This window comes from Pseudophryne corroboree, chromosome 4, assembly GCF_028390025.1.
Source record: "Pseudophryne corroboree isolate aPseCor3 chromosome 4, aPseCor3.hap2, whole genome shotgun sequence".
NCBI lineage: Eukaryota > Metazoa > Chordata > Amphibia > Anura > Myobatrachidae > Pseudophryne > Pseudophryne corroboree.
In genome coordinates, this window is record NC_086447.1 from 895,053,029 (window position 1) to 895,125,117 (window position 72,089).

A 72,089-nucleotide genomic window follows, 5' to 3' on the forward strand; every position below is an offset into this window, starting at 1 on the left:
CTGTAATAGTTCTCACTAATAGATCCGACTGTGCGGTCGTGATCGGCGGTAATAGAGTGTCTGGTAGGAGTGTGGCGTGGGTGGATTCGTTGAAGGGGAGAGTCTACCGGATTTATTACCCCATCTGTAGTATTTGTGGGAAGAAAATACCACATCGCGTTTTGCTTGCGCTAGTAAGTGGTCGTTTAAGAGCTGTTTAGCCTGTAAATAAAGCCGCAAGGACTCCTCAGTCTGTAGGGTAAGGTGGCGTTGCATTGCATCAGTTAATTCTGAGTGTAAGGTGGTATAAATCGCTAAGTTTTTCTTTTTCAATCTGTGAACATACTCAATAATTTGTCCCCTTAAGACTGCTTTTGCCGCCCCCCAAAAAATGTTTGGGGCGGTCCCAATGTTCTAAGTTATCGTAAAATAATTGGCCCAACTTGTTATCAAAAATTTTCTAAAATCATCACAGTTATAGAGATAGCTTGGAAATCTCCAAATCCTAGAGCCCCCTGACTGAAGAGTTCTTTGCAGCGTCAATGTCACAGGAGCATGGTCTGATATCAGAATGTTGTGTATATCAGCCTTCATGACTCACGTCACTAGGGAATCTGCAACCAATATGAAGTCAATCCTGGACCAGGAGCTATGAACCCCGGAAAAGAAAGTAAATGATCTGTCAGAGGGATTGAGGAGACGCCAAATATCAGTAAGCTGAAGGGAGGTTTTCAGTGTTTGGAGATGTGTCCAAGAAGGGGAACCGGAAGTGCGCGGGATAGGGCGTTTATCAATAGTGTGATCATCAACTGTGTTCCAGTCACCTCCCAGGATAAGCTGAGAATTATCGCGTTGAAGCAGTTGAGAGCTAATTTCTTGGAAAAAAGCAGCTGTCTCGCCATTCGGTGCGTATACATTAACCAGTGTGTATTTGTTACCCCAAATTTCTACGTCCAAAATTAAATAACGTCCCCCCGGGTCAGCTACAGAGTTTAAAACAGTATAGTGTAGGTGTTTGCTAAATAGAATTGCCACCCCCCTAGTCTTCCTCGTGTTATCTGCAGAGACACATCTATCCAACCACGGTGCCCGAAGAGCAGAGAAGGCGCCCACCATCCAGTGGGTTTCTTGGAGAAATATAATTTGAGGTCTAAACCGCTTCAGGTGTGTGACAACCCGCTTACGTTTTATCGGGGAGTTAAGGCCGCCCACGTTCCAGGATAAAATTTTAAAACAAGAATCTGCGTTAGAGGTCCCTATCCTAGGATCCGTCATTGTCCATCACCCACACCCACCCTAGGGTGACACTCCAATGGGAATATCATGTCACATCGCCGTCCCCCTCCTTCCCAGAGAGCGGAGAGGAACGAACGAGACCACACAATGTCATTGAGCCCAGGAGCAGATCGGGCGAGGAAGGCACGGCACGGGCAGAACAACAACAAAAAAGTAAATAAAAAAAACACACATTGCTTCACATAACATTTTCCATTTTTTCCAAACCAAACTAAAGACCACGCAAGTGCTAAACCCTCCGGTAGCACTGGCGAGAAGCCTATCAGAAATATATATAACATTAGAATTTAAGCTGAGTAGCATGTAAAGAGACCCAATGTCTCTCTCGAATAGAATTTATACCGACTCTGACACAAAGTACTTAACCACCTAATATTTAGTCTTGTTGTGGTGGATTCACCGGGTTCAACATGTGTGTAACATGGGAGTGTGCAGTGGCGGGATCAACAAAAATCAATGTGCGACCATTGTCATGGATGCGTAATTTGGCGGGATACATCAATGCGAATCTGGTATTAGTCTCATGTTCATCACTAATTTGTACTATTCCTACGGGTGAATTATTATGCTTCTGTTTCATACCAACAACAAATAATTTTTTGTAGTCCACATTTATACAAGCTCATAGAACTGAACCAAAATGTTAAGGTACATTGGGGCAGATGTATTAGACGGCATAAGGCATAAGGAAGTGATAAACCAGTGATATGTGCAAGGTGATAAACACACCAGCCAATCAGATCCTAACTGTTAATTTACATATTGGATCTGATTGGCTGGTGCGTTATCACCTTGCACATATCACTGGTTTATCACTTCCTTATGCCTTCTCCAGGTTAATACATCTGCCCCATTATTTGTTGTACTTGGGGGTAAACTGTCTGTCGCTCTAGGTGGTTATTTGTGGTGCAAATTAGCACTTTTCTGTCATAAACTAATATATCTAACAAAACATAGGGGTGTGGCAAAATATTACACATATCATTATAATCCATACAACAATCAATAACAAGAAGACAAAGATTATTTATTGATTAACCCTTCAGCTTTGTCATCATTCTGACCTGATTTCGATAATCATGTTTATCAGTTGTATTGGCCTCTCATGTGAGGTCTATTTATGAAGCAGTGAAAAGTGTGGAGAAGTGAGTCAGTGGAGAAGTTGCCCATGGCAACCTATCAGTGTTGAGGTAACATTTATAAAGCGCATTCTATAAAATTATACGTAGCAGCTGATAGGTTGCCATGGGCAACTTCTCCACTGGGTCACTTCTCCACACTTTTCACTGCTTAGACCTTAGATAATGAATTCACAGAACACATCTAACAAACTTCTTTTCAAACTGACTGTGTTCTATATGCAAATACCAAATTCCTGGAAACTGTCCACCTGTTGTATTACATGTCCAGGAACCAGGGTATCAAAAATGTATTTATTATTAACATTTACCTGCTCACAGGACACAAGTTTATAATAATTAGCCCTTCTTAAATTATTACAGCTGTTTGGTTTATGGCATTTTACTATTACTATTTAAAGTCAGGTCTAAAAAAATAAATAATAGGTGAATAACATCGTCTTCATCATCTACTTCTTCTTCTTCATCCTCTACTTCTTCTTCACAAAAATTACATTGCTGTTAAAATAACAATAACAACAATTTACTGGTCGTTATCTCCAATGTGGTTACTCATCTCCCACCTGCGCATAACGATGCGCACATTCCAATATTCCAATAAATGTGTTCAGGCAGATAATGATATTAAACTGATTACAGTATGTACTTTGTGAACAATTAAGTTCATTACATAAAGTCCCTATTGAGTCTCAGACAGTTTAGTGTGTGATAAATTGACACTGTTCAACTTATCTAACACATCATCGTCTCCTATTCCCTCAATGGGAGATCATTCTTGGACTTTACTGGCCTTTGTTGCAAGTCCTGTACTGTAGTTTAATATCCAAAGTTCAGTTGCTCGTTACATGTGTTTGATAATTAACTTCATAAGATTAAAGGAACACGTTGTTCATATTTCATTCCAGGATGTAATCAATTCTGTGTTGCATGTATTAAAGATGGGTACATTTTTAATTCTCAGTTCCTGTGGGAGCCTCTGTGTCTTCACATCATTTTTAAACTTGTTACTTCCTACTAAGCTATATTTCTCATTAACATCCATTTTTTACAAAAAAGACTTAGTCGCTGATTCACAAAGAAATCTATATATTCCCGTAGAGTATTCCTGCTCTGCCTCTTTCTCCCTTTCCCTCTCTTTCTCTCTCTCTTCCTCCCTCTCTTTCCAGCTCCCTACCTCTTCTCTCTCTCTTTCTCCTTACCTCTTTTACTCTCCCTCTCCATACCTCCTCTTCTCTCTCTCTTCATGCTGATGCTACCTCTTCTCTCTCTCTTTCTCCTTACCTCTTTTACTCTCCCTCTCCATACCTCCTCTGCTCTCTCTCTTCATGCTGATGCTACCTCTTCTCTCTCTCTTTCTCCTTACCTCTTTTACTCTCCCTCTCCACACCTCCTCTGCTCTCTCTCTTCATGCTGATGCTACCTCTTCTCTCTCTCTTTCTCCTTACCTCTTTTACTCTCCCTCTCCATACCTCCTCCTCTCTCTCTCTTCATGCTGATGCTACCTCTTCTCTCTCTCTTTCTCCTTACTTCTTTTACTCTCCCTCTCCATACCTCCTCTTCTCTCTCTCTTCATGCTGATGCTACCTCTTCTCTCTCTCTTTCTCCTTACCTCTTTTACTCTCCCTCTCCATACCTCCTCTTCTCTCTCTCTTCATGCTGATGCTACCTCTTCTCTCTCTCTTTCTCCTTACCTCTTTTACTCTCCCTCTCCATACCTCCTCTTCTCTCTCTCTTCATGCTGATGCTACCTCTTCTCTCTCTCTCTTTCTCCTTACCTCTTTTACTCTCCCTCTCCATACCTCCTCTTCTCTCTCTCTTCATGCTGATGCTACCTCTTCTCTCTCTCTTTCTCCTTACCTCTTTTACTCTCCCTCTCCATACCTCCTCTTCTCTCTCTCTTCATGCTGATGCTACCTCTTCTCTCTCTCTTTCTCCTTACCTCTTTTACTCTCCCTCTCCATACCTCCTCTTCTCTCTCTCTTCATGCTGATGCTACCTCTTCTCTCTCTCTTTCTCCTTACCTCTTTTACTCTCCCTCTCCATACCTCCTCTTCTCTCTCTCTTCATGCTGATGCTACCTCTTCTCTCTCTTTCTCCTTACCTCTTTTACTCTCCCTCTCCATACCTCCTCTGCTCTCTCTCTTCATGCTGATGCTACCTCTTCTCTCTCTCTTTCTCCTTACCTCTTTTACTCTCCCTCTCCATACCTCCTCTTCTCTCTCTCTTCATGCTGATGCTACCTCTTCTCTCTCTCTTTCTCCTTACCTCTTTTACTCTCCCTCTCCATACCTCCTCTTCTCTCTCTCTTCATGCTGATGCTACCTCTTCTCTCTCTCTTTCTCCTTACCTCTTTTACTCTCCCTCTCCATACCTCCTCTGCTCTCTCTCTTCATGCTGATGCTACCTCTTCTCTCTCTTGCTCTCATCTTTTTTTCTCTCTCTCCCTCTCTCTCCTTTTCCCCCTCTCTCCCTCCCTCTCTTTCTCTGCTTCTCTCTCTCTACCTCTTCCTCCCTCTCTCCCACACCCCCTTTCCTTCTCACTCTGTGTCCTTCTCTCTCGCCCTCCCTCTGCTTCTCTGCCTCTTTCTCTCTCTCACCCCCCCACTATCCTTCCCTCCCACCCCACGCTCTCATTTTCTCCCTCTCCTTACCTTTCTCCCTCTGCCTCCCTCTTTCACGTCAATCTTCTCCATCTTTCTCCCTGCCTCTCCCCACCTCTCTATCTCCCTCTTCCTACCTTTCCTTATCTTTTATATCTCCTTCTCTCTCTTACTTCTCTCCTCCCTCCCTCTGCTTCTCTCTAACTTCTTCCTACCCTTTCTCTCCCACCCCCTCTTTCTCTTAGTCTTCCTCCTATACCCTCTCCCTCCATCTCTCTCGCTCTCTCTCTCTCTTTCTCTGATTTTGTGCTTCTCTTTCTTCATAAAATCCCCACCGGAACACTCTAACATACAGAAAATGACCCCAGTCTGTATATAACACATTGCTGTGTATATCACAATGTTTGCAGATGAACAGAAGCAGCTAAGAGTATTTAAATTGTTGTCTGCTGAATTACTTTCTATATTGCAAAGCCATTCTAGACTACAACTGATTACTTTCTTTAATAAGCTGCAGGATAATTGACTGAATCAAACTGTAATAAGGGTGAGCACAACAGTTTATAGATTATATAAACACTCCAGATGAAAATGATGTCTCCTGGCAATCTTTTCCTTTTGTGAAAGTTCGCGGTGCAGAGACACTTCCCAGCCCGACATGGTATAAATAGATATTAAACATCACAGTCATAAACCTGGGGGTTTGGTGTTATGACAATAGACAGCAGTAATCTCAGATAACCTGTAAGAGGTGCCGAGATTGCGGAACTGCAGAAAACAAATATTCTCCAATGGAACTTTAATTAACATTCCTCTTCCTTATAATTTTACAAAGCTGTATATCCCTAAGCAGCAGGCGGAGAAGGTGGTAACTACCTGTACTGTAGTTCTAGCACATTTTTACTTTAGTGTAAAAGTTTGTTTGCAGCTAAGCAAGACTTGCAGCTGATAATAACTGAATTCTCATTAGCATTGTCATGTAATATGCATATACAGTACATGGGTCGGGTATGAAATACCGGCTGTCGGTATGCCGGCAGTCACATGACCGACTGCGGCATCCCGACAATGAGAATACCGACACCGGACAGAGGTAAGTATTTTAATCTACTCCTGCCCTTACCCTGACCCTTGGGGGGTGTCGGCTAGAGTTAATCTGTTGGGGGTGGCGGCTAGGCCTAACCCTTAGGTTTGACTGCTATGGCTTTCCACCCCCCTAGTGCCTATCTCTAACCCCCCCCCTAGTGCCTAAACCTTCCCCCCCCCCCGGGCCCTGACCCCAATACTCACCTATGGCATTCCAACTTTTGGTGTTCTGGCGCCGGTGTCTCGAGTGGTGTTAGGATTCCGCCATTGGTCACATGTCCGCTGGACGCATCCCCTGTACACGGCCAATTGAAGATAAATTCAAATGTTTTCAGTACTGTATATCTCTTGTTTAATTCTATTTTAAATTTTAGTGCAAAAAAACTAATTCTAAAACCCAACAAAAAATGGAAATAATGGTTTAAAAACTCAACACAGGAGGAAACATTTATGCATGGAAAGATGATAAATTAATATATTTTACACTGACATAAATCAGCTCTCGTTCTCAGGCGCATCTAACGAGGAACTTTAATGAAGAGCTCTCTCATGGTGGGTGGTGAGACGGCAAATGACATTGCACGGTGAATGAAAGGTAATGCTCTGAGATTATAGGGTGAAATTGTATTATTATTATACTTTATGTATTTGTTCATTTATTTATTTGTATGTATGTAAACACCTGTGTAGAATATGGTGCTGTTTGATCCTATAGCAATGTTTAATTCTAAACTGTAATTATACAGTACGCTGAAAGGTAGATGAGCAAAAAAGACATAGTAACATAGTATCTAAGGTTGAAAAAAAGACAATTGTCCATCGAGTTCAACCTATTTGTGTTCTCCTATGCAGGATTATTTTGTATAAAATTTTGACTGAAGTTGATGACTGCCGTTACGTTTTATCCCTCTTTTTATAATAACTATAGTGCGTGACTATGCCCCATTACCCTGGATATCCTGATCCATTAGGAATGTATCTAACCCATTCTTAAAGGTGTTGACTGAGTCGGCCATTACAACTCCCTCAGGCAGGGAATTCCAAACATGTATTATCCTTACCGTAAAAAAGCCTTTACGCCGTATTGTGCGGAATCTCCTCTCTTCTAACCTGAGCGAGTGTCCACGAGTTCTCTGTGTTGATCTAACCAAAAACAGGACCTGCGCAAGATCTGTGTATTATCCCCTTATATATTTGTAGATGCTGATCATGTCCCCTCTTAGTCTCCTCTTTTCCAGTGTAAACATGCCTAGTCTTGCAAGCCTTTCCTTGTATTCCAGTGTCTCCATGCCCTTAATTAGTTTGGTCGCCCGCCTCTGAACCTTTTCTAGCTCCAGTATATCCTTTTTGTAGTATGGTGCCCAGAATTGTACACAGTATTCAAGGTGTGGCCTCACTAGTGATTTATATAATGGGAGTATAATACTCTCGTCCCTAGCATCAATTCCCCGTTTTATGCATGCTAATATCTTATTAGCCTTCTTTGCTGCAATCCTACTTTGGGTACTACTGCTTAGTTTGCCATCTATGAGGACACCTAAGTCCTTTTCCAGTACAGAATCCCCTAATTTTACCCCATTTAGTATGTAGGTGTTATTTTTGTTCTTATTACCACAGTGCATTACCTTACACTTGTCTGTATAGAAGCGCATTCTCCATTTCGCTGCCCATTGGCTTTCCCAGAGTTAAGGTTTCCTGAAGTCCATCGGTGGATCCCTTGGATTCTTAGACAATTTCAGTAGCCAGTCCAAGTCTCTAAGCCATTGTGAAGGCTGCATTCTAAGGATGTCATTTGATGGATACAAAGTTATAACTGGAGTTTATATCCCGTCTCTCCTTTCCTCACGGGTAAAGTCATCTTCACCTTATGTATCTGATACAGTGTGTAGTATTTAAGAGAATGAATATCAAGACCTGCAATCAGGCCTTGGCCTGCCATTGTGAAGGCTGCATTCTTAAGAATGTCATTGCAAGGATGCAGAATTATAACTGGAGTTTAAGATGGTTCTGTACTGGATTTTCCCATCTCCCTAATCTTAAAAATACTGCAAGGTCTCAAGCATTACAACCCCTGCAAGCTAATACCTAATACTACCTCCAACAACTTCACCTGGTAATTTGACATATTATTACGGAATTTTGTCTTCACAAATGTTGAAGTATGGCTTCTGTTATTAATCCATTTTACCATATACTATATACTGACTACCTTGCATGTCTCTGCATACTGTTGCATCTTGGGCTCCCTCCTGTATCATCCCTCTGCTGTCCCCGTTCTTTCCATTCCCACTTACCAAGTATCTCCACCCACTTCAATCTACAGTACTTAGTCTATTCTCTGTAATTTCCCACTGCTTGTTGCACGTCTATGAATGGCTCATCCTGCCCACCGTAACCTTTGTAATGTATCCTACATACTGTAGCTGCCTCACCTGGTACTTTCATGAGCAGGATTAACAACGCATTGAACTATTTATGCAGTGGGTATTTGGTCCTGATATTTTTTTTCTCTGTGTATGTCTTATTTCCATATATTGCTTATTACATTGTAACCGCTGTACAGTAGTGTGCCTAACAAGGCTGCCTTGCCTGGTACCAGTGGCGGATCCAGCGGGGGTTGAACGGAGCGAGTGCCCTCCCCCTAGCAGAGTCCATCATTCATCATTTCACTCTGCATCTTGACCTGCACTGAAGAGGTAAAGGTCCGTCCCTCCCCATCACTGCGCTCGCCACAGGTTCTATTCCCACTCCATGGGTGTCATGGACACCCAGAAGTGGGAATAGCTGTGGGGGCGCTGCCGGCATTCTGGCGGTCGGGATCCCAGCGTCTGTGCTCTGACTGTCGGGGTCCTGACTACATCCCATTTAAGAGTGAATTTCAACACACCCCAGTCTACACTGATATTTATAACATGTACTGTATAATAAGTATACGAGTTGAAGTTAAATGGAGCAAACCGGTAAATATCATCCTTTGAGGCAGATTCATCAGATATAATCACATAAACCTCCTATAGGATGAGGTGTGTCATGTATGCAAATCACTTAACAATAATATAATAATAATAATAATAATAATAATAATAATAATAATAATATAATACATAACCACACAGAGACATACAGTTGCTGTCACGGTCCGGCGGGTCGGGTTCCGGGACCAGCGGTACTTGCATGTCCAGATGCTCTGGCGTGGTCCCTCTGGGAGGAGAGGTCTCAGAGGCAGCAGCAAATGTTTGTGCAGCTTCCAGCTGCAGAGGTCCGGGATGGGCGTTGCCGCTTCGGAAGGGTCAGCTAATCTAAAACAGTCACCTGCAAGGTTTGCAAAACCAATGGGAAACAGTCTGCAGGTATAAATCTGGGGATTTCTGGGTAAGTAATCACCAGTGCAACGTCTCTCACACAGCCTTGTGTGTGCTAGTTCTCTGTGATACACAGCATTGCTTCTAAAGCATCCTGTTTCCAGAGTTCTCATCTGGATCGCTGGATCTACACACGGTTATTTCTCCTCGCATGCTGACCGCTCCGAGTCACCATCTCTCTCAGTGAGTCTCAATTACCCCAGTCTACAGTCTTCCTATCCGGGTTTCCGCCAGACGTTTGTCCACAGGCGCACCGGTCCCGCCGACGCAACCGCTCTAACGAGTAAACAGCTGGGGCACCCATGGAACCTCCTTAAAAGATCTATGAAAAAGACCTTCATTCAGCCTGCTTGGCTAATCCTGCCTAAAGTCACCGATACCAAACCGCAAGCCGCAAATCCGGATTCACAAAACCCAGTCCCCGTGACAGTTTGCACTGGCCATATGGATCCGGAGGGTGCTCATGGTTCCAGTACGGATCTTCTGCAGGGCACAGCAGCTCGTCTGGAGGGTCTTGAGGAATCCCAGCTCTAATTAGCTCAATTTATTCAAAGGATGGCTACCCATCAGGATTCCATGCAAGCTGACATTGCTCATGTTGCCACCGGTCAATGTCTGGTGACTCAGCATGTGCCGACCGCCCCATGGTAGCTTCCCCTTCATCCCTGTGACTACCGACACCCACCAAATTCGATGGGTACCCGAAGATGTGCTGCGGGTTCTTAAACCAGTGTGAGATTTATTTCTCTTTACAGCCCTTTAACTTCCCTTCACAGAAGGCAAAGGTAGCATATATCGTCTCCCTCCTGGCCGGTCCAGCCCTGGATTGTGTGTCAACCCTGTGGGAGAGAGCCGATTCTCTTCTTGACAAATATGTTGAATTCATCGCTACCTTACGAAAGATTTTTTATGTGCCCGGAAGAACCACGTCGGCATCAATCAAGATAATGCGCCTCCAGCAGGGAAATCGGTCTGTGGGACAGTATGTAGTACAATTCCAGACCTATGCTTCAGAATTACGGTGAAATGAGGAGGCACTAGTATCGGCCTTCTGGAATGGTCTGTCTGACAAAATCAAGGATGAGTTGGCTACCCGGGACCTTCCGCCCAAATTAGACGACTTGATTTCCCTTTGTACCAAGATTGACCTTCATTTTAGAGAGCGCCAGTTAAAGCAGAATGGTGGGGAGCGCCCGAGGTTCCGTCCTCCTCCGCCTTCTTCCTTGAGTGTGCCAGCTGAAGCGTTCCAGGATGATCCTATGCAGATCAATAGGGCTCGTCTCTCGCCAGAGGAGCATCAGAGAAGACGCAGGGAGAACTTGTGCCTATACTGCAGAGGTTCAGGACATTTGGTAGCCTCCTGCACCCAGCGTCTGGGAAACTAGTGCTCCTAACCAGAAGAGGAGAAATTAGGTTAGGAGTGGTGACATCATCTCCATCCCATTCTGAACCTGTCCTAGAGGTTTCTTTGGGGCATTTTCGGGAGCTGCTGAAAACTTTATCACGTCAGATCTGGTACAGCAACTATGGATTCCTACAGTTGAGCTTTCCCGACCAATTGCCCTCTCCGCTGTAGATGGAAGTTGAATCTCCAGTGGAGTAGTTACCCACCAGACTCTTCCCCTTCAGCTATGTACAGGAGCTCACCATAAGGAGTTACTTAATTTCTTAGTCATTCCAAGAGCTACTTATGAAATTGTTTTGGGACTTCCTTGGCTCCAGAAGCACAATGCAAGAATTGATTGGGTGAATATGCAAATTTTGGCCTGGGGAGACTCGAGTGCTCAAACTTGTCTTACCTGTGTTAAACCTGTGAATAAAAGCCAACTGGAAATCCTACCGCAAGTTCCGTCTCAGTATTCCTCCTTTTCTGATGTCTTCAGCAAACAGGCAGCAGAGGTCTTACCACCCCACAGACCCTGGGACTGCCCTATTGACCTGATTCTGGGGAATATTCCTCCTAGAGGGCGAATCTGTCCTCTCTTGGTCCCTGAAACAGACTCCATGTCGCAATACATCAAGGAAAATCTAGGTAGAGGGTTTATTTGGCCCTCCACCTCTCCAGCTGGTGCGGGGTTCTTTTTCTTCCAAAAAAAGGATGGTGGTCTTCTTCCCTGCATCGACTACTAGGGTCTGAACGACATAACAATAAAAAATCATTACCTGTTGTCCTTGATCTCAGAGCTATTTGACCGGGTTAAGGGTGGATCTGTCTTCACCAAGTTGGACCTCAGGGGAGAATACAACCTGATCCGGATCAGAGCGGGTGACGAATAGAAAACGGCATTCAACACTCGTGATGGGCACTTTGAGTATTTAGTCATGCCCTTCAAGCTTAGCAATGCACCAGCAGTTTTCCAAAATTTAGTAAACTACATTTTTAGAGATTTACTCTATAGTTCCGTAGTAGTCTATTTAGATGACATACTCATTTTATTGACCAACCTGAAAGATCACCATTTTCAAGTCCAAGAGGTGCTGTGGAGGCTTTGTCAGCATCATTTGTACTGCAAATTGGAAAAATGTCTTTTCAAACAACCCTCCATGCCCTTCCTGAGCTACATAATATCTGGTTCAGGGTTAGAGATGGATCCAGCAAAGGTACAAGCGGTTCTCAATTGGTCCAAACCCACCACCCTTAAAGCAATCCAATGCTTTTTGGGTTTTGCAAATTTCTACCGGAAATTTATCAAAGGATTCTCCTCTATAGTAGCACCTATCAACGCTCTCACCCGAAAGGAGGCTAATCCCAGAGAATGGTCAACATCTGCAGACAAAGCTTTCCAACGATTAAAACAGGCTTTTACCACAGCTCCAGTGTTAAGGCAACCCAATGTCAATAAAGCCTTTGTTTTAGTGGTAGATGCTTCAGCCAACGCTGTGGGAGCAGTTCTAATCCAACATCTGAATAACAACAAACTTCATCCTTGCGGGTTCTTTTCCAAGAAGTTCTTACCAGCAGAAAGGAACTACACGATAGGAGAACAAGAGATACTGGATTTTAAGTTAGCATTGGAAGAGTGGCAGTATCTGTTGGAGGGTGCCAAGTTTCCTATCACTATTTTCACTGATCACAAGAATTGAATCTTCCTCATGAATATTCAGTGTTTGAATCCTCATCTAGCCCGGTGGGCAATGTTCTTCTCAAGATTTAATTTCTCCCTCACTTTTCGACCTGGTTCTCAAAACCAGAAGGCAGATGCTCTCTCCCGATCCTACTCCTCTGAGGATTCCAACGACTCTACTACTCCACAGCCTGTATTGGAGTCTCAGAACTTCGCCTCCACTAAACTTCAGCCCTTAGTGGGAAAAGTGTTCGTTCCTCCTCACCTACGGAAGAAATTACTGACCTGGGCCCATACCTCTCTGGTTTTCCAGTCATGCAGGAGTCCATAAGACAACCGACCTTATCCAAAGCTCGTATTGGTGGCCTGCACTGAATTCTGATGTTTCCTCCTACATCGCCTCCTTCACCAAGTGTGCACAGCATAAGATCCCTCATCTTCGGCCAGCAGGAGATCCAATACCCCTAGCTATTCCTAAGATGCCATGGACCCATCATTCTATGGACTTCATCATGGCTTTACCCTCTTGTAAAGGATTTACTACTATTTGGGTAATCATAGACCACTTCTCTAAGATGGCTCGTTTCGTACTTCTTAAGGGTCTTCCCACCACACCCGAGTTAGCTCAGCTCTTCATTGCAGAGATCTTCAAGTCCCACGGTCTTCCAACCGAAATTATCTCTGACCAGGGAGTCCAGTTTGTGGCTAGATTCTAGAGGACTCTCTGTGCCGCTCTACGGGTACAGCTAAAATTCTCAACGGCATATCATCCTCAAACCAATGGAAGTACAGAGAGAGAGTCAATCAAGACTTGGAGATGTTCCTCAGAATTCATGTCTCTTCTTCACAAGACGACTGGCTGGAACTACTACCATGGGCAGAGTTTGCTCACAACAACTCCTACCACTCTTCCACAGGTCATACCCCTTTCTATACCATATATGGCTTCCATCCCCGAGTTCCTCAGATCCTGGCTTTACCAGCTCAAGATCTTCCTGCAGTTCAGGAATCTCTCAAGAGACTTTCCGGAGTTTGGCGGAAGGCTCACCAAAATCTACAAAAAGCCTCCGCTTGCTATAAGTTCTGGGCCGATAAGAAGAGAAGGGTGGTACCTAAAGTGGCAGTTGGGGATCAGGTCTGGCTCTCAATGCACAATTTAAGGTCACATGTCCCATCTATGAAGTTCACTCCTCACTGCATTGGGCCCTTCCCAGTTGAACAAATCATCAATTCCGTAACTTATAGGCTTAAGTTACCCCCATACCTGAAATTCTTCCCAGCCTTTCATGCCTTTAGTGTTAAACAAGTTTTGTAAGATCCTTCCTCACTCTCCAAAGGTCGTCACGGATCGTGGTATTGAATTTGAGATCAAGAAGATCCTTGACTCCCGAGTAAAACATGGACGTCTACAATATCTTCTGTATTGGAAGGGCTACGGTCCTGAGGAGTGTTCCTGGGAGGATGCTTTGGATGTTCATGCTCCCGCTTTACTTCACAAGTTCCATGAAGAAAATCCCAGCAAATCTTGTGGCTGTCCAGTGGCGATCCCTAAAAGGGGGGTAATGTCACAGTCCGGCGGGTCGGGTTCCGGGACCAGCGGTTTTTACCTTTACGGACACTCTGGCGCGGTCCCTCTGGTGGGGGTGCGGGAAGCTGATGAGAGGCACAACTTGCAGGCATGTCTGGGAGGAGAGGTCTCCTAGGCAGCAGAAAACGTTTGTGCAGCTTCCAGCTGCAGAGGTCCGGTATGGGCATCGCCACCTTGGAAGGGTCAGCTAATGTAAAACACTCAGTCACCTAATGAGTAAACAGCTAGGGCACCCGTGGAACCTACTTAGAAGATCTATGAAAAAGACCTTCATTCAGCCTGCTCGGCTAATCCTGCCTAAAGTTACCGATACCAAACCGCAAGCCGCAAATCCGGATTCACAAAACCCAGTCCCTGTGACAGTGGCAGATTTGGATGGAAAACCAGCCCGACAAATTTATGGAAGCAGCCCTAAATAGGGGGTGGGGTCTGTTGAGGGGGGCGGGATCCTCATTGTATGCAAATGGGGCCTTCCTTGTGTCATTTGCTGCAGACTAGGGTCAGATTGGGAACTAAAATTGGCCCTGTGAAAGTTTGTAGAAGTGGCCCAACATGGGCAGCACAAGAGGTATAGCATATCTTGTAGCCATTGCAGTGGGCTGACATCATGTGGGGGGTGGGGCCCCATGACAACACACAAAACAGGCCCTGCAGACACGTCGGCCTACCAGGAATCTTCCTGGTGATCCCTATGGCCAATCCACCCCTGGAGACATACATTTGGCAGAAAACTGTTAGCTATTATTTACTTATATTTATGGGTAAGTGTGGCGGCGAAGACAGGACGGCCAGAATCAGCACAATGCACAATAACAAGCGACATGCATTGTAGGCGGATACCGCCCAAAGTGCACAACTCAACTATAACACCACAACGGGCATCCACTAACCTTCAAACTTGATTGCCCACCAGTTTGGGTGATGATACTGCTTGGGAGAGCACCTAAAATAAATGAATGTACCCGGACTGGTGAGCTGCCGTTCCTTCCTGCCGCAGAATAGCCTATACTCAATCACCATCCAAGACAACTAATAAGGGAGGGGAGGGTGGGCGAACTGGAACAAAGAGGCTTTCAGTAGGTACAGAGCCCAGGGGGTCTATTCATGCAGCAGTGAAAAGTGTGGAGCAGTGAGCCTGTGGAGAAGTCCCATGGCAACCAATCAGCCGCTCCGTACAATTGTATAGTAAGCAAATTATAAACGTTACTTCAATGCTGATTGGTTGCCATGGGCAACTTCTCCACTGGCTCACTTCTCCACAATTTCACTGCTTCATGAATAGCCCCCAGTTCTTTACACAAAATCCAACACAGACACACACATTTTCCTTCAAGACACACCCCATCCTAGAGTTGTAATCTACCTAAATTTTTCTAGCAATCATTTAGTTTCTCAGACCTGAAAATCTGTGTATTAATTAGGGGCTCTAGGGATTATAATGACAATACCTACTGAGGCTACTGTGCGACGTGGTGCCTCATCCTCCTTGGAGATCTTTGTGACTGTTATCAAAGGTGTAAGGTTTACTTACTGTATCTCTGCCTTTATTTGAGTCCATATTCTTTTTATAACTTTTTTCACATTTCATGGCACAGCTTCAATGTTATAGCCTCATTCTAGATTATATTGCCAGTTTCAGGTATTTCTTTTTTTTTAGTTCTCAGTTCATTTAGAAAGCAGTTAAATTTATTGTATTTTATATTTGTTTTATTTTTTTACGCTTTAAAAAAAAAATGAGAATGAGGTAGGGTCCCGGCAGGGCTGTATTTTGAGTATTGTAGGATCTGGGAAAAACAATGCATTGTGGTTCCTAACCACCCATTCACGGGAATACATTTTATAAAATCATAATTTACCTGTCCTTTAAGTCCTGCACCATCTCTCCACATGCTCCCATACAGTGAATAGCTGTCAGCAATCTGATAGCTGGATAGCTCCAAACATCCACCAGTTAGCATGCTGGCAGACATTCACTGTCTGGCTGCAGGCTAGGAGGTGGGTAGAGATGCTGCACTCTGATTGGTTGTTAATGCCAACCATCCATCAGTCAGGATGCTGACAGACATTCACTGTCTGGTTGCAGGCTAGGAGGCGGGTAGAGATACTGCACTCTGATTGGTTGTTAATGCCAACCATCCACCAGTCAGGATGCTGACAGACATTCACTGTCTGGTTGCAGGCTGGGAGGTAGGTAGAGAATGCTGCACTCTGATTGGCAGTTAATGGCAACCATCCACCAGTCAGCATGCTGACAGACATTCACTGTCTGGCTTCAGGCTTGGAGGCGGGTAGTGAATGCTGCACTCTGATTGGTTGTTAATGCCAACCATCCACCAGTCAGCATTCACTGTCTGACTGCAGGCTGGGAGGCGGGTAGTTACTATTAATTGCCTGGTTTAGGTGGACATGTACTAAGCAGTGATAAAAGTGGATAAATTTCCCATGGCAACCAATCAGCTGCTCCGTACAATTGTATAGTATGCAAATTAGAAATGTTAAGTCAATGCTGATTGGTTGCCATGGGCAACTTCTCCACTGGCTCACTTCTTCACTTTTATCACTGCTTAGTACATATCCCCCTTAGTCTGGTTCAGGTTGATTTCAGTCTGATTTGTTGCCCGTTTTTATATTTTGGGGGGCAGTGAACTTATAACCTCTGCCGTGATATTTCTCCAGATATTTGTATGTTCTTCAGATATGGCTCCACTGCTAACTGCTGGCTAAATTCATTATTGTTTTGCTACTGTATAAATAATTTGTGTTAAAAATAATAATTTATGCATAAGATCAGGAACTAACCATATGTTGATTTCTTATTCCCTTTCTCTGCTAATTGCCAGATGAACCTATCATTAAATCCAGTTTCTATCACTTTGTCAAATATTCCCACTAAAAGAATTTCCTCTAACACAACCTACTAAAGTTCAGCGTGGTTTATCTCTTGATGTACTTAAAGCGAGGGCAGATGAGGACACGAGGGATGGCAATATTATGTGCGAAGCTTTTTACTATATTGTTCAGAGTATGCCTAAAAATGCCATTCTTCTTCACTGTGCAGCATAGAGGCGTAAAATGGTCCCCATCAAAATTAGGGTGGTATTCATGTGACCGACGGTCAGCTGACCGACAGTCACATGACCTCCTCCACCAGCCCGACGGGTCACTGTCCCGATGGTCGGCATGCCGACCAACAGGGACTATTTCCACTCGCCCCTCCCCGCCGGGATCCCAGCGTCGGTCAGCCGTACTACACCCTCAAAATTATTGGAAGATGCATGAAATTAGCTACTATGAGCCTGTGCAGATTTAGGTGTTTTTCTGGAGAAGAGATGTCACAGCCATGACAATTGGCCTAATTCAGGTCCGGTCGCAAAGTGGCTACTGTACGCACATCGGCTGATACTCTCTTATTGAGCATGCATCTGAGCCACAGTGCGCACCCACACAGAGCAGTGGCGTCACAAGGCGGGTGCAGGGGGTGCAGCTTGCACCCGGGTGTGGCGCCTGGAAGGGGTGACACCAATCTGTGGGCTCCTCCACAGTGACAGGAGCCAGGTGCTGCAGTGTGAGAATCTGCTAAAGCACCTGGCTCCTGTCATAGAAGAGGAGCCGACAGCGCTGTACAGCCCAGAATTTCCAGAGATGCTGGGCACGCCCCTGGAGTGACAATCCCACGAGGCCACGTCCCTTTATTTGTGGTCACGCCCCTTTTTGCAGAGAGAGTGCCTCCGGCGTGCTGGCATATCAAGGGTGCGCACCGGGTGTCACCACACCCGGTGACACCTCTGACATAGAGTGAAATGCGATGGCGGCTGTAACACCCCGGGGGTTGGCGGGTATGTCTAAGTGGTTGAGATAGGTAAATCAAAAAGTGTGGGGTCCTGTGCGCTGACTGATGTGTGCGTCTCAGTGTAAACCAATGAGGCGTGCATTGGTAGAAATAGTCACAATGCTCCTACTATATCACTTGCATGTGAAGGAAATATAAAACAATTGCATATAAGGAGAAATATAAGCCATATGTACAGGGGTGTCGCTCACTGTCATTGCGCCCGGTGCGCCCGCTTGCCGCAAAAGGATTGTGGCTTCATGAGAGGGGCGGGGCTAAACATCCCAACCCCTGCTTTGGTCACTCCAGGGTCCGATAGATGCTGCCAGCCCCTGGAGACTGTCATACCTGCTGTGCTGGCTTGTAGAGGGTGAGAGGAGCCGGGTTGTTGTACATAATGTACATACAGTGCAGCACCCGGCTCCAATCACTGAGCAGGAGCTGGTACTTTGGTGTCACTCCTCAGCGGGTGACACCCAGGTGTGTATGTATACAAGGAACGATATAAATCAATTGCATATATAGAGGGACAGTTTTGTAGACAAAGTTACATCAAACATGGATGTTGGTATATGCAAAAGGGTTGGTCTTGATAAATGCAGTATAACTGTGTTCAAAGTCAAATACAACTTACTGTATGTTCTGATAGGATGTCGTCCCACTGCCACCAGGTGCATAATCATTGGCGTTTCTATCATGGGTGCAATGTGTATGGTGCACACAAACCCCTGGGTCCACACCGCACACACTGTACCCATGTTGTTTATACTTACCTCTCCGGAGTCCCACGACTAGCGTTACAGCAGCAGCATTTGTGGCAAAAATCCATCCAAATATGGCTGCTGCACATGTGCAGTTCAAAATTTGTCACCGGACCATGGCGGGCGACATGTTTCCGAAGACCTGCTCTTGCGCAGTATACTTCGGCTCGATGCCGGAGCCTGCAGCGCTGTGGAGAGGAGCAATCCAACCTGGAGTCTGCACACAGGCCCCCTCCTCTCTTAAAACGCCCTTGTGCATAATCTTACTTAACCTAAGTCCTTATCGCTGCTCCAGCAGTGGGAAACTAGGTACGATGTATGTTGTCAATTGTGTGATGTTGAGTCGCTGATCTGGCGATTCATCTTACGTCGGGTACTGTGGGGTTCGGTCGCTTTCCCATCCCAGTCTGCGCCCCCGCAGTACTCCAGCGACTCAGCTTACCACTGTAAGGAGACTTTGTTGTTCACTCCTCCGTCCGGTGCCCAATCCTCCGTCTTATGCTCAGGATGTGATTCTTGGTCACCTGATGGATGCCAGGGGACCGCAGGACTTCCTGGATGACTGGTGTGAGCCTGCTGTCACCGAGGCCCCGTGGGTCACTGCCCGGCTGCTCTACTTACCAGCTGGCAAGGAGACTAGGAGTGTGACAGTTTGATGCTGCAGTGATACTTGGTGTGAGTGCTGCTTCAATGCGTATCGGCCTCCAAGACTTCTTCAGGAAGTAGTGTATGTGCCATGTTTGTTTGGGACTTCTTTAGGAAGTAGTGTATGTGCCATCTTTCTTTGGGTCATCCTAATTAAGTGCTGTTTGAGTTCTGCCTACAGGTTACTTTGTGATGCTATTGCTTCTGGTTGCAATATGGGTGGGGTTGAATCCATTGCAGGGGGTGTCAATTAACATTAATTGTATTCCTCACATTAGTTGAGTGGGGTGCCCTTGTGCAGCGGGCGCACTGTATGTGTGCACCCAGTAATTCCCAGTGAGTTGCTAAAAACTACACCACAAAAATGCAAAAATGTTGTGTCTACCTTTTCCTGTGTTGACCATTTTCCATGTTGACCTTTTCATGTGTTGACCTTTTGTACCTGTTAAACTTTTCCTGTGTCAACCTTTCATAAGTTGACCTAATGACCACATCAACCTTTTGTCCGTGTCGATATTTTAAATGTTGACCATATGGTGTCGACCTAATGATTGTAGAGCTTCTTACTGTAGATCTATTGATCCATAACCGATGAGACACCAGCTGCAGAAGTGCCAGGAAGAATGACCTGTCCAGCTTTTAGAAATCCACATTTGAGTTTGGTTCATAAGTATTTACTGATCACTGACATAATTACTGGCTGTTCCTATAGTGCTGTTTGACTATGTTTTGCCACTACATTTGGCTACAATAGGCGGGATGTACCAAACATTGCATGCACTCTTCGCAAGCATAATGGCATTTATTGGCATTGCATGCCTGCAGAAAATCACAAAGGACAGCTCTTCTGGTAAGATCTGTCCTTTTTTGATGATAGGACCTCAAAGTTTATGACCCAGTGTCCTATCTGCGCATGCGTCTGCTGAGGCACGTGTAGCAGGGGGGTGCTAGGAGGGATATTATTGGATCCCTCTCAGGTGGAAATGCGAAAAGAAACCCATAGGCTTCTATTGGGTAATGCCATCTAAAAATGGCATTAACCATCGCGTCCAACCTATGGTATGTATTGCATTCCCAATCTTGGTGCATATGCGGTAAGCAGCCAGTCCTATGAAAATGGCATTTTAGGAGGTTTGACTGCAAAACCGGCATTGATGCATCCAACCCAATATCTATTACATGACTTTTACATTTGTTGAATGCTCCTAATATCTATGACACTAATATCTCTTTTGAAAGAACATAGATCGCCCAGCGGGCGATCAGGTCTGAATTGCACATGCGTATGCACCGCAATGTACAGGCGCGACGGACTGCAGCAACGGGGATCGACGGGCAGCGACGGGATGGTGCGAAAATTCAAACCGCACCAGCGATCACAAAGAGATTGACAGGAAGAGGGCGTTTGTGGGTGGCAACTGACCGTTTTCAAGGAATATCCGGAAAAATGCAGGAGGTACAAGGTGTTTTGAGGGAGTGTTTCTGACGTCAGCTCCGGCCCTGATCATTGCACTGGAAGAGTAAGTCCTGGGCTGCGCAGAGACTGCACAAAATTAGTTTGTGCAGCTCTCCTGCACATGCGATCGCACCCCTGCACAGCGATTTCCCCCTCCCTCTGTAAGCGGCGTCTACCTGATCGCAGGGATGCAAAAAATGCACCCCAGGGATCAGGTCTGGATTACTCCCATACAGTATACACATCCTTTTTCTCTCGAATACAAGCTTTAGAGACAATCTTTGCAATTATTAGTACTGTGCATTTATAAATATCACAATAGCGCTTTGTTGAAACTGTTTGGATTAGTTTAGAGTTTATTAGCTATTCAGCTCTCTTTTGTTATACAGTATTGCTACAGTTTATGTCTGTATAGCTGTTTCATGTTTTTATTGGTTTATACAAATTTGTATCTAATAAATTGTCTATTTTTATATTAATAGATGATTGCGGATTGCAGGCAAGAAAATTGTAACTGGATTTTTAAAGGGTATCAACTGTATATGAGGTGGCCAGCTGTGGAACGGGATAAGAACAGCTGCAAGTCAGCAAACGCTTATACTGTAGTATGCTTTTGTGGGTGTTTATTAAACCTGGCAGGGAGATAACCATTCCAGTATTCACTGTCACTAATAGTAACCAATTAGAAGTTTGCTTTCACTCTCTGAACTCTAGGGATGACATCTATGAAATCTGGGAGAGAGCTAAAGCGAAGAAGACTCTCATAGGATCATTACCTTCTGTCCTTTATCTAGCACAGCCAGTAAAATGACTGATATACGTTAATAGGTTGCTATGGGTAACTTTGCTTTGTATCTCTCCAAGATTTGATAAATCTCCCCGTAGTTTTATAAAACTAATGAAGAATCTGATGGTTTACAGACCATTGTCACAGTGAAAGGGTTTGAGATTCATAAATGCCCCTTACTGGATCTTCAGGTAACATAAAAGAATGCACCACTAAATTCTCAAGGATTATTCCTAACACGGAGGCTGTGATTTCATTTACAGCAAAATAATTTAATTGACAGTTTTACGGAACCACTAGAATAAGTATATTGGCATGCAGTTAATGCTGACAGAAATATTAATATTTTTAATGTGGGATTGGTTCTATTTACGGGAAAATACATCCGTGTAAGTGAAGGTTCATTGACAGATTTCATATTTACACAGTTTAATCCACAACTACCAGGCAGAGGCTTTTACACAGGATAAATTTAAATTTAAATTCAGGTCAATGTTCGTGCTGCAATGAAAACACCACAAAGAGCAGGTAAAATAAATGAAATGTCCATCACATAGGCCCTCTTTCCGAGTTGTTCGCTCGCTAGCTGCTTTTAGCAGCATTGCACACGCTAGGCCTCTGCCCTCTGGGAGTGTATCTTAGTTTAGCAGAATTGCGAACAAAGATTAGCAGAATTGCTACTAAATAATTCCCTGCAGTTTCTGAGTAGCTCGAGACTTACTCCTACACTGCGATCAGCTCAGCCCGTTTCGTTCCTGGTTTGACGTCACAAACACGCCATGCGTTCGGCCAGCCACTCCCCCGTTTCTCCAGACACTCCCGCGTTTTATGCTTGCATGCCTGCGTTTTTCCGCACACTCCCAGAAAACGGTCAGTTTCCGCCCAGAAACACCCACTTCCTGTCAATCACACTACGATCACTTCAACGATGAAAATTCTTTGTTCGGACGTGAGTAAATCTACTAAGTTTTGTGCTAAAATACTTAGCGCATGCGCGCTGCGTACCATGTGCATGCACATTTTCGCCTTAATCGCTACGTTGCGAAAATCGGCAATGAGCGAACAACTCGGAATGACCCCCATAGTACTAAATATGAACAAAATCCCCAAGTTTTTATTTGCTACATACACACAGAATTGCAGAATATTGGGCCTAATACAGCATGAGTTGTAGTTGTGCGAAAAATACCCCCTTCCTCGCTAAAATGCGAGCACTTGCATGTTTAGGGTAGCCCCATGCCTCCACAGCCTAGCTGCAAAGTCAGTCGCTGGGGCGCCATGTTTTGGGTCACAGTGGCTGCACGTGATGTCAAGCAGCCGCCGCGGCCCAATCCGCAAACGGGGTCCAGACTGCACTCTCCAATGCTGTAACGCCACGCCAAAAACGCTTCATCAACACCCCTGCCCACCCCGCGAATGCTTCTGCCTGTCAATCAGGCAGAGGCGTTCGCATAAGCGACATGCCGTCGCATCTCACTGTGTGCTCATGCGCAGTGCGTCTCCTGTGCACACGCACACTGCTCAAAGGCTTCAGCATGCGACCGTGTCGCAGATGCATCTCATGCTGAATTAGACCCATTATTGTTAGCGCGCGATAGCAAAAGTCTTTCTGTTCTGTATACATATATGGCATGGGGTACAGTATCTGGATGGAAGATAGTAAACACAATGCCAGTCAATAAGTCAACACCAGATGGTCAACAGTCAAAAAGTCGGGTCAAAATGTCGAGAGGGTCAAAAGTTTGACAGTCAAATGGTTGACATGGACTTATGTCAACACGGTCAAAACATCATTGTTTTGAAATGATTGAAAGGCAATTTGCCGACATAGAAAAGGTAGACACATATTATGCATGATTTTTTGGGTTGGGGTTAGGCAATTGGTGGAGGGTTTTGCACCAGGGGGAGTGTTAGGGTTAGGATTAGGGTTAAAATAACAAAAACAAATTTGTTGATCTTTTCTGTGTTGACCATTTGCATGTTGACCTTCTGACCCTGTCTACCTTTTGACCCTGTCGACCTATGGCCTGTCTATCTATAAACTGTTGATCTTTTAATCCACACCCATGGTATAAATACTGCTTCATTGCTACTTTCAATTCAGGCTATAAAAGGCCTACTTGGGTGTGGCTCACAACCAGTCCTTGTATAGATGTTACCCTCTGTATCTGGGAGGAACGTACAACTAGCTGTAATGTAATGGTGTGCTGGGCATATATGCTTGTGTAAGGACTAGCAGAGTATTGGGGCCCCTTGACAACTGTTCTCTCTATAAGTAAGTCTGGTGCTTAGAAAATTTGTTGTCTCCAGGAGTAATCCATTCACATATACTATTGTTGTCTCCAGGAGTAACCCTATCATATATACTACTGTTGTTTTCAGGAGTAACCCAGCCACATATACTATTGTTATCTCCAGGAGTAACCCAGCGCATATAGTACTGTTGTCTCCAGGAGTAACCCAGGCACATATACTATTGTTATCTCCAGGAGTAACCCAGCGCATATAGTACTGTTGTCTCCAGGAGTAACCCAGGCACATATACTTTTGTTGTCTCCAGGAATAACCCTGGCATATTTAGTACTGTTGTCTACAGGAGTAATCCTGGAATATATATTACTGCTGTCTCCTGGATTAACCCAGGCGCATAGACTACTGCTCTCTACAGGAGTCACCCAGGCAATGTTTTGTTTATTAAAACTTGCAACAGATATATACATTATATACAATATAATACATAAACAAATAAATAAATAAATAAATATCTTCATGAGAATACGAAACATAAATTATGCATGATATGCAACATACAAGAAATTAAATCTATATTGTAGCTCAAACAGAAAAGAAATATACACAGCTATCATCCTTATCTATCTTCCCAATATTTACATATTATGTAAAGTAAAACTGAGCAAAGCTTTTTAGATCTATGCAAAACCTATTCCACAAAAACCATTTTACCAAAATCTACAAGGTGTGAAAAGAAAAAAAAAAGGTTTCCAGCTAGACTTGAAAAGGATTTCTGCCACCCACTCAAGGGGGTTTCAGGTGACCCCACCAGCGAGACCACCCGACATCATCCATCCTCTGCTTATCTAGAACCATCATCTTACCAACCTCGTTCAGAATTGACTCCACCACCTCTTCACAGGACAGGATTTTCTTTCTCAGGGAAACTAGACACCGTGCACTCCAAGTGTGATATCTAACTACTAAACTGACTAAAAAAATGGTGGTCAAATTAAATCTACCATATCCTTTAAATGCACCATAAGCCCACTCAGGGTAACTAAGCCCCGAAAGGCACGGGATACGTAAAGCTCTTGAAACCCTCATAAACTTTTATGTTAAAGGGGCACTTGATCAGGAAATGGTCCATTGTCTCCACCTCCCCTAGACATTCCTCCCGTGGACAATCACGATCATTGGCATTTCTCCACATCATGTTCCCCTTTACATAAAGCTTCCCATGGAAAGAAAGCCAAGCAATATCTCTGAACTTCAGCGGTATTCTCTCCGAATTAATCAGAGCCAACCCTGCCGAAGCGACATCGCTCGGACAATCTTTTAGTGACAGCGGAACGTGAAAGTGGGTTTGCAAAATCCTCTCCCCCAACTCCTTCCTGGACAGATCTTTGACTTCCCCCACTTCCAGTTCCCAACGCTTTGTCACTTTCAAGCACTGGATAACGTAGATCGGAAGAGACCCACTCCGAATTTGAGGGCTCTTCACTTGGCCTCCTTCTAACCAAAGTCTAAGGAAAGGAGACACCCAAACACTAAATCCATTTACCCATCGAGGGGGAGTCTCTAACAAAAAACTCCCAAGGTTATATTATAGAAAAATGGTTACAAAAAAGACAACAGGATTGACCATACCCAACCCTCCATCTTTCCTCGATTTGTAAGTGATACCTCTCTTGATTAAATTCATCCTGTTTCCCCAAAATAAGAGGAAGAACAGAGAATTCAGTCTGGTCCATAAAGACTGAGGCAAAAAACACACATAGCTGACATATAAAAAAATTGGGATCAGGTAAGTTTTGCACAAATCAACCTTTTCCCTGAAAGAGAATTTCCATCTCTTGCAGCTCTCGACTTTCTTGGCAGCAATTTCCAGAACATTCTCCCAATTTAGAGTGGCATAATCACCATGATCGAAACAAATGCCTAGAATCTTTATCTGTGGACTGGCCCGGGGGAGGCCATCCGGAAGGCAAAATTCCTCACCTTCCTCCCCCATCCAGAAAGCTTCACACTTCTCACGATTTATTCTAGAGCACGAGGCCTCAGAATACTCACAGATGAGATCTTTCATATCACGTGCCTCCGCCACTGATGACAAAACCACCGTGACATCATCTGCGTAGGCCAGTACCTTTAAAGGCAGCTCCAAGCCCAACTGCACCCCTCGCACTGCACCGTTCTCTACCCTTCTGATGAAGGGATCAATCGCGAATACATACAGGAGGGGGCTCAGGGGGCAACCCTGACGGACCCCAGAGCCCAGAGCCCACTTCAAAAGTAGGACCCACCCAACCATTGACAAGCGGGAAGCTTTCGGACTGACTGTATATTGTTTTTAGCCAATTCACCACCCGAACTGGAAATCCATACCTTTCAAGCAAGGCCCAAAGGTACTTATGGTTCACTGATCCAATGCCAGCAAGTACTTTCCCCATTTCTCAGCACGGCATCGCTCTATGGCCTCCCGGATGCCAAGGACAGCACTAAAGGTGCTTCGGCCCTTCACAGTACAGTGCTGAGACGGAGAAAGCAGTTGTTCAGAAAATTCTGACAACCTATTAAAAATAATTTTTGCCAAAATCTTCCTGTCCGTATTGAGAAGGGTGATGGGGCGCCAGTTCTCAATATGGGATGGATCCTTACCCTTAGATAATAATATGAGAGCAGATTACCTCATAGAAGGAGGGAGGGTTCCCTCACCCAGGCACTCATTAAAAACTTCTACAAGGCGAGGAATTAAGAGATCTGCAAAAACTATATAAAACTCAGATGTTAAGCCATCTGGGCCTGGAGATTTCTTTAAATTTAACTGACCAATCACCTTCTTAACTTCCTCTGCTGTCACATCACTACCCAAGGTTTCAACAGAGGCATCTGGATTGCAAAGTCCAGGTGTCTCACTTAGAAATGTTTCCATCCTTTCACTAATAAGTGGCTGCTCAGACAAAAGATCGGAGTAATAGGATCTAATAACATTCAAGATGCCTTGCTTATCCTCACAAAGGACACCCTGTCTATCATAAAGACCCCTCACCTCCTTCACCTCAACTGATTTTCCACAGCTCTGGTAGGGATCAGGCGAGTGGTATTTTCCAAAATCCCTCTCCAGAACCAAAGAATCCAGTCGGTTATACTGATATTCCCTCATCTGAGCCTTCACTCGGGAGATTTCCCCACTATCTCCACGCTCAGAGATCAAGAAATCTAATTTCCTTCTCAGACTCTGGTAGATATTCTGTCTTATCAAGTTCTTTTTAGCTACAAGCCTACGGAAGAACCTCCGAATTCTTTTTTTGACCTCTTCCCACCACTCAGATCTACTCCAACCTGCCTCCAAAAGTGTTTCCTGGGATTGAAAGAATTCCCTAAAAGATTGTCTAACACTTTCTTCCTTTAGGAGCTCAGAGTTCAAGCGCCATAGGCCCCGTCCTTTCTGAGTGGTCTTTGATGCATTTAAAGTGACAAAGAGAAAAGCGTGATCAGAGAACTCTACTAGCTTTACCACTGGAGGCAAAGTTTTTGAGGTTCCCTTAACAAAAAACCTATCTATCCTAGACCTGCGACTACTACTAAAATAGGTGTAACCCGTGAGGTCTGGGAAATGGCGAACATGCACATCCACCAGACCTGCCTGTCTAACCATGCTAACTAAAAAATTAGAATCAGGACCCAGGGTTGTCCTTGAACCTCCCCTGTCTTTTGGCCTAATGACGGTGTTAAAGTCACCTCCAAAGACAATCTGCTGGGCCGAAAAAAGGAACGGTTTTATCTCCCTGAAGAGACATTTCCTGTCCCATGATGACTGTGATCCATAGATGTTAATAAGTCTCAGGTCATGTCCCCTCAGGTAGATATCTAAAATCATACACCTACCTGCCTGTAATTCTATAACCTTGTGCACAGTTACCATACCAGTAAAAAGCACTGCCACCCCACCGTACGGCTCGGCCGCAAGAGACCAGTAAGAAGGCCCACGCCTCCACTCTCGCTTCGCCTTGTGTAGAGTGTCCAACTTACTAATTCTGGTCTCTTGCAAAAACAAAAAATCAATCTCAATCGTATTGAAAAAATCAAAGGCCATAAAACGAGCTCGTTCGGAAACTACGGAAGCCACATTAATAGTGGCGCATCGTATGGGTTGGGGATCCATGTTTCTTTGGTTATAGAGGCAGAACCTTGCTCACTTTTACACACACTTTGAAACCTCCATAGAGGATCCACACTCTTGATATACTACCTCCACAGAGATATTATCACCCTCCTCAATGACTGAAGTCATTCCATCACCGTCCTCCCCATCCTGTCTAGAACCATCCTCTAGAGGAGGCTCCGGATCAGGTGGCTTACGGGCAAATCTAATTACCTGGCATTGGTCACCCACTTTACTACTTTCTAATGTGCTACTTGGGCCAACCACCGACCCTGAGGATACAACCTCATCCTCCAAATTTTGGGTTTCTTCCACCACTATGGCCTCCACTTCCTCCTCTACCAAATCTGTCCCTACTAGGTCCCATTCTAGGCTTTCCTGTCTGTCCTCCTCTGTATCCCCCTCTTCTCTCAAATTTCTTTTAATCTTTTCTTTACTCTTTGTCCCTGGGACTTCAACTTCAGTTAAACTTTTTGTCACTTTTCTAGTTTTTCTTCTGTTGACCATGGGCACAAAAGAGAGGTCACCACCATTTCTTACAACTTCACCAACCTCCTCCTCATCTGTAGTAAAAGCATCAAACCGATTGCAAAGTACTACTTTTATTTCTTCTCCTTTCCTTTTGTTTTTATTGCCTCTTCTTACCTCCTGAAAAGGAACTTCTCTACCCACTGAACCTTCTGTTACCATCACCTCACAGGCTTCCTTCTGACTTTCCACCCTCTGAACCTTTATCTGATTATCTTTCTCCTGGCCACCTTCCTTCTGCACTTCCTTTCTCCCTTTGGATGGCTCATCTCTCGGATCTTGTTCTCCCAAATTGTGGTTGGCCCATGGACATCGACTATAAGGGTGACCTTCTTCCCCACATAAATTGCAGGTAACTTTATTACAATTTTTGGAGATATGACCCACCTTCCCACATAGGGTATATTTGATCACACTGCAATCACTACTTAGATGTCTAAAATCACCGCACCTGAAACAAGTTCTTGGCTGTCCTTGATAAAAACACTGCACACGATCCCTTCCTATGTATGCAGCGGAAGGAATGTGGAGGAAACCTCTATCAGTGTTTCTAAGTTTCACCATGGCAGCCCATGCACCGCCCCATACTCCCATGGTAAAACCAACTTTAATCAAGTCAGACTGCACATCACAAAACCTAGAAAGCCAATACAGAATATCTTGTGGTGGGATAGATTCGTTTCTGACAAGGATTGTTACCTTCACTTTATCCTGTTTGGTTACTAAGACAGCTTTAAATGCATCATATGGTTTAGAAGATCTGCACGCCTGCCACTTCACCCAGAAAGCCTGAAGTCCCTGATAGGAAATAAAACTTAAATCAAAATCTGGCGTTTTAACTGGGTGAATGCAGGCGTACAGATCTGAGGCATGGAAACCTAAACCGAAAATCATCTGTAAAAAACTTTCTTTAGTCGGTGTCTCGCCTACACCAACCCACTTAAACTGAATCAAGTTCCTTCTCTTCCCTACTTGCCCTGACCCTACATTCATTTGGGGCATACTGGAACTTGTACTGGGTCTATGTACCATAGTGGCATAAGACATAACCCCTGGGACGGGCTGTCTGTTCACATCAGATGCAGCATTTTCTGTACATTGTTGCACATTTTTACTTTCACCAGAAACAGTCACATTTTCCCTTCTTTCTCTTTCCTTATTTAGCAGTTCAGCAGCCACCTTTGCTCTGCTAGGAGCACCCATCTGACCATACACAATATTAAGCATTTCTTGCTGGCCTACCGATAATGTGCTTTTATCCAAAACCGACATTCCCTGCACAGTATCTTGCTGGGGCAGACACACTGCTGTCTCAGTTCCTGCTGCACAGGAGAGAACACACACTCCTCCTCCCCTCCCCCCACCTGCTGCAGAACTTGTATTAACCCTTGCAGCACTGGCAGAAGGCCCAGCAACAGTACCTTTATCTTTGTTCTCTGCTTTGGCCTTCAGTAGGAGTTCAGCTTTGACTATTTGCATCCTCAATTGGAAATCTGACAATTCGTCTTCTTCACATCTCACATCTGTTTCTACATGCGGGACATGTTTATGCAGATTGGCTGTCAGTGCAACAGGTACAGTGTCAGCCACCATTGCCCCTGCAGCACACTGCACACCCTCCACAGCCTGCAGCACAGCCGGATAATGGGGAGACGCCTCCCCAACCCCAAACTCTGCAACAGAATCACCTCTGACCGACTGACAGACCTCAGGCTCCTGGGCTTCCATCACTGCAGCCCCCTCCGGCAGCTGATCACTGGATATAGCAGATGCAGTGCTTTCACTTTCAGCTTTAACTTTGTTCCTCTCCTCCATCCGCAGTACCACTAGCCGTGCTTTAACCCTTTCCAGGGCGGAAGCCAGTGACAGGATCTCTTCTCTCAAAACTGGCCTCTCCCATTTGAAACACTTGTTTCGCTTCTTTTTTTTCTGGGCTATTCTTTGGTTAATTCGCTGGGCTTCACGTTGCAGTTCTTTTATACTGTAATGCTGGTATGTCTCCTCTGTCTCCTCATCATCCTCAGTCCCTCCTGGGGATACTGGATCATTTTCCCCAGCATCTAATGGTCGGGACACCCCCACTTCACTGATTGTCGGGCACGCAGTTTCTGCCACCGCTCTACCTGGAGTTGATTCACTCGAGGGAGCACCCTCATTCAGTTTGGGGTTGTCTGCTTGCAGCTCCGATTGCCTTGGAGCACCATTAGAACAGCTGGTCCCCTCCGCCTCTGGCTGGTCACCTGCCGATATTGCCGTGGCTCCAGGGTTAGCTATAGCAGCAAATTCAATGCTCTGATTAATGTCCATACACAGGGAGCTTTCTCCCCCGGGGGGATCCATCCCGCCCGGGGAAGCCAGCAAGGTAACCCCCTGTAAACTGCACCTGCAGCAGCAGCAGCTGGAGCTCACCACCAAACAACCTGCTCACAGCACACCCAGCTCCTTCTGCAAAGTCTCCGCCCCCAGAGAATTACCTCCAGGTGAGACCCAGGCACAGATACTACTGCTCTCTCCAGGAATAACCTAGGCCAGTGGTTTCCAAACTTTTTTGAATCACGGCACCCTAGAGTTTCAGATTTTTTTGCATGGCACCCCGAAGCCAATAATTTCTTATTGAAAAATGTAGAAAGAATTATTAAATTATCTAAATTGTCTTTTTAGGTCATCCTTAGGGTAACTTATGCAGTGAGGGACAAGATTTTCTTCTGATTGTCAATATATTTTATGATTGGCAGCCATTAACACTGGTTTTGCTTTTTACATTGACCATGCAGAATTTGAATTGGTTCTGGACCACCAACCTGAGGCACCCCTGCAAGTGTCCCGAGGCACCCCTGCAAGTGTCCCGATGCACCCCAGGGAGCCACGGCACACAGTTTGGGAACCACTGACCTAGGCACATATACTACTGCTCTCTCCAGGAATAACCTAGGCACATATACTACTGCTTTCTCCTGGAGTAACCTAGGCACATATACTACTGCTCTCTCCAGGAATAACCTAGGCACATATACTACTGCTCTCTCCTGGTGTAACCTAGGCACATATACTACTGCTCTCTCCAGGAGTAACCCAGGCACATATACTACTGTTGCCTCCAGGAGTAACCCAGTCACATATACTACTGTTCTCTACTGGCGTAACCCAGGCACATATACTACTGCTCTCTCCAGGAGTAAGCCAGGCACTTATACTACTGTTCTCTTCTGGTGTAACCCAGGCACATATACTACTGCTCTCTCTAGGAGTAACCCAGGCACATATACTACTGCTCTCTCCAGGAGTAACCCAAGCACATATACTACTGTTGTCTCTAGGAGTAACCCAGGCACATATACTACTGATCTCTCCAGGAGTAACATAGGCACATATACTACTTAGAGATGTGCACCGGAAATTTTTCGGGTTTTGTGTTTTGGTTTTGGTTCCGTGGCCGTGTTTTGGGTTCGAACGCGTTTTGGCAAAACCTCACCGAATTTTTTTTGTCGGATTCGGGTGTGTTTTGGATTCGGGTGGTTTTTTTTTCAAAAAACCCTAAAAAACAGCTTAAATCATAGAATTTGGGGGTCATTTTGATCCCAAAGTATTATTAACCTCAATAACCATAATTTCCACTCATTTTCAGTCTATTCTGAACACCTCACACCTCACAATATTATTTTTAGTCTTAAAATTTGCACCGAGGTCGCTGGATGACTAAGCTCAGCGACCCAAGTGGCCGACACAAACACCTGGCCCATCTAGGAGTGGCACTGCAGTGTCACGCAGGATGGCCCTTCCAAAAAACACTCCCCAAACAGCACATGACGCAAAGAAAAAAAGAGGCGCAATGAGGTAGCTGTGTGACTAAGCTCAGCGACCCTAGTGGCCAACACAAACACCTGGCCCATCTAGGAGTGGCACTGCAGTGTCACGCAGGATGGCCCTTCCAAAAAACACTTCCCAAACAGCACATGACGCAAAGAAAAAAAGAGGCGCAATGAGGTAGCTGTGTGAGTAAGCTAAGCGACCCTAGTGGCCGACACAAACACCTGGCCCATCTAGGAGTGGCACTGCAGTGTCACGCAGGATGGCCCTTCCAAAAAACACTCCCCAAACAGCACATGACGCAAAGAAAAATGAAAGAAAAAAGAGGTGCAAGATGGAATTGTCCTTGGGCCCTCCCACCCACCCTTATGTTGTATAAACAGGACATGCACACTTTTAACAACCCATCATTTCAGTGACAGGGTCTGCCACATGACTGTGACTGAAATGACGGGTTGGTTTGGACCCCCACCAAAAAAAAAGCAATTAATCTCTCCTTGCACAAACTGGCTCTACAGAGGCAAGATGTTTACCTCATCATCATCCTCCGATTCATCACCGTGTACATCCCCCTCCTCACAGATTATCAATTCGTCCCCACTGGAATCCACCATCACAGCTCCCTGTGTACTTTGTGGAGGCAATTGCTGCTGGTGAATGTCTCCATGGAGGAATTGATTATAATTCATTTTAATGAACATCATCTTCTCCACATTTTCTGGAAGTAACCTCGTACGCCGATTGCTGACAAGGTGAGCGGCGGCACTAAACACTCTTTCGGAGTACACACTTGTGGGAGGGCAACTTAGGTAGAATAAAGCCAGTTTGTGCAAGGGCCTCCAAATTGCCTCTTTTTCCTGCCAGTATACGTACGGACTGTCTGACGTGCCTACTTGGATGCGGTCACTCATATAATCCTCCACCATTCTTTCAATGGTGAGAGAATCATATGCAGTGACAGTAGACGACATGTCCGTAATCGTTGTCAGGTCCTTCAGTCCGGACCAGATGTCAGCATCAGCAGTCGCTCCAGACTGCCCTGCATCACCGCCGGCGGGTGGGCTCGGAATTCTGAGCCTTTTCCTCGCACCCCCAGTTGCGGGAGAATATGAAGGAGGAGATGTTGACAGGTCGCATTCTGCTTGACTTGACAATTTTCTCACCAGCAGTTCTTTGAACCCCTGCAGACTTGTGTCTGCCGGAAAGAGAGATACAACGTAGGTTTTAAATCTAGGATCGAGCACGGTGGCCAAAATGTAGTGCTCTGATTTCAACAGATTGACCACCCGTGAATCCTTGTTAAGCGAATTAAGGGCTCCATCCACAAGTCCCACATGCCTAGCGGAATCGCTCAGTGTTAGCTCCTCCTTTAATGTCTCCAGCTTCTTCTGCAAAAGCCTGATGAGGGGAATGACCTGACTCAGACTGGCAGTGTCTGAACTGACTTCACGTGTGGCAAGTTCAAAAGGTTGCAGAACCTTGCACAACGTTGAAATCATTCTCCACTGCGCTTGAGACAGGTGCATTCCACCTCCTATATCGTGCTCAGTTGTATAGGCTTGAATGGCCTTTTGCTGCTCCTCCAACTTCTGAAGCATATAGAGGGTTGAATTCCACCTCGTTACCACTTCTTGCTTCAGATGATGGAAGGGCAGGTTCAGGCGTTTTTGGTGTTGCTCTAGTCTTCTGTACGTGGTGCCTGTACGCCGAAAGTGTCCCGCAATTCTTCTGGCCACCGACAGCATCTCTTGCACGCCCCTCTCGTTTTTTAAATAATTCTGCACCACCAAATTCAAGGTATGTGCAAAACATGGGACGTGCTGGAAATTGCCCATATTTAATGCACACACAATATTGCTGGCGTTGTCCGATGCCACAAATCCACAGGAGAGTCCAATTGGGGTAAGCCATTCTGCGATGATCTTCCTCTGTTGCCGTAAGAGGTTTTTAGCTGTGTGCGTATTCTGGAAAGCGGTGATACAAAGCGTAGCCTGCCTAGGAAAGAGTTGGCGTTTGCGAGATGCTGCTACTGGTGCCGCCGCTGCTGTTCTTGCGGCGGGAGTCAATACATCTACCCAGTGGGCTGTCACAGTCATATAGTCCTGAGTCTGCCCTGCTCCACTTGTCCACATGTCCGTGGTTAAGTGGACATTGGGTACAACTGCATTTTTTAGGACACTGGTGAGTCTTTTTCTGAGGTCTGTGTACATTTTCGGTATCGCCTGCCTAGAGAAATGGAACCTAGATGGTATTTGGTACCGGGGACACAGTACCTCAAACAAGTCTATAGTTGGCTCTGCAGTAATGATGGATACCGGAAACACGTTTCTCACCGCCCAGGATGCCAAGGCCTCAGTTATCCGCTTTGCAGCAGGATGACTGCTGTGATATTTCATCTTCCTCGCAAAGGACTGTTGGACAGTCAATTGCTTGGTGGAAGTAGTAAAAGTGGTCTTACGACTTCCCCTCTGGGATGACCATCGACTCCCAGCAGCAACAACAGCAGCGCCAGCAGCAGTAGGCGTTACATGCAAGGATGCATCGGAGGAATCCCAGGCAGGAGAGGACTCGTCAGAATTGCCAGTGACATGGCCTGCAGGACTATTGGCATTCCTGGGGAAGGAGGAAATTGACACTGAGGGAGTTGGTGGGGTGGTTTGCGTGAGCTTGGTTACAAAAGGAAGGGATTTACTGGTCAGTGGACTGCTTCCGCTGTTGCCCAAAGTTTTTGAACTTGTCACTGACTTATGATGAATGCGCTGCAGGTGACGTATAAGGGAGGATGTTCCGAGGTGGTTAACGTCCTTACCCCTACTTATTACAGCTTGACAAAGGCAACACACGGCTTGACAAATGTTGTCCGCATTTCTGTTGAAATACTTCCACACCGAAGAGCTGATTTTTTTGGTATTTTCACCAGGCATGTCAATGGCCATATTCCTCCCACGGACAACAGGTGTCTCCCCGGGTGCCTGACTTAAACAAACCACCTCACCATCAGAATCCTCCTTGTCAATTTCCTCCCCAGCGCCAGCAACACCCATATCCTCCTCATCCTGGTGTACTTCAACACTGACATCTTCAATCTGACTATCAGGAACTGGACTGCAGGTGCTCCTTCCAGCACTTGCAGGGGGCGTGCAAATGGTGGAAGGCGCATGCTCTTCACGTCCAGCGTTGGGAAGGTCAGGCATCGCAACCGACACAATTGGACTCTCCTTGTGGATTTGTGATTTCGAAGAACGCACAGTTCTTTGCTGTGCTTTTGCCAGCTTAAGTCTTTTCATTTTTCTAGCGAGAGGCTGAGTGCTTCCATCCTCATGTGAAGCTGAACCACTAGCCATGAACATAGGCCAGGGCCTCAGCCGTTCCTTGCCACTCCGTGTGGTAAATGGCATATTGGCAAGTTTACGCTTCTCCTCCGACGATTTTATTTTAGATTTTTGAGTCCTTTTTTTACTGATATTTTGTGTTTTGGATTTTACATGCTCTGTACTATGACATTGGGCATCGGCCTTGGCAGACGACGTTGATGGAATTTCATCGTCTCGGCCATGACTAGTGGCAGCAGCTTCAGCACGAGGTGGAAGTGGATCTTGATCTTTCCCTATTTTTGGAACCTCAACATTTTTGTTCTCCATATTTTAATAGGCACAACTAAAAGGCACCTCAGGTAAACAATGGAGATGGATGGATACTAGTATACTTATGGATGACGAGTGACTGACGACACAGAGGTAGCTACAGCCGTGGACTACCGTACTGCGTCTGCTAGTATAGAGATGATAATGATATAAAAAATATATATATATCACTACTGCAGGTATATATAATATAATGACGGACCTGCTGGACACTGTCAGCAGACTCCTAAACTACTAGTATGAAGAAGATAGAATAAAAAAACCCACCACAGGTAGGTATACAATTATGGACGAGCACTGACGACACAGAGGTAGCTACAGCCGTGGACTACCGTACTGCGTCTGCTAGTATAGAGATGATAATGATATAAAAAATATATATATATCACTACTGCAGGTATATATAATATAATGACGGACCTGATGGACACTGTCAGCAGACTCCTAAACTACTAGTATGAAGAAGATAGAAAAAAAAAACCCCACCACAGGTAGGTATACAATTATGGACGAGCACTGACGACACAGAGGTAGCTACAGCCTTGGACTACCGTACTGCGTCTGCTAGTATAGAGATGATAATGATATAAAAAATATATATATATCACTACTGCAGGTATATATAATATAATGACGGACCTGCTGGACACTGTCAGCAGACTCCTAAACTACTAGTATGAAGAAGATAGAAAAAAAAAACCACCACAGGTAGGTATACAATTATGGACGAGCACTGATGACACAGAGGTAGCTACAGCCGTGGACTACCGTACTGCGTCTGCTAGTATAGAGATGATAATGATATAAAAAATATATATATATCACTACTGCAGGTATATATAATATAATGACGGACCTGCTGGACACTGTCAGCAGACTCCTAAACTACTAGTATGAAGAAGATAGAAAAAAAAAACCCACCACAGGTAGGTATACAATTATGGACGAGCACTGACGACACAGAGGTAGCTACAGCCGTGGACTACCGTACTGCGTCTGCTAGTATAGAGATGATAATGATATAAAAAATATATATATATCACTACTGCAGGTATATATAATATAATGATGGACCTGCTGGACACTGTCAGCAGACTCCTAAACTACTAGTATGAAGAAGATAGAAAAAAAAAACCCACCACAGGTAGGTATACAATTATGGACGAGCACTGACGACACAGAGGTAGCTACAGCCGTGGACTACCGTACTGCGTCTGCTAGTATAGAGATGATAATGATATAAAATATATATATATATCACTACTGCAGGTATATATAATATAATGACGGACCTGCTGGACACTGTCAGCAGACTCCTAAACTACTAGTATGAAGAAGATAGAAAAAAAAAAACCACCACAGGTAGGTATACAATTATGGACGAGCACTGACGACACAGAGGTAGCTACAGCCGTGGACTACCGTACTGCGTCTGCTAGTATAGAGATGATAATGATATAAAAAATATATATATATATCACTACTGCAGGTATATATAATATAATGACGGACCTGCTGGACACTGTCAGCAGACTCCTAAACTACTAGTATGAAGAAGATAGAAAAAAAACCCCCACCACAGGTAGGTATACAATTATAGACGAGCACTGACGACACAGAGGTAGCTACAGCCATGGACTACCGTACTGCGTCTGCTAGTATAGAGATGATAATGATATAAAAAATATATATATATCACTTCTGCAGGTATATATAATATAATGACGGACCTGCTGGACACTGTCAGCAGACTCCTAAACTACTAGTATGAAGAAGATAGAAAAAAAAACCCCACCACATGTAGGAATACAATTATGGACGAGCACTGACGACACAGAGGTAGCTACAGCCGTGGACTACCGTACTGCGTCTGCTAGTATAGAGATGATAATGATATAAAAAATATATATATATCACTACTGCAGGTATATATAATATAATGACGGACCTGCTGGACACTGTCAGCAGACTCCTAAACTACTAGTATGAAGAAGATAGAAAAAAAAAACCCACCACAGGTAGGTATACAATTATGGACAAGCACTGACGACACAGAGGTAGCCACAGCCGTGGACTACCGTACTGCGTCTGCTAATATAGAGATGATAAAGATGATAGAGATGAACAAAAAAAATATAACACTACTGCAGGTAAATATTTATATAATATAATGAATGACGGACCTTCTGGACACTGTCAGCAGAATGCGTTTATAGAATAAAAAAAAAAAACACCACAGGAGTGTTTAACTTTTTCAGGCAGACAATATACTGGTGGTCACTGGTCAGTCACACTGACAGCAAAAGTGTGCACTGTACTCCTTCTATAACTACACCCCAGTCTCCCCCACAATTCAGCTGTGTGAGCAGTGAGCACTCAGCACAGTCAGATATACATAGATATATCATGCAGCACACTGAGGCTGAGCACAGATATGGTATGGAGCGTTTTTTTCAGGCAGAGAACGGATTAAAAAAAAACTAGCAAAACTCTGCACTGACTGTACTCCTCCTAACAGCTCTCCCCAATCCTCCCCACAATAAGCTAAGCAGCAATCAGATCAACTAAATACTAACAGTAACTATAAACGGAGAGGACGCCAGCCACGTCCTCTCCCTATCAATCTCAATGCACGTGTGAAAATGGTGGCGACGCGCGGCTCCTTATATAGAATCCGAGTCTCGCGATAGAATTCGAGCCTCGCGAGAATCCGACAGCGCGATGATGACGTTCGGGCGCGCTCGGGTTAGCCGAGCAAGGCGGGAAGGTTCGAACCTGCCTAGGAACCGTGTAAAAAGGCTGAAGTTCGGGGGGGTTCGGATTCCGAGGAACCGAACCCGCTCATCTCTAATACTACTGTTGTCTCAAGGTGTAACCCAGGCACATATACTACTGTTCTCTCCAGGAGTAACCCAGATGCATATACTACTGTTCTTTCCTGGTGTAACCCAGGCATACATATTATTGTTGTCTCCAGGAGTAACCTAGGCACATGTACTGTTGTTATCTCCAGGAGTATCCCAGCACATATAGTACTGTTGTCTACAGGAGTAACCCAGGCACATACAGTATACTATTGCTGTCTCTGGGAGTAACCCAGGCGCATATACTTCTGCTCTCTCCAGGAGTAACCCAGGCGCATATACTACTGCTCTCTCCAGGAGTAACCCAGGCACATATACTACTGTTCTCTCCAGGAGTAACCCAGGCACATATACTACTGTTGTCTCCACGAGTAACCTAGGCACATATACTACTGATGCCTCCAGGAGTAACCCAGGCTCATATACTACTGTTCTCTCCAGGAGTAACCCAGGCACATATACTACTGCTCTCTCCAGGAGTAACCCAGGCACATATACTACTGTTCTCTCCAGGAGTAAGCCAGGCACATATACTACTGTTGTCTCCAGGAGTAACCTAGGCACATATACTACTGTTGTCTCCACGAGTAACCTAGGCACATATACTACTGATGCCTCCAGGAGTAACCCAGGCTCATATACTAACATAGTAACATAGTATTTGAGGTTGAATAGAGGCAAATTGCCCATCGTGTTCAGCCTGTTTTAAGTTGTAATGATTCTACATACTTGCTAAATAATGTTTTATGACTAGTTAGCTACTGTAACTCATGTTACCCCCGGATTAACCACGTTGATATTTTAAGTATTATAACCTTGGATAGCTTTTTCATTCAGAAATGTATCCATTCTTTTTTTAAATCCAATTACAGAGTCCGCCATTACCACCTTCCCTGGCAGGGAATTCCACGTGCTGATTGCCCTAACAGTGAAGAACCCTTTCCTCCGTTGCATTCTGAACTTTCTCTCCTCCAGTCGCAGCGAGTGCCCACGTGTCCTAAACTGTGTTCTTTTAATAAATAATTCCTCTGATAACTCTTTGTGATGTCCCTTTACATATTTGAAGATATTAATAATATCTCCTCTAGGCGCCTCTTTTCTAGTGTATACATATTCAGCCTAGTAAGCCTTTCCTTACAGTCCAGTCCTTCTAGGCCTTTAATCAATTTAGTAGCTTGCCTTTGAACACTTTCGAGTTCACTGATGTCTTTTTTATACAGTGGTGCCAAAAACTGAACACAATATTCCAGGTGCGGACGTACCAATGCCTTATACAGCGGCATGATTACATCCGAGTTCCTGGTCTCAATTCCCCTTTTTATGCACGCTAGCACCTTACTTGCCTTCTTTACTGCGTTTTGACATTGTGTACGGTTATTAAGCCTATTATCAATGAATACCCCCAAATCTTTTTCCAACTCTGTTTCCCCTAGGCGTTCCCCATTTAATATGTAGGATGCAAGTTTGTTTTTAGTCCCAAAATGCATAACCTTGCATTTGTCTGTATTTTGTACTACTGTTGTCATATACTACTGTTGCCTCCAGGAGTAATTCAGGTGCATATACCACTGCTCTTTCCAGGAGTCACCCAGGCACATACACTACTGTTGCCTCCAGGAGTAATTTAGATGCATATACCACTGCTCAGTGGCGTAAGTTCGTCACAGTTGCCCGGAGGCAAGATAAATATTGGTGCCCCCCTATTTCCTATATTAAGATAAATATATGTGCGTGTGTGTGTGTGTGTGTGTGTGTGTGTGTGTGTGTGTGTATATGGAGTGAAAAAATGTATATAGTGTATTTATACATTTAATTGTCTTTTATATTAAATCACACATTTCTTAGCAGTCATACCCAGGATTAGAACCCATGACCTGTTACACTAACCTGCTGTTCTAATGAAGATACTTCTCTGACAATTACACGTAACTTCATATAGTTAGAATTCTCATGCTTCCTCTACAGGAGCAAATAACTCCATCAGTATGGTGTCTGCTTCCAGTGTAATAGGTTGTGGTTTCTAATCCTGGGTGTGATACTTGTAAAATGTGTATATTCATTATAATAAAGAGGATGTGATTTGTAAGGTGCAGGGACCAGTGAGGAAGTCGACCACTGAAAAGACAGCGATCAATTAACTTAATTCAATGGTGTCACAGAATGGGAGGAGAGGTGCCCCCCTTCAGAGCAGGAGCCCGGCGGCTGATGACTCCGTTGCCTCCCAGAGTTCTGCCTCTGCCACTGCTCTTTCCAGGAGTCACCCAGGCACATAAACTACTCTTCTCTATTGGTGTAACAGCTGCCTCAATGTTGCTTCTCTCTATGCTATAGTCATGCTACAATTATATTTCCAAACAGTTATCTCTGAAAACACTGTGAAAGTGTGAAAAGAAAATGGAGCAATGTATATATCTGTATCTGTCACAGGACCTCACTAATCAAGTGAACATTAAACACCATGCCATATTTTAATGAGTAATCATCTCACAGCAAACCTTAACTCAGAATCAGGGACTGTGATTAGATCTATCATTCTAGCCAAAATATACATAATATACAGTAACTGAGATATTATTTTTCCCCATAAAAATTACAATATTGTATTTTAGGAGATGTGTTAAGCAATTCATGTTAATGGGCAGTTTCTAACATATTACAGTAGTACAATTAAGTCATATCTAAAAATAGCTCATTAAGGTTATTGCAAGGACACTACAGGAATATGAATATTATATTTTTATCATTAACTTCTATAGCCATGCGCAGGTATTAATAAAACATTATGCATGAACAATCCTATAGTAAAAACATTTCATTTAAATGTTATGTGTCACATGGGTCCTGCGGCCCTGAGCGATGGGTTTTTGTTTCTCAAACGCTATGCAAATAAGAGGACTTCCGGGCATTTCCCTCTGCTCTGCTCGCAATTAAATAGCAGCTTTGGCTTTGCATATTCTGGCGTGCGTCTGCAAATTTTTCCCACTCCTTTGACTCAATATCCATGGCAGCAACAAAGCAGTACATTGTGTAATATCTAATATCTTATACAGAAACAAATTGAAAGTAACACAATACAATGGCTTGTGTTTCCACGGATTTTGCATGAAAATGATTTGTTTATAACAACAGGCTTTATGTAATGCCCTTGTTAAAGGCACAGGAGTGATCAAATATATGTTTTATCACAAATACACCTGCTTATATGTGCTGGCAAAATATTGTTTCTTCTGATAGCGAGAAACTCCCAGATCTTTGTCATTCTTCCTATCAAGGACGCTGTTGATCCTGAGTGCTGGGTAAAAGGGACGTGGGCACAGGAGGGGTGCAGCTACACCCCCTTATTCAGGAACACCTTGGCCACACTGGGGGCATGACCATGGCAGGGCAGTGGCGTGTTTATTGTTGTTAGATGCATACATGTTGGTAGGTGCGTAGCAGATGTGGCAAAGAAATGAGCCAACATGTTGACTCCAAACCAAAGTAGATTTTACTGGAGATGACAGGATACAGGTGATAGAAGATACACAGCAGTCAATATGATAAGGTATCAATCTCTCCTGGGCTAAGTTCTGAAAATCTGTACAGCACTGTGATGCTCCAATAACACAGTGACAGGGTTGGGCACATGCAGACCCTTTTAGAAAGCCAAGTAAACAATATGCACCTGCTGTCTGAACAGCCTGACTTTTAAGTCTGGTGACTCAAACATATTGTATGATGTTATTGTGGCTGATGAGTCATGCACAATAACACATACACATGGTGTTATTGTGTTTGATGAGTCATGTACACTAACACTCAGTTAACAGGCTGCTTGTAGCATTTAATTGTTTAACTAAATGTCAATATACTGTATTTAAGGTATAGAAAGTTTGTTCTTGCCCCACAATACCATAAAGAATGCATGATAGTGTCATAGCTGTCCAGTGCTAGTTGCCTGCCTTTCTGTGTTTGCTACTTGCCCTCCCCCTGTGAGTTTATCACTGATCCATTTTTATGACTTCTCTTGGATTCCAGTTTTATACTTTTCTACAGATTTAAAACTATGATGTGTCCCATTGTTGGCATGCGGTTCCAGTCGACCATTTCATTGACCTGCTTATGCCTCCAGACAAGTCTTGGGGACAACGAACTATTGATAAGGATATCAGGTTTTAAATGAAAGGGCTATTACAGAGATGACAGGGACAGCACAGTGGGGAAGAACAGAAATGACAGGGCAGGACAGCGCTGTCTTGACCAAGATAGAGGTGACTCAGCGGATTCAATGCTGCTTGCTGCTGCTGTCCCACTTCATCCTAGGGGGACCTGACTCTACTGCTGGGGGCTGGGCTGTCTGCTGACCTGACTGGTTGGACTTGAGTCCTGCTCACTCAGTGCCACCCCTGCCAAACGCCGCGGCTCCTCAAGGCGCAGGGAACGGCAGGAGTAGGCTGGGGACGGGAGAGATGTCATAAAATCAGCCTTGTGATAGTACAGTGTTCAGTTTATTTCCTGAGAGGACAAGATAGTCCAGGACACCATACATAACGCTGAACAGGTATCTGGGTGTTCAGGTGGAAAATCTCAGGATATGGCAAACTTGCTATAAAGAAGCTTAAAAAGTTTAGAATTAATTTTTTAATTACCTTTATAATTCATTATTACAAACGTCCCTAAAGGATGTGTAATATTATTACCTGTACTTATTAATTACTCAGTAGAACACACATCTCAGTATTGATTAAGGGGTCTATTTACTAAGCCTTGGATAGAGATAAAGTCGCTGGAGATAAAGTAGCAGCCAATCAGCTAATAACTGTCATTTTTCAAACACAGCCTGTGACATGGAAGTTAGGAGCTGATTGGCTGGTACTTTAACTCTTGCGAACTTATCTCCATTCAATGCTTAGTAAATAGACCCCTAAGTCTCTGCTGTTAGCATGGGTTACTGTCACTTATACAGATGTGTCCTCATACACTGGCGTGGCCGAGTCCCTTGGGACCTAGGGCCTAATTCAGACCTGATTGTAGCTGTGCTAAATTTAGCACATCTCCGATCAGTCACACAGACATGCGGGGGGACGCCCAGCTAGTCCGCCCCGCATGTCAGGCACGACTCCCCCACACAAGTACAAAAGCATCGCACAGCGGCGATGCTTTTGTATTTGAAGAGTAGCTCCCTACCAGCGCAGCTCCTGCGCGCTGGTAGGGAGCTACTCATCGCTGTGAAAGTCGCAACGGCTGCGTGTGATGTCACCCGCCCCCCCCAATGGTGCCGGTACACCTAGTTTGCCCAGACCACGACACCTAATCAGCAGCCAAATGCCTCCTCCCGCCCAGCAACCACCTCTGCCTGTCAATCAGGCAGAGGCAATTGCGCAGTTCAGACCTGATCGGCTGCTGTACGAAAATGCACAGCACCGATCAGGTCTGAATTAGGCCCCTAGTGTGCCGGAAGGGGCTATTTGGTGTGACTGAAGCCACAGGGCCTGGTTCAGAGGAGGGCGCAGGTGTATCTGTTACTGTGTCTTTTGTTGCAGCGTTACTGTGACTTTATGCCAATGCCGCAGCCGATGACTTCCTACCGGAACACCCACCAGCTTCTGCGCTAATCCGCCACTTAGTGCACACAAATGCGTCATCAATCTCGACCTCGGATATTGCACCAGCCCTAGGGAAACGCTGAACATTCATTTGAATATGGCTATCTGGTCAGTACAATAGCACCTATGGACGCATTCGCTGACCACGATACACCCAAGTTTTGCTAGCTGTCATCACAGGCAATTCCCAGAAATGTTCAACAAAACTGAATGGATCTTTGTAAAATTTCAATCTGTGTCTCAGAGCAGTAACCACCGGGACATGTGCTCAGACTAAAAATATTGTCTGCTTGCGTCCAAAGCCGGCCCTGCATCTACCCCTGAATCAGTGTATAAGGAGGACACATCTGTTTGTACCCAAACAATGCATTATGATTTACAGAATAAGAATGAGATAATCCGTTCACTCATATTATCTATTCAGCAAAGTGTAACAACATAACTCCTGCAATAACGCAGCTTGCCCTTGTATGCAGAACTCAGTAACAGCGTTTAGTCACCATCATGAAAAGTGATGTCTGGAGACCCCTAGCCAGACCTGCAACAACAGATGGAACACACCCAGCGTGAGTTATACTTGTGTACAGCTGGGTGAGTTCTACAGTATATGTTATATATGGAGCTTCAGGTTCCAATCCAGGCAGAGGCTAGCTGAGAGGTCAAAGAGGTGACTGATGTTCTCAGTATATAATTAATTGTCACAAATCTTATAATATAATAATACAAATACATATACTGTATTTAACATGTCTTAGTCCACCATATGCTTTCCAATACAATGGTTATACTACTACATTCCAAAACAGGGAAAATGGATCATGCAAAGTAATTATTCATATACATATATATTTTTTCATTATTTTACGTTGACACCATAGGGAATCTTCCATGGCTGCAATTACTTACTAACCAGTTTAGGCTTCCAGCTTATAATGTTCATTCTAAGTGAACAATTTCATCCGTCCTAAAAAAAAACATATCTTAAGTTTCCAATTTTTTCTATATACAGTGCACCCGGAAAATTTTCACATCGCTTCACATTTTCCACATCTTGTTATGTTATTCCAAAATGGAATAAATTCATTTTTCCACTCCAAATTCTGCACACAATACCCCACAATAACAACTTTAAAACTTTTGCAAATTTATTAAAAATAAAAAACTAAGAAATCACATGTACATAATTATTCACATCCTTTGCCATGAAACTCAAAATTGGGTTCATCCTGTTTCCACTGATCATCCTTGAGATGTTCCTACAGCTTAATTGGACATGATTTGAAAAGGCACACACCTATCTATATAAGGTCCCACACTTGACAGTGCATATCTGAGCACAAACCAAGCATGAAGTCAAAGGAATTGTCTGTAGACCTCCGAGATAGGATTGTCTCGAGGCACGAATCTGGGGAAGTGTACAGAAAAATATCTGCTGCTTTGAAGGTTCCAATGAGCACAGTGGCCTCCATCATCCACAAATGGAAGAAGTTCGGAACCACAAGGACTCTTCCTAGAGCTGGCCGGCACTAGGACAACTGAGCGATCAGGGGAAAAGGGCCCTAGTCAGGGAGGTGACCAAGAACCCGATGGCCACTCTGTCAGAGCTACAGCATTCCTCTGTGGAGAGAGGAGAACCTTCCAGAAACACAACCATCTCTGCAGCAATCCACCAATCAGGCCTGAATGGTAGAGTGGCCAGACGGAAGCCACTCATTAGTAAAAAGCACATGGCAGCCTGCCTTGAGTTTGCCAAAATGCACCTGAAGGACTCTCAGGTCTGATGAGACAAAGATTGACCTATTTGGCATGAATGCCAGGCGTCATGTTTGGGGGAAACCAGGCAATGCTCATCACCAGGCCAATACCATCCCTACAATGAAGCATGGTGGTGGCAGCATCATGCTGTGGGGATGTTTTTCAGCAGCAGGAACTGGGAGACTAGTCAGGATAGAGGGAAAGATGAATGCAGCAATGTACAAAGACATCCTGGATAAAAACCTGCTCAGGAGCACTCTTGACCTCAGACTGGGGCGACGGTTCATCTTTCAGCAGGACAATGACTCTAAGCACACAGTTAAGATATCAAAGGCGTGGCTTCAGGACGACTCTGTGAATGTCCTTGAGAGGCCCAGCCAGAGCCTAGACTTGAATCTGATTGAACATCTCTGGAGAGATCCGAAAATGTCTGTGCACCTTGCTTCCCATCCAACCTGATGGAGCTTGAGAGGTGCTGCAAAGAGGAACAGGCGAAACTGCCCAAAGATAGGTGTGCCAAGCTTGTGGCATCATATTCAAAGAGACTTGAGGCTGTAATTTGCTGCCAAAGGTGCATCAACAAAGTATTGAGCAAAGGCTGTGAATACTTATGTACATGTGATTTCTTAGTTTTTTATTTTTAATAAATTAGCAACAATTTCAAAAAAACTTTTTTCATGTTATCATTATGGGGTATTGTGTGTAGAATTTTGAGGGGAAAAAAATGAATTAATTCCATTTTGGATTAAGGCTGTAACATAACAAAATGTGAAAAAAGTGGAGCGCTGTGAATACTTTCCGGATGCACTGTATCTATCTATTACACATCAAGAGAGGAGGGGGCCTGTGTGCAGTCTCCATCTGGGCCCCCTCCTCTCTAGCCAGCAGAACAATAGACTCTGGGCACTAGAGTCACTAGGAGACCCTTGTGCTGTCCCAGAGTCTGGTGTGCATACTAGAGATGAGCGGGTTCGGTTTCTCTGAATCCGAACCCGCCAGAACTTCATGTTTTTTTTCACGGGTCCGAGCGACTCGGATCTTCCCGCCTTGCTCGGTTAACCCGAGCGCGCCCGAACGTCATCATGACGCTGTCGGATTCTCGCGAGGCTCGGATTCTATCGCGAGACTCGGATTCTATATAAGGAGCCGCGCGTCGCCGCCATTTTCACACGTGCATTGAGATTGATAGGGAGAGGACGTGGCTGGCGTCCTCTCCGTTTAGAATTAGAATAGATTAGAGAGACACTTGATTTACTAATTTTGGGGAGCATTAGGAGTACTCAGTAGTGTACAGTGCAGAGTTTTGCTGATAGTGACCAGTGACCACCACTTTTATTTATAATCCGTTCTCTGCCTGAAAAAAGCGATACACAGCACACAGTGACTCAGTCACATACCATATCTGTGTGCACTGCTCAGGCTCAGGCCAGTGTGCTGCATCATCTATTATCTATATATAATATTATATATATCTGTCTGACTGCTCAGCTCACACAGCTTATAATTGTGGGGGAGACTGGGGAGCACTACTGCAGTGCCAGTTATAGGTTATAGCAGGAGCCAGGAGTACATAATATATTATATAGTGAGTGACCACCAGACACACAGTGCAGTTTATTTAATATATCCGTTCTCTGCCTGAAAAAAGCGATACACACAGTGACTCAGTCAGTCACATACCATATCTGTGTGCACTGCTCAGGCTCAGGCCAGTGTGCTGCATCATCTATATATTAGAGATGAGCGGGTTCGGTTTCTCTGAAACCGAACCCGCACGAACTTCATGGTTTTTTCACGGGTCCGAGCAGACTCGGATCCTCCCGCCTTGCTCGGTTAACCCGAGCGCGCCCGAACGTCATCATGACGCTGTCGGATTCTCGCGAGACTCGGATTCTATATAAGGAGCCGCGCGTCGCCGCCATTTTCACACGTGCATTGAGATTGATAGGGAGAGGACGTGGCTGGCGTCCTCTCCATTAGAAATTAGATTAGAAGAGAGAGAGAGATTGTGCAGAGTCAGACAGAGTTTACCACAGTGACCAGTGCAGTTGTTGTTAGTTAACTTTTATTTATTTTAATATATATCCGTTCTCTGCTATATCCGTTCTCTGCCTGAAAAAAAACGATACACAGCAGCAGCCAGTCACACAGTGTGACTCAGTCTGTGTGCACTCAGCTCAGCCCAGTGTGCTGCACATCAATGTATAAAAGGCAAAGCTTATAATAATTGTGGGGGAGACTGGGGAGCACTGCAGGTTGTTATAGCAGGAGCCCCCAGGAGTACATAATATTATATTAATTTAAAATTAAACAGTGCACACTTTTGCTGCAGGAGTGCCACTGCCAGTGTGACTAGTGGTGACCAGTGCCTGACCACCAGTATAGTAGTATATTGTTGTATGTATTGTATACTATCTCTTTATCAACCAGTCTATATTAGCAGCAGACACAGTACAGTGCGGTAGTTCACGGCTGTGGCTACCTCTGTGTCGGCAGTCGGAACTCGGCAGGCAGTCCGTCCATCCATAATTGTATTACAATATATACCACCTAACCGTGGTATTTTTTTTTCTTTCTTTATACCGTCATAGTGTCATACTAGTTGTTACGAGTATACTACTATCTCTTTATCAACCAGTGTACAGTGCGGTAGTTCACGGCTGTGGCTACCTCTGTGTCGGCAGTCGGCAGGCAGTCCGTCCATCCATAATTGTATTATTATTATAATATATACCACCTAACCGTGGTTTTTTTTCCATTCTTTATACCGTCGTCATAGTGTCATACTAGTTGTTACGAGTATACTACTATCTCTTTATCAACCAGTGTACAGTGCGGTAGTTCACGGCTGTGGCTACCTCTGTGTCGGCACTCGGCAGGCAGTCCGTCCATCCATAATTGTATTATTATTATAATATATACCACCTAACCGTGGTATTTTTTTTTCTTTCTTTATACCGTCATAGTGTCATACTAGTTGTTACGAGTATACTACTATCTCTTTATCAACCAGTGTACAGTGCGGTAGTTCACGGCTGTGGCTACCTCTGTGTCGGCAGTCGGCAGGCAGTCCGTCCATCCATAATTGTATTATTATTATAATATATACCACCTAACCGTGGTTTTTTTTCCATTCTTTATACCGTCGTCATAGTGTCATACTAGTTGTTACGAGTATACTACTATCTCTTTATCAACCAGTGTACAGTGCGGTAGTTCACGGCTGTGGCTACCTCTGTGTCGGCAGTCGGCAGGCAGTCCGTCCATCCATAATTGTATTATTATTATAATATATACCACCTAACCGTGGTATTTTTTTTTCTTTCTTTATACCGTCATAGTGTCATACTAGTTGTTACGAGTATACTACTATCTCTTTATCAACCAGTGTACAGTGCGGTAGTTCAAGGCTGTGGCTACCTCTGTGTCGGAACTCGGCAGGCAGTCCGTCCATCCATAATTGTATTATTATTATAATATATACCACCTAACCGTGGTTTTTTTATTGCGCCTCATTGCACCTCTTTTTTTCTTTGCGTCATGTGCTGTTTGGGGAGGGTTTTTTGGAAGGGCCATCCTGCGTGACACTGCAGTGCCACTCCTAGATGGGCCCGGTGTTTGTGTCGGCCACTAGGGTCGCTAATCTTACTCACACAGCTACCTCATTGCGCCTCTTTTTTTCTTTGCGTCATGTGCTGTTTGGGGAGGGTTTTTTGGAAGGGACATCCTGCGTGACACTGCAGTGCCACTCCTAGATGGGCCCGGTGTTTGTGTCGGCCACTAGGGTCGCTTATCTTACTCACACAGCGACCTCTGTGCAAATTTTAGGACTAAAAATAATATTGTGAGGTGTGATGTGTTCAGAATAGGCTGAAAATGAGTGTAAATTATGTTTTTTGAGGTTAATAATACTTTGGGATCAAAATTACCCCCAAATTCTATGATTTAAGCTGTTTTTTAGGGTTTTTTGAAAAAAACACCCGAATCCAAAACACACCCGAATCCGACAAAAAAAATTCGGTGAGGTTTTGCCAAAACGCGTTCGAACCCAAAACACGGCCGCGGAACCGAACCCAAAACCAAAACACAAAACCCGAAAAATTTCAGGCGCTCATCTCTACTATATATATTATATATCTGTCTGACTGCTCAGCTCACACAGCTTATAATTGTGGGGGAGACTGGGGAGCACTACTGCAGTGCCAGTTATAGGTTATAGCAGGAGCCAGGAGTACATAATATTATATTAAAATTAAACAGTGCACACTTTTGCTGCAGGAGTGCCACTGCCAGTGTGACTAGTGACCAGTGACCTGACCACCAGTATATAATATTAGTAGTATACTATCTCTTTATCAACCAGTCTATATTAGCAGCAGACACAGTACAGTGCGGTAGTTCACGGCTGTGGCTACCTCTGTGTCGGCACTCGGCAGCCCGTCCATAATTGTATATACCACCTAACCGTGGTTTTTTTTTCTTTCTTTATACATACATACTAGTTACGAGTATACTATCTCTTTATCAACCAGTCTATATATTAGCAGCAGACACAGTACAGTGCGGTAGTTCACGGCTGTGGCTACCTCTGTGTCGGCACTCGGCAGCCCGTCCATAATTGTATATACCACCTAACCGTGGTTTTTTTTTTCTTTCTTTATACATACATACTAGTTACGAGTATACTATCTCTTTATCAACCAGTCTATATATTAGCAGCAGACACAGTACAGTGCGGTAGTTCACGGCTGTGGCTACCTCTGTGTTGGCACTCGGCAGCCCGTCCATAATTGTATATACCACCTAACCGTGGTTTTTTTTTCTTTCTTTATACATACATACTAGTTACGAGTATACTATCTCTTTATCAACCAGTCTATATATTAGCAGCAGACACAGTACAGTGCGGTAGTTCACGGCTGTGGCTACCTCTGTGTCGGCACTCGGCAGCCCGTCCATAATTGTATATACCACCTAACCGTGGTTTTTTTTTCTTTCTTTATACATACATACTAGTTACGAGTATACTATCTCTTTATCAACCAGTCTATATATTAGCAGCAGACACAGTACAGTGCGGTAGTTCACGGCTGTGGCTACCTCTGTGTCGGCACTCGGCAGCCCGTCCATAATTGTATATACCACCTAACCGTGGTTTTTTTTTCTTTCTTTATACATACATACTAGTTACGAGTATACTATCTCTTTATCAACCAGTCTATATATTAGCAGCAGACACAGTACAGTGCGGTAGTTCACGGCTGTGGCTACCTCTGTGTCGGCACTCGGCAGCCCGTCCATAATTGTATATACCACCTAACCGTGGTTTTTTTTTCTTTCTTTATACATACATACTAGTTACGAGTATACTATCTCTTTATCAACCAGTCTATATATTAGCAGCAGACACAGTACAGTGCGGTAGTTCACGGCTGTGGCTACCTCTGTGTCGGCACTCGGCAGCCCGTCCATAATTGTATATACCACCTAACCGTGGTTTTTTTTTCTTTCTTTATACATACATACTAGTTACGAGTATACTATCTCTTTATCAACCAGTCTATATATTAGCAGCAGACACAGTACAGTGCGGTAGTTCACGGCTGTGGCTACCTCTGTGTCGGCACTCGGCAGCCCGTCCATAATTGTATATACCACCTAACCGTGGTTTTTTTTTCTTTCTTTATACATACATACTAGTTACGAGTATACTATCTCTTTATCAACCAGTCTATATATTAGCAGCAGACACAGTACAGTGCGGTAGTTCACGGCTGTGGCTACCTCTGTGTCGGCACTCGGCAGCCCGTCCATAATTGTATATACCACCTAACCGTGGTTTTTTTTTCTTTCTTTATACATACATACTAGTTACGAGTATACTATCTCTTTATCAACCAGTCTATATATTAGCAGCAGACACAGTACAGTGCGGTAGTTCACGGCTGTGGCTACCTCTGTGTCGGCACTCGGCAGCCCGTCCATAATTGTATATACCACCTAACCGTGGTTTTTTTTTCTTTCTTTATACATACATACTAGTTACGAGTATACTATCTCTTTATCAACCAGTCTATATATTAGCAGCAGACACAGTACAGTGCGGTAGTTCACGGCTGTGGCTACCTCTGTGTCGGCACTCGGCAGCCCGTCCATAATTGTATACTAGTATCCAATCCATCCATCTCCATTGTTTACCTGAGGTGCCTTTTAGTTGTGCCTATTAAAATATGGAGAACAAAAATGTTGAGGTTCCAAAATTAGGGAAAGATCAAGATCCACTTCCACCTCGTGCTGAAGCTGCTGCCACTAGTCATGGCCGAGACGATGAAATGCCAGCAACGTCGTCTGCCAAGGCCGATGCCCAATGGCATAGTACAGAGCATGTCAAAACCAAAACACCAAATATCAGTAAAAAAAGGACTCCAAAACCTAAAATAAAATTGTCGGAGGAGAAGCGTAAACTTGCCAATATGCCATTTACCACACGGAGTGGCAAGGAACGGCTGAGGCCCTGGCCTATGTTCATGGCTAGTGGTTCAGCTTCACATGAGGATGGAAGCACTCAGCCTCTCGCTAGAAAACTGAAAAGACTCAAGCTGGCAAAAGCACCGCAAAGAACTGTGCGTTCTTTGAAATCCCAAATCCACAAGGAGAGTCCAATTGTGTCGGTTGCGATGCCTGACCTTCCCAACACTGGACGTGAAGAGCATGCGCCTTCCACCATTTGCACGCCCCCTGCAAGTGCTGGAAGGAGCACCCGCAGTCCAGTTCCTGATAGTCAGATTGAAGATGTCAGTGTTGAAGTACACCAGGATGAGGAGGATATGGGTGTTGCTGGCGCTGGGGAGGAAATTGACCAGGAGGATTCTGATGGTGAGGTGGTTTGTTTAAGTCAGGCACCCGGGGAGACACCTGTTGTCCGTGGGAGGAATATGGCCGTTGACATGCCAGGTGAAAATACCAAAAAAATCAGCTCTTCGGTGTGGAGGTATTTCACCAGAAATGCGGACAACAGGTGTCAAGCCGTGTGTTCCCTTTGTCAAGCTGTAATAAGTAGGGGTAAGGACGTTAACCACCTCGGAACATCCTCCCTTATACGTCACCTGCAGCGCATTCATAATAAGTCAGTGACAAGTTCAAAAACTTTGGGTGACAGCGGAAGCAGTCCACTGACCAGTAAATCCCTTCCTCTTGTAACCAAGCTCACGCAAACCACCCCACCAACTCCCTCAGTGTCAATTTCCTCCTTCCCCAGGAATGCCAATAGTCCTGCAGGCCATGTCACTGGCAATTCTGACGAGTCCTCTCCTGCCTGGGATTCCTCCGATGCATCCTTGCGTGTAACGCCTACTGCTGCTGGCGCTGCTGTTGTTGCCGCTGGGAGTCGATGGTCATCCCAGAGGGGAAGTCGTAAGCCCACTTGTACTACTTCCAGTAAGCAATTGACTGTTCAACAGTCCTTTGCGAGGAAGATGAAATATCACAGCAGTCATCCTACTGCAAAGCGGATAACTGAGTCCTTGACAACTATGTTGGTGTTAGACGTGCGTCCGGTATCCGCCGTTAGTTCACAGGGAACTAGACAATTTATTGAGGCAGTGTGCCCCCGTTACCAAATACCATCTAGGTTCCACTTCTGTAGGCAGGCGATACCGAGAATGTACACGGACGTCAGAAAAAGACTCACCAGTGTCCTAAAAAATGCAGTTGTACCCAATGTCCACTTAACCACGGACATGTGGACAAGTGGAGCAGGGCAGGGTCAGGACTATATGACTGTGACAGCCCACTGGGTAGATGTATGGACTCCCGCCGCAAGAACAGCAGCGGCGGCACCAGAAGCAGCATCTCGCAAACGCCAACTCTTTCCTAGGCAGGCTACGCTTTGTATCACCGCTTTCCAGAATACGCACACAGCTGAAAACCTCTTACGGCAACTGAGGAAGATCATCGCGGAATGGCTTACCCCAATTGGACTCTCCTGTGGATTTGTGGCATCGGACAACGCCAGCAATATTGTGTGTGCATTAAATATGGGCAAATTCCAGCACGTCCCATGTTTTGCACATACCTTGAATTTGGTGGTGCAGAATTTTTTTAAAAACGACAGGGGCGTGCAAGAGATGCTGTCGGTGGCCAGAAAAATTGCGGGACACTTTCGGCGTACAGGCACCACGTACAGAAGACTGGAGCACCACCAAAAACTACTGAACCTGCCCTGCCATCATCTGAAGCAAGAAGTGGTAACGAGGTGGAATTCAACCCTCTATATGCTTCAGAGGTTGGAGGAGCAGCAAAAGGCCATTCAAGCCTATACAATTGAGCACGATATAGTAGGTGGAATGCACCTGTCTCAAGTGCAGTGGAGAATGATTTCAACGTTGTGCAAGGTTCTGATGCCCTTTGAACTTGCCACACGTGAAGTCAGTTCAGACACTGCCAGCCTGAGTCAGGTCATTCCCCTCATCAGGCTTTTGCAGAAGAAGCTGGAGGCATTGAAGAAGGAGCTAAAAGGGAGCGATTCCGCTAGGCATGTGGGACTTGTGGATGCAGCCCTTAATTCGCTTAACAAGGATTCACGGGTGGTCAATCTGTTGAAATCAGAGCACTACATTTTGGCCACCGTGCTCGATCCTAGATTTAAAGCCTACCTTGGATCTCTCTTTCCGGCAGACACAGGTCTGCTGGGGTTGAAAGACCTGCTGGTGACAAAATTGTCAAGTCAAGCGGAACGCGACCTGTCAACATCTCCTCCTTCACATTCTCCCGCAACTGGGGGTGCGAGGAAAAGGCTCAGAATTCCGAGCCCACCCGCTGGCGGTGATGCAGGGCAGTCTGGAGCGACTGCTGATGCTGACATCTGGTCCGGACTGAAGGACCTGACAACGATTACGGACATGTCGTCTACTGTCACAGCATATGATTCTCTCAACATTGATAGAATGGTGGAGGATTATATGAGTGACCGCATCCAAGTAGGCACGTCACACAGTCCGTACTTATACTGGCAGGAAAAAGAGGCAATTTGGAGGCCCTTGCACAAACTGGCTTTATTCTACCTAAGTTGCCCTCCCACAAGTGTGTACTCCGAAAGAGTGTTTAGTGCCGCCGCTCACCTTGTCAGCAATCGGCGTACGAGGTTACATCCAGAAAATGTGGAGAAGATGATGTTCATTAAAATGAATTATAATCAATTCCTCCGCGGAGACATTGACCAGCAGCAATTGCCTCCACAAAGTACACAGGGAGCTGAGATGGTGGATTCCAGTGGGGACGAATTGATAATCTGTGAGGAGGGGGATGTACACGGTGATATATCGGAGGGTGAAGATGAGGTGGACATCTTGCCTCTGTAGAGCCAGTTTGTGCAAGGAGAGATTAATTGCTTCTTTTTTTGGGGGGGGTCCAAACCAACCCGTCATATCAGTCACAGTCGTGTGGCAGACCCTGTCACTGAAATGATGGGTTGGTTAAAGTGTGCATGTCCTGTTTTGTTTATACAACATAAGGGTGGGTGGGAGGGCCCAAGGATAATTCCATCTTGCACCTCTTTTTTCTTTTCTTTTTCTTTGCATCATGTGCTGATTGGGGAGGGTTTTTTGGAAGGGACATCCTGCGTGACACTGCAGTGCCACTCCTAGATGGGCCCGGTGTTTGTGTCGGCCACTAGGGTCGCTAATCTTACTCACACAGTCAGCTACCTCATTGCGCCTCTTTTTTTCTTTGCGTCATGTGCTGTTTGGGGAGGGTTTTTTGGAAGGGACATCCTGCGTGACACTGCAGTGCCACTCCTAGATGGGCCCGGTGTTTGTGTCGGCCACTAGGGTCGCTAATCTTACTCACACAGTCAGCTACCTCATTGCGCCTCTTTTTTTCTTTGCGTCATGTGCTGTTTGGGGAAGGTTTTTTGGAAGGGACATCCTGCGTGACACTGCAGTGCCACTCCTAGATGGGCCCGGTGTTTGTGTCGGCCACTAGGGTCGCTAATCTTACTCACACAGTCAGCTACCTCATTGCGCCTCTTTTTTTCTTTGCGTCATGTGCTGTTTGGGGAGGGTTTTTTGGAAGGGCCATCCTGCGTGACACTGCAGTGCCACTCCTAGATGGGCCCGGTGTTTGTGTCGGCCACTAGGGTCGCTAATCTTACTCACACAGCTACCTCATTGCGCCTCTTTTTTTCTTTGCGTCATGTGCTGTTTGGGGAGGGTTTTTTGGAAGGGACATCCTGCGTGACACTGCAGTGCCACTCCTAGATGGGCCCGGTGTTTGTGTCGGCCACTAGGGTCGCTAATCTTACTCACACAGTCAGCTACCTCATTGCGCCTCTTTTTTCTTTGCGTCATGTGCTGTTTGGGGAGGGTTTTTTGGAAGGGCCATCCTGCGTGACACTGCAGTGCCACTCTTAGATGGGCCCGGTGTTTGTGTCGGCCACTAGGGTCGCTAATCTTACTCACACAGCTACCTCATTGCGCCTCTTTTTTTCTTTGCGTCATGTGCTGTTTGGGGAGGGTTTTTTGGAAGGGCCATCCTGCGTGACACTGCAGTGCCACTCCTAGATGGGCCCGGTGTTTGTGTCGGCCACTAGGGTCGCTAATCTTACTCACACAGCTACCTCATTGCGCCTCTTTTTTTCTTTGCATCATGTGCTGTTTGGGGAGGGTTTTTTGGAAGGGACATCCTGCGTGACACTGCAGTGCCACTCCTAGATGGGCCCGGTGTTTGTGTCGGCCACTAGGGTCGCTTATCTTACTCACACAGCGACCTCGGTGCAAATTTTAGGACTAAAAATAATATTGTGAGGTGTAAGGTATTCAGAATAGACTGAAAATGAGTGTAAATTATGGTTTTTGAGGTTAATAATACTTTGGGATCAAAATGACCCCCAAATTCTATGATTTAAGCTGTTTTTTAGTGTTTTTGGAAAAAAACACCCGAATCCAAAACACACCCGAATCCGACAAAAAAAATTCGGTGAGGTTTTGCCAAAACGCGTTCGAACCCAAAACACGGCCGCGGAACCGAACCCAAAACCAAAACACAAAACCCGAAAAATTTCAGGCGCTCATCTTTAGTGCATACACAGCAGGTCTCTGAAAAAGTGTTGCGACGCCAAAATGCTGAGAAAATGGCCACTGCATTTCTGCAGTACTGCTGCTGCTGACGTGTGACTCTGGAGGGTAATTATTGCAAAAATGGGTGTATGGTGTGTGGTGTGGGCCCCCCATGGACCCTGGTGGCCTGCATGCACAAAACACACTGCACCAATTGTAGATATGAGAGAAAGTATCCCGCACCAGAACTAATTGTAATAGACTTTGATTTAAAGGGTTGTACGTTAGATTTCAATTTGCATAAATTCAAATAAATTCACACGTTGGTGCTACCCACTGATCTAAAATGCATACAGAAAGGAAAAATTGTGGCAGAGATCAGTTTGTTAGGGTGCACTCTAACCCCTTCATGAATCTAAATCCATAGTGTTTCTTCAATGTTATTAATTTATTATTAGATAAATCTTTTGAGACATGAAATTCCAATACCCACATGGAATATCATCCTACTTTCATAATCTCCCATGCGGTATTATTTTATGGCCTAAATATTAGACCATACAAAGCGAAATATTAAAAGAATTATTAGATAGAAATAGAAAAACGTGAAAAGAAAATTTTTTGATTAGACAGGCTTCTGTCTTGTGTATAAAAATAAAATTTGTAAAAACCAAATTGTGTGCCGCCTATTATTTCTTGTATATCTATTGCACTCTTATGATGAGTATAAGAATAATTTAAGCTTTCTCTTAGAGCTGATTTTCTTCACTGTTGGTTAGTTGCCCCCAGGACTTTTATATGAAGCAGTAGAAACCTCCGAAACCAGCACCTGATATATTTAAGACACGTGTCAAAATAATACAAAGGAGGGTATAACAGTAAAAAACATTATTAATTACGCAGGCATGAAAAGATGGTACGAGATCCAGTGTTTATGCAGTGATCAAGGCAGGCCGTAATCCAGGAATGGCTTCCTTTTCCAAGGGTTAGGAAAAACACAAGGAAAAGGAAGCCAGTGTGGTTTGCGAAAGAAGAAGCAAGTATTGTGAAAGCAAAAGAGATGACCTTGAGGAAATATAAGCAGAAGCAAAATAATGAAGACAGAGCGGTGTACAGTATCTTGTTAGTAGGTGACTAAGAAGGTAATCGGATGTGCAAAGGCACAAGCTGAGGAGAAAATGGCCCAGTCAGTGGGTAAAAAGGGCCACAGTTTAGCTGTAGGTATATTCAGAAAAATGAGGTAGAAACAAGTAAATTTACAGAGGAAAAGAAGACAGAAGGTGTCTATCTACACATGATGCCTCCTGCTTCATACAGGGGGTCATTCAGACCTGAACGCATGCAAGCTTTTTTGCAGCACAGCGATTAGGTCAGAACTGCACATGCGTATGCACCACAATGCGCAAGCGCATCGCACCGGTACAAAGCAGATCGTTGCTGTGCGATGGGTTTTACGAAGAATCCATTCGCACGGCCGATCGCAAGGAGATTGACAAGAAGAAAACGTTTGTGGGTGGCAACTGACCGTTATCAGGGAGTGGTTGGAAAAATGCAGGCGTGTCCATGCGTTTGCAGGGCGGGTGTCTGACGTCAATTCCAGTCCGGGACAGGCTGAAGTGATCGCAGCGGCTGAGTAAGTTCTGGGCAACTCAGAAACTACACAAAAATTTTTTGTACAGCTCGGCTGCACATGCCATCGCACACTTGCAAAGCTAAAATACACTCCTTGGTGGGCGGCGACTATGCGATCGCAGGACTGCAAAAAACAGCTTGCGAGCGATTAACTCTGAATGAGGGCCACAGTCCATCTCTGCATCAGCCCCCCTGTGTACAATGACCAAAAGTTACTTTACACAGTTCCGCCTTCAATACCTTTCACACATCATCCTTACATCTCATTTTTCTCATAATATACTGCTCATTGGAAAGTCATTTATGTCTTAAGTAAGGCGTTGTGTGTCACATTTGTACTTTTTAAAGTGAATGAGCAAGTGAACATGTCAAATAAGTTTTTAAAAAGTGTATTAGGATGATGTTAAACTCCCACAATAATGCTATTATTATAAAATGCTAAGGCTTCAAAGCTGTATTTTTCATATCTAGAAAACATAATTTTAGTCTTCACTTTTCTCTAATGAACGCAAAGATGAACAAATAAATAGTTCTAGTAAACTCTATTGGAAATTAGCAAACTTTTCTAAACAGTTCCATAAAACGTTCACCTTGTTCCGCCTTTGCTCTTGAAATTTTAGCAGTGGCATTTAGACTTAAAGGCCTGATTATAAGGCATACACAATCTGTACGCAATTAAAATGTCCACATAGGGGAGAAATAATTTGCAAATGCCCATGGTCTGAAATCTGCTACGGAGCATGCATTGCAATTTGCACAGTGTATGCACAAACCTGCTGTTGCGATCAATTCAGACGGTATCAGAAAGGTGATGGAAAAGTGACAGGCGTTGCTGGGCGGTGACTGGGAGGCGGCTACTAGTGCAGGCAAAAATGGTCCATTCAATGGGTGTGTTATGAGAATGTCGTTGGTGTGTCACTGCAAGCGGCTGCATTATCAGACGAACAGCAGCAGATATATAGTAGAAGGCCATGGACAGGCAGAAAAACTGTACCTGCCATAGGGCTGGCATATGCAAATGTAGGGGAGACAGGGGTGGGGGAGTCCAGTTGCCCGGAATCCCCCCCTTCTTGGCCAGCGTCTCAAATTGTGACCACAATAGCAATAGTATATAGTATATAATATGGATTACTAGAGCTGCTGCCACAACATGCAGTGTAATGGACAGAGTAGAGCTCCTGCACATGCCCAGTGGTAGCAGTTTCTTCTACCAAGTATGTGTGGATCTGAGAACTCCATCAGTTCACTGGACCAGAGAGTAGCTATAAGGAAGAAGAGAAAGGAGCATTAGCATGAGGTGGGAGAATGTGTGCAGTATTGGTTCTATTATGTTTGTGTATTTATTTATTATTGGATGTTTAACTTTTCTTGACCACTCGCAGATGGGTGACCACCAATAGATGCTGCTACATGCGCTCTTGTGTGGGATTCAGATTCAGGACCTACTCTATGTTCCCAGTCCTACCCCAACCAAAAAACCCAGTGGAATTAGCTGTTATCAAAGGTGAGCTTTTCTTATACTATAACCTCCTAGGAATGCATGTTACATACGCACTGCTGTGTCACGGCAGCCTGCATAAAATCACTACTGCGATGCGTACGCGCATGACAAGCGATTTTATCCAAGCTTAGGAAGGACACATCTATATGTGATGTCTTGTATTTATAATAGTAACAATATCTTTTTATACTATTTATTTTCAATTTAATTTGTTACTTATACAGATATGTCCTCATACACTGTGCTTCTTTATGCCTTGCTGCGGAAGACTCCCAGTGCCACTGAGATGTTCCAGTAGGAGTTGCGTTCTGTATTTTTCTTTATGTTTTGCATCTTTTTTGTAATGAAGACACAGCAAAAACTGTTCACAGTATACTAGAGGCGCTGGGCTGCAATCTTTAATTGCAGAATTTGGTTTTACACACTCACACACACTCACACGTACAAAGTTGCATAGGAAGCACAATGAATTTCGGCATGAGAAATAGCCACAGCTCCTCGCATTGGAGCTTTTCTTACACAGATTCCAACTGTCACTTCCAATTGTATATATTTCTGCTATCTTTTATGAAATGATTAATTTACCAAGAAAGATTGACTTAGGTTGACAAATACACAAGACTATAGAAAGGTAGACTGCATGGATAGAGGAATCTGTTAGTAGACCGCACACACCGAATATGAAGAACATGACTCACTGTCCAGCTATATACAGTTAGAAGCAAAATCAGTTATAAAATAGCCTTAATAACCACGTCGTGAGGACACACAGACTCACGAGAGAAGATAATGAATTCTTCTAGTATAGATACGTGTGGAATAAAATCCCAACATATCCCCTGTAACTGTCCTGAAATATAAGTGGAACTAGAAATACATAATGAAAGAGGAGTCTTGGTGGCATTTCCCTCCAGGTGTTGGAGGAAGCAGAAAAAGAGACTATATAAAAGCAGCAGGTGACCCAACGTCAATGAACCAACATTGGACTGGAGCCAGCAAAATGCTGCATCTCCAGACCTGTGAGAATTTCCTAATAAAAGGAATCTCTACTTCTCCTTCACTGCAATTATAATTCCTGCAGGGGAACTATGTTGTATGTCTGTGGATGTTATGGTTGCAGATAGCAGTCGATATAGAAGATGGGTCTGGGACTAAGGGTCGACAGCAAAAAGGTCGACACACCTTAGGTCGACGCCAATTGGCCGACACACCTTAGGTCGACATGGACAAAAGGTCGACATGGACAAAAGGTCGACAGGAACAAGGTCGACATGGAAAAAGGTCGACATGCGTTTTTTATGTTTTTTTGGTGTCGTTTTCTTCGTAGAGTGACCGGGAACCCCAATTAGTGCACCGCGTCCCCTCGCATGGCTCACTTCGCTCGCCATGCTTCGGGCATGGTGCCTTCGCTCCGCTACCGCTTCGCTCGGCACAGATTACCGTTCCAATCGTAGTCCACGTGAATCGTTAAGTATGAAAAGGTTCCAAAAAAGAAAAAAATCCTGAAAAACTCATGTCGACCTTTTTCCATGTTGACATTGTTCCTGTCGACCTTTTGTCCATGTCGACCTTTTGTCCATGTCGACCTTAGGTGTGTCAACCAATTGGCATCGACCTAAGGTGTGTCGACCTTTTTGCTGTTGACCTGGAGTCCGGATACCATAGAAGATACAGTAGTTCCAGTATTGGGAGCATAATAAGCCCCCTCTCTGAAAGTACCGCACTACACGGGTTTAGAAAGTTAGGCTATATTGTGCAAAAGGTGCATAACAAAAGCCGACGTTTCAAGACCGTGCACGATCTCTAGGTGTTTATGCTAATTACTGTATGTGTGTCACAGGGTCTTACATTAAATAAGAGACATGGTTACCGGAAACTATGAAGATATGTCACGGGGTAAGTTGGGTGAAGCATAAGCACTCAGTCTCACCATAACAAAATGGCAACTTCTCCACTCTTTTCAGGGCCAGATGTACTAAGCCTTGAAAAGTGATAATTTTCACAGTGATAAAGTACCAACCAATCAGCTCCTAACTGCCAAGTTACAAGTTGAGTTTGAAAAATGTAATAGGAAAAAATGTGAGTCACAATGGCGCCAACTCCCAATACCAGATGTAATTAAATACACAATAGCTTACACTTAAAAAAAATCCTTTAAAACATAACCACGGGTATTGATGCTCCACTTCAGTAGCTTTTTTCTAAAACTTAAAAACATATATATAGTGCAATATTGTTTTTATGTGAAAATGTGATCAGATGCACACATTACACTCACAATGTAAGAGTTAGAATTTGCATATAGCAACACTTGGTGTGTTTTCACTGATGAGCTCTTAACTCTTCACACGGTAAATGTAGATGTGATTTTCCACTCTATAGTTCAAAAGCAGAAAGAAACACATAGTGCAATACTGACTGTATTTTGCACAAAGATTTATTTACAAGAATTGCACTCACAAAATTAGATTAAAAACAGCATGTAACACCAATGGTGTGATCTCACTCATAAGTCGCCACAATAAGGAACCCCATCACAGATGATACTGGTACCCTCCAGCTTCGGATGCTGACTGGCTAGTAACCGGTGATCCCCAGAGATGCGTCCAGTGAGGTGATGTACTTATGCGTAATGCGTTTCGGACCGCTCGTCCTTCATAAGATGCATAAGTGCAATATCTCCCCGGATGCAAATATATACCCCCCTCTATTAAAAATGGATCACATAATGGAGAACCGCTGTGGCGATTCCCATCTATTCTCGGAACTACGTCACCGGATTTGATGTTTTGCATTCCAGCATGATGATTCCCGTCAGTTCCCGGAATTACGTCACCATATGTGACGTTTTGCGTTCCACTAGACCGTAAGTCTTTCGGTGCTTGCATTCCATCCTCATTTCAATGTATACTCCATTAAGCAAGGAAATCCCCATCCCGGATATAACGTTTGCGGTCCACTATCCCGGAAATAATATCTCCTATACTGTATTCAGTACCTCAAAGTCTGGAATGATTATGATAAAAGTTCTCATTATCTGTATATATAAAAAAAGAAAAGAGTTTACACAGTTGGTAAATTCCAAATACTTATATAAAAAATTCATACATAAATATATAAAAAGATGTATGTATAAAAAAAAAATAAAAAAAAATATATATATATATATATATATATATATATACACATTAAATTTATATACACATATATACATATAAAACCAGAAAGAAGAGAGAGATGAGCTCATTAATTATTTAAAGCAACCATTTCATCTTGAAATCACTATTTAAGCCTTGTGGAATTTAAGTCTTTAATTTATATATCCACTGCATTTCACATTTTGCAAGTCTAATATCAATTTCTTTGTCACGCCAGGTGTGATTAATTTGTTGGATGCCCCTCACTATTGCACTATGTGTTTCTTTCTGCTTATGAACTATAGAGTGGAAAATCGCTTCTAAATTTACCGTGTGAAGAGTGAAGAGCTCATCAGTGAAAACACACCAAGTGTTGCTATATGCAAATTTTAACTTTCCATTGTGAGTGTAATGTGTGCATCTGATCACATTTCACTTAAAAACAATATTGCACTATATATATATATATATATATATATATATATATATATATGTTTCTAAGTTTTAGAAAAAAACTATTGAAGTGGAGCATCAATACCGGTGGTTATGTTTTAAAGGAATTTTTTAAGTGTAAGCTATTGTGTATTTAATTACATCTGGTATTGGGATTTGGCGCCATTGTAACTCACCTTTTTCCTATTACATTTGTTGTGGGGGTTTGGTGAAGGCTCCTTGTGTGGTCGCAGGCTGTCTGCTACATTGGGCAATTTTAGATCAAAAAATTTCTGAGTTTGAAAAATGACAGGAGCTGGTTGGTTGGTGCTTTATCACTGTGCAGTTTATCACTTTTCAAGACTTAGTACTTCTGGCCCTAACTCCCGATTGCTCATTCAGCATCTGATCCCTCCAACCAGGCTTCCAGCAAGACGCCACTCGGTGCCTGTGTTATGCTTTAGCGTTTGCCCCTGTCTAATACCTACCTCTCTAACCCTCTCTCTAGTGCCAAACCCTAACCTTTACAGATGCCGTAGAAAAAAGAATTGCGTACTGGTATTAGTGATGAGCGGGTTCGGTTTCTCGGAAACCGAACCCCCCCGAACTTCACGCTTTTTACACGGGTCCGAGGCAGACTCGGATCTTCCCGCCTTGCTCGGTTAACCCGAGCGCGCCCGAACGTCATCATCCCGCTGTCGGATTCTCGCGAGGCTCGGATTCTATCGCGAGACTCGGATTCTATATAAGGAGCCGCGCGTCGCCGCCATTTTCACACTCGCATTGAGATTGATAGGGAGAGGACGTGGCTGGCGTCCTCTCCGTTTAGAATAGACTAGAGAGTAGTAGAGACACTTGATTTACTAATTTTGGGGAGCATATTAGGAGTACTACTTGCTGATAGTGTGACCAGTGACCACCAGTTTAATTAATCCGTTCTCTGCCTGAAAAAAAATGATACACAGTGTGACACAGTCACATACCATATCTGTGCTCAGCCTCAGTGTGCCCTCAGTGTGCTGCATCATCTATGTAATACTGTATATCTGACTGTGCTGAGTGCTCACTGCTCACACAGCTTAATTGTGGGGGAGACTGGGGAGCAGTTATAGCAGGAGTACATATTTTAACAGTGCACACTTTTGCTGCCAGAGTGCCACTGCCAGTGTGACTGACCAGTGACCACTGACCACCAGTATATTGTGACTGTCTGCCTGAAAAAGTTAAACACTCGTTGTGTGGTGTTTTTATTCTATAAACGCATTCTGCTGACAGTGTCCAGCAGGTCCGTCATTATATAATATATACCTGTCCGGCTGCAGTAGTGATATATATATATTTTTTATATCATTATCATCCAGTCTATATTAGCACTGCAGCAGACGCAGTACGGTAGTCCACGGCTGTAGCTACCTCTGTGTCGGCAGTCGCTCGTCCATCCATAATTGTATACCACCTACCCGTGGTGTTTTTTTTTCTTTCTATCTTCTTGATACTAGTAGCTTACTTTAGGAGTCTGCAGTGCTGAGCTGACAGTGTCCAGCAGGTCCATCATTATATAATATATACCTGTCCGGCTACAGTAGTGATATATATATATTTTTTATATCATTATCATCCAGTCTATATTAGCAGCAGACGCAGTACGGTAGTCCACGGCTGTAGCTACCTCTGTGTCGGCAGTCGCTCGTCCATCCATAATTGTATACCACCTACCCGTGGTGTTTTTTTTTTTTCTATCTTCTTGATACTAGTAGCTTACTTTAGGAGTCTGCAGTGCTGAGCTGACAGTGTCCAGCAGGTCCGTCATTATATAATATATACCTGTCCGGCTGCAGTAGTGATATATATATATTTTATATCTCATTATCATCCAGTCTATATTAGCAGCAGACGCAGTACGGTAGTCCACGGCTGTAGCTACCTCTGTGTCGGCAGTCACTCGTCCATCCATAATTGTATACCACCTACCCGTGGTGTTTTTTTTTTTTTCTATCTTCTTGATACTAGTAGCTTACTTTAGGAGTCTGCAGTGCTGAGCTGACAGTGTCCAGCAGGTCCGTCATTATATAATATATACCTGTCCGGCTGCAGTAGTGATATATATATATTTTTTATATCATTATCATCCAGTCTATATTAGCAGCAGACGCAGTACGGTAGTCCACGGCTGTAGCTACCTCTGTGTCGGCAGTCGCTCGTCCATCCATAATTGTATACCACCTACCCGTGGTGTTTTTTTTTTTTCTATCTTCTTGATACTAGTAGCTTACTTTAGGAGTCTGCAGTGCTGAGCTGACAGTGTCCAGCAGGTCCGTCATTATATAATATATACCTGTCCGGCTGCAGTAGTGATATATATATATTTTTTATATCATTATCATCCAGTCTATATTAGCAGCAGACGCAGTACGGTAGTCCACGGCTGTAGCTACCTCTGTGTCGGCAGTCGCTCGTCCATCCATAATTGTATACCACCTACCCGTGGTGTTTTTTTTTTTTTCTATCTTCTTGATACTAGTAGCTTACTTTAGGAGTCTGCAGTGCTGAGCTGACAGTGTCCAGCAGGTCCGTCATTATATAATATATACCTGTCCGGCTGCAGTAGTGATATATATATATTTTATATCTCATTATCATCCAGTCTACATTAGCAGCAGACGCAGTACGGTAGTCCACGGCTGTAGCTACCTCTGTGTCGGCAGTCGCTCGTCCATCCATAATTGTATACCACCTACCCGTGGTGTTTTTTTTTTTCTATCTTCTTGATACTAGTAGCTTACTTTAGGAGTCTGCAGTGCTGAGCTGACAGTGTCCAGCAGGTCCGTCATTATATAATATATACCTGTCCGGCTGCAGTAGTGATATATATATATTTTTTATATCATTATCATCCAGTCTATATTAGCAGCAGACGCAGTACGGTAGTCCACGGCTGTAGCTACCTCTGTGTCGGCAGTCGCTCGTCCATCCATAAGTATACTAGTATCCATCCATCTCCATTGTTTACCTGAGGTGCCTTTTAGTTGTGCCTATTAAAATATGGAGAACAAAAATGTTGAGGTTCCAAAAATAGGGAAAGATCAAGATCGACTTCCACCTCGTGCTGAAGCTGCTGCCACTAGTCATGGCCAAGACGATGAAATGCCAGCAACGTCGTCTGCCAAGGCCGATGCCCAATGTCATAGTACAGAGCATGTAAAATCCAAAACACCAAATATCAGTAAAAAAAGGACTCAAAAATCTAAAATAAAATTGTCAGAGGAGAAGCGTAAACTTGCCAATATGCCATTTACCACACGGAGTGGCAAGGAACGGCTGAGGCCCTGGCCTATGTTCATGGCTAGTGGTTCAGCTTCACATGAGGATGGAAGCACTCAGCCTCTCGCTAGAAAAATGAAAAGAATCAAGCTGGCAAAAGCACAGCAAAGAACTGTGCGTTCTTCGAAATCACAAATCCACAAGGAGAGTCCAATTGTGTCGTTTGCGATGCCTGACCTTCCCAACACTGGACGTGAAGAGCATGCGCCTTACACCATTTGCACGCCCCCTGCAAGTGCTGGAAGGAGCACCCGCAGTCCAGTTCCTGATAGTCAGATTGAAGATGTCAGTGTTGAAGTACACCAGGATGAGGAGGATATGGGTGTTGCTGGCGCTGGGGAGGAAATTGACCAGGAGGATTCTGATAGTGAGGTGGTTTGTTTAAGTCAGGCACCCGGGGAGACACCTGTTGTCCGTGGGAGGAATAAGGCCATTGACATGCCTGGTGAAAATACCAAAAAAATCAGCTCTTCGGTGTGGAAGTATTTAAACAGAAATGCGGACAACATTTGTCAAGCCGTGTGTTGCCTTTGTCAAGCTGTAATAAGTAGGGGTAAGGACGTTAACCACCTCGGAACATCCTCCCTTATACGTCACCTGCAGCGCATTCATCATAAGTCAGTGACAAGTTCAAAAACTTTGGGCGACAGCGGAAGCAGTCCACTGACCAGTAAATCCCTTCCTCTTGTAACCAAGCTCACGCAAACCACCCCACCAACTCCCTCAGTGTCAATTTCCTCCTTCCCCAGGAATGCCAATAGTCCTGCAGGCCATGTCACTGGCAATTCTGACGAGTCCTCTCCTGCCTGGGATTCCTCCGATGCATCCTTGCGTGTAACGCCTACTGCTGCTGGCGCTGCTGTTGTTGCTGCTGGGAGTCGATGGTCATCCCAGAGGGGAAGTCGTACTCGTAAGACCACTTTTACTACTTCCACCAAGCAATTGACTGTCCAACAGTCCTTTGCGAGGAAGATGAAATATCACAGCAGTCATCCTGCTGCAAAGCGGATAACTGAGGCCTTGGCATCCTGGGCGGTGAGAAACGTGGTTCCGGTATCCATCATTACTGCAGAGCCAACTAGAGACTTGTTGGAGGTACTGTGTCCCCGGTACCAAATACCATCTAGGTTCCATTTCTCTAGGCAGGCGATACCGAAAATGTACACAGACCTCAGAAAAAGACTCACCAGTGTCCTAAAAAATGCAGTTGTACCCAATGTCCACTTAACCACGGACATGTGGACAAGTGGAGCAGGGCAGGCTCAGGACTATATGACTGTGACAGCCCACTGGGTAGATGTATGGACTCCCGCCGCAAGAACAGCAGCGGCGGCACCAGTAGCAGCATCTCGCAAACGCCAACTCTTTCCTAGGCAGGCTACGCTTTGTATCACCGCTTTCCAGAATACGCACACAGCTAAAAACCTCTTACGGCAACTGAGGAAGATCATCGCAGAATGGCTTACCCCAATTGGACTCTCCTGTGGATTTGTGGCATCGGACAACGCCAGCAATATTGTGTGTGCATTAAATCTGGGCAAATTCCAGCACGTCCCATGTTTTGCACATACCTTGAATTTGGTGGTGCAGAATTATTTAAAAAAACGAGAGGGGCGTGCAAGAGATGCTGTCGGTGGCCAGAAGAATTGCGGGACACTTTCGGCGTACAGGCACCACGTACAGAAGACTGGAGCAACACCAAAAACGCCTGAACCTGCCCTGCCATCATCTGAAGCAAGAAGTGGTAACGAGGTGGAATTCAACCCTCTATATGCTTCAGAGGTTGGAGGAGCAGCAAAAGGCCATTCAAGCCTAAACAACTGAGCACGATATAGGAGGTGGAATGCACCTGTCTCAAGCGCAGTGGAGAATGATTTCAACGTTGTGCAAGGTTCTGCAACCTTTTGAACTTGCCACACGTGAAGTCAGTTCAGACACTGCCAGCCTGAGTCAGGTCATTCCCCTCATCAGGCTTTTGCAGAAGAAGCTGGAGACATTGAAGGAGGAGCTAACACAGAGCGATTCCGCTAGGCATGTGGGACTTGTGGATGGAGCCCTTAATTCGCTTAACAAGGATTCACAGGTGGTCAATCTGTTGAAATCAGAGCACTACATTTTGGCCACCGTGCTCGATCCTAGATTTAAAACCTACCTTGGATCTCTCTTTCCGGCAGACACAAGTCTGCTGGGGTTCAAAGAACTGCTGGTGACAAAATTGTCAAGTCAAGCGGAACGCGACCTGTCAACATCTCCTCCTTCACATTCTCCCGCAACTGGGGGTGCGAGGAAAAGGCTCAGAATTCCGAGCCCACCCGCTGGCGGTGATGCAGGGCAGTCTGGAGCGACTGCTAATGCTGACATCTGGTCCGGACTGAAGGACCAGACAACGATTACGGACATGTCGTCTACTGTCACTGCATTTGATTCTCTCCCCATTGAAAGAATGGTGGAGGATTATATGAGTGACCGTATCCAAGTAGGCACGTCAGACAGTCCGTACTTATACTGGCAGGAAAAAGAGGCAATTTGGAGGCCCTTGCACAAACTGGCTTTATTCTACCTAAGTTGCCCTCCCACAAGTGTGTACTCCGAAAGAGTGTTTAGTGCCGCCGCTCACCTTGTCAGCAATCGGCGTACGAGGTTACATCCAGAAAATGTGGAGAAGATGATGTTCATTAAAATGAATTATAATCAATTCCTCCGTGGAGACATTGACCAGCAGCAATTGCCTCCACAAAGTACACAGGGAGCTGAGATGGTGGATTCCAGTGGGGACGAATTGATAATCTGTGAGGAGGGGGATGTACATGGTGATATATCGGAGGATGATGATGAGGTGGACATCTTGCCTCTGTAGAGCCAGTTTGTGCAAAGAGAGATTAATTGCTTCTTTTTTGGTGGGGGTCCAAACCAACCCTTCATTTCAGTCACAGTCGTGTGGCAGACCCTGTCACTGAAATGATGGGTTGGTTAAAGTGTGCATGTCCTGTTTATACAACATAAGGGTGGGTGGGAGGGCCCAAGGACAATTCCATCTTGCACCTCTTTTTTCTTTCTTTTTTCTTTGCGTCATGTGCTGTTTGGGGGGTGTTTTTTGGAAGGGCCATCCTGCGTGACACTGCAGTGCCACTCCTAGATGGGCCAGGTGTTTGTGTCGGCCACTAGGGTCGCTTAGCTTACTCACACAGCTACCTCATTGCGCCTCTTTTTTTCTTTGCGTCATGTGCTGTTTGGGGAGTGTTTTTTGGAAGGGCCATCCTGCGTGACACTGCAGTGCCACTCCTAGATGGGCCAGGTGTTTGTGTCGGCCACTAGGGTCGCTTAGCTTACTCACACAGCTACCTCATTGCGCCTCTTCTTTTCTTTGCGTCATGTGCTGTTTGGGGAGTGTTTTTTGGAAGGGCCATCCTGCGTGACACTGCAGTGCCACTCCTAGATGGGCCAGGTGTTTGTGTCGGCCACTAGGGTCGCTTAGCTTACTCACAAAGCTACCTCATTGCGCCTCTTTTTTTCTTTGCGTCATGTGCTGTTTGGGGAGTGTTTTTTGGAAGGGCCATCCTGCGTGACACTGCAGTGCCACTCCTAGATGGGCCAGGTGTTTGTGTCGGCCACTAGGGTCGCTTAGCTTACTCACAAAGCTACCTCATTGCGCCTCTTTTTTTCTTTGCGTCATGTGCTGTTTGGGGAGTGTTTTTTGGAAGGGCCATCCTGCGTGACACTGCAGTGCCACTCCTAGATGGGCCAGGTGTTTGTGTCGGCCACTTGGGTCGCTTAGCTTAGCCATCCAGCGACCTCGGTGCAAATTTTAGGACTAAAAATAATATTGTGAGGTGTGAGGTGTTCAGAATAGACGGAAAATGAGTGGAAATTATGGTTATTGAGGTTAATAATACTTTGGGATCAAAATGACCCCCAAATTCTATGATTTAAGCTGTTTTTTAGGGTTTTTTGAAAAAAACACCCGAATCCAAAACACACCCGAATCCGACAAAAAAAAATCCGGTGAGGTTTTGCCAAAACGCGTTCGAACCCAAAACGCGGCCGCGGAACCGAACCCAAAACCAAAACACAAAACCCGAAAAATTTCCGGTGCTCATCACTAACTGGTATATCTCCTTTCCACTTCAATGCATTGTAATATTTGTTGGAATAAAACAGATGTACAGTACGTACTTTAGTCAACACTTTTTGTTCTGTCCCTGTCGAAGTATGGGAAGACAAGATGAATATCAAGTCTCTTTGTTTGTGGGTGGTTTCATAAATCTTTTGGGTCTGACCCTCGTGTCTAGTTACATAGAAACATAGAATTTGATGGCAGATAAGAACCACTTGGCCCATCTAGTCTGCCTATTTGGTTTATAGTTGGACATTCTTCTTTTGCCCTTTGTATTGACTCCTAAAGGGAATGGGTTTGGGGTACGTGGTTTGTCTACCCCCGTGTCGGCGTCTGCACACGCTTATGGGTATACATGATTGTTCTGTATCGATGCAAAAAAAAGTTGTCTGTGCTACCTACCTACTACTGTACAGTATATGTGCTGTAAGTGGATATTTTGAAACATGTAGAGCTCCCAACCTAACATCAAAGTTCCTTATACAGTATATTGTAAGTGTCTATATTATTATTATTATTATTATTATTATTACTGCGTTTATTTATAGGGCGCCACAAGAGTTTTCCAGCACCATACATACGGCACACAATGGAACAATACAGGGTACACAGAACAGAAAAACTAAAACAGAGCACAGGTAACAATAGCACCACGGTTCTCAGTACACACTACAGCTGAGATGAAAGGAAGCAAAGGAGTAATCGGTGTACTACTAGTGGCA